At 28.6% G+C, this 59,367-nt stretch overlaps 3 protein-coding genes across 4 annotated transcripts; 1 reads left to right on the forward strand and 2 right to left on the reverse strand.

Moving 5' to 3' along the window:
• Nucleotides 1–4,157: 4,157 nt before the first annotated feature.
• LOC111035034 (DNA primase large subunit-like) lies at nt 4,158–9,813 on the reverse strand. 2 transcript variants are annotated; one of them, XM_022316522.1, is made up of 10 exons: nt 9,658–9,813; nt 7,985–8,148; nt 7,774–7,889; nt 7,288–7,506; nt 6,736–6,954; nt 6,366–6,506; nt 4,881–5,060; nt 4,619–4,814; nt 4,375–4,548; nt 4,158–4,307 (listed from the first exon to the last, which is right to left on the reverse strand). In XM_022316522.1, the coding sequence occupies exons 2-10, from the start codon at nt 8,130–8,132 to the stop codon at nt 4,216–4,218; spliced, it is 1,485 nt and encodes a 494-aa protein (XP_022172214.1). In that variant the 5' UTR covers nt 8,133–8,148; nt 9,658–9,813; the 3' UTR covers nt 4,158–4,215. The 2 variants fall into 2 exon arrangements, with proteins under 2 accessions (XP_022172214.1, XP_022172213.1); XM_022316521.1 differs by having other exon boundaries at nt 4,372–4,548; nt 9,658–9,812.
• Nucleotides 9,814–17,024: 7,211 nt separating this feature from the next.
• LOC111035032 (Golgi apparatus protein 1) lies at nt 17,025–27,101 on the forward strand. Its single transcript, XM_022316519.1, has 17 exons — nt 17,025–17,849; nt 19,965–20,279; nt 20,342–20,587; nt 20,663–20,843; nt 22,469–22,689; nt 22,760–22,881; nt 22,951–23,212; nt 23,293–23,462; nt 23,530–23,653; nt 23,719–23,940; nt 24,027–24,227; nt 24,300–24,485; nt 25,035–25,235; nt 25,299–25,418; nt 25,489–25,738; nt 26,355–26,464; nt 26,681–27,101. The coding sequence occupies exons 1-17, from the start codon at nt 17,667–17,669 to the stop codon at nt 26,840–26,842; spliced, it is 3,276 nt and encodes a 1,091-aa protein (XP_022172211.1). The 5' UTR covers nt 17,025–17,666; the 3' UTR covers nt 26,843–27,101.
• Nucleotides 27,102–34,790: 7,689 nt separating this feature from the next.
• LOC111035031 (sodium/potassium-transporting ATPase subunit beta-2-like) lies at nt 34,791–47,790 on the reverse strand. Its single transcript, XM_022316518.1, has 7 exons — nt 47,640–47,790; nt 39,931–40,071; nt 39,318–39,434; nt 38,698–38,879; nt 38,355–38,456; nt 38,106–38,274; nt 34,791–37,372 (listed from the first exon to the last, which is right to left on the reverse strand). The coding sequence occupies exons 1-7, from the start codon at nt 47,788–47,790 to the stop codon at nt 37,263–37,265; spliced, it is 972 nt and encodes a 323-aa protein (XP_022172210.1). The 3' UTR covers nt 34,791–37,262.
• Between the last annotated feature and the right edge of the window lie 11,577 nt (nt 47,791–59,367).

Raw genomic sequence — 59,367 nt, forward strand, 5'->3', positions numbered from 1 at the left:
AGGTCATCAAAATCATATCTCTAGTCATAATTATGCTCTAAAAATCAGTTAAATAAAATAAACATGCACTTCTATGCACTAAAAAAAAGTAAAATCTACCCTAAAAATTCCAAAAAATGTGAAAAAGAAAATTAAAAAACTAAAATTGTTGTTTTAAACGTCAATATCCAATTCGATCAAAAATCAAAATGTAAACATCAAATTTTCATAAAAAAATGTGTGTTACGACACTATTTTTATAATTATCATGAACAGAATTTGTATGAAGCTATTTGTATCAATTTTCATGAATTTTAACTTCGAACATTCGTAGCAAATTATTGTAATTTAAAGTGAACTTCTTCTTTTAATTCCAGAATTAACAACTTATGAGGAACCTTGCATTTAATTTTCAAGACATCATATATTTTTTTATCGATATTTATAGAAAAACAAATCAAACATTTTAAATGTCCATAAATAATTTTAAAAACTATCAAATATTATATCTCATATCGAAAATTTCAATATTAATGGAAGTTACTAAATGTTTATCAGGATTTATTTATTTGACCCTAATTAATTGTTTTTGAATATTTATACTACCTTAATGACCTGTGCCTACTATGTATCTGATTGTGGTAATATTTGAGTGCAACATACACTAATGGATAATGATATTTTAGTATATATTACTTTCATAAATACTAACTGTGCTCTAACAAAATATTAATTAGTAAATAATTGCACATAAGTAAAGTATAAACGATTAAATTTATTAAATAAATACAGTAAAACTTGCTTAGACACTCTTTAAGGGACCCACTCTCCATAGTGTCTTAAACAGAAATTGAAAAAAAATTAATGGTAATCTACTGAACAAAAGAGTGTTTTATCTAATGAGATGGATAAAAAAACAAGGGTCTTAACAGGTGGTTTTTATATTGGCTGGTATTGAAAATATCTAGACCAACAAAAAACGTCTTACTGTATTTTTATACTTTATTGGTTCAAACATTTGTATATTATATAAAAATTTATTAGGTACTATAAGTTTTCACTACAAATTATTAAGGATAAAATCATAATTTCTTCAATAAAATAATATATTTAATTTTTTTTTTTTTAGAACTGTTCCAGCCAGCCTGCTCAAGTATAGATGATTCATTGACTTCATTACATTATTCACCCAGTCTTACAAGATTTTTTCAATTTGTTTTAACAATAAAGGAGTTGTAAAATAAAAGAAAACTCAAAGATAAAGGAATACAGTTCTTACAGTTATAAAAATAAAATTCTTAAAAAACTAACAAAAATATATTGTTGAAAAATTATCAACTGTTTTCCTAAAAATTAACTTGCAATGCACAAAAGAAGGAAAGTCTGTGTTAGAAATGGGCCAACTAACCCGAAAACTGAGTATTGGGCAAACGTTTTTAAAGAAGTAATTAATATTTTGCAGTCTACCGAATTTTCCAATGATGATATTCTTACAATTAAGTATGTTGCTGATACACACAAGTCACTTCAAAGCCGAATTAACTCTCGTGATACTCGTGGTACATTTCCTACACCCGATCTATCATTTTCTTTTTATGAGAAGTTAATTTCTTTAATAGCAAAGACCGTTATGACTCAAATCAAAAGAGAACTTATTGATGGTTTGTATTTTTCAATAACAATTAATTCTGTGCCAGACACTAATGAATCAGCAATTTACATTCGGTATGTAGATGATACTGGTTTACCAAAAAAAATTTTTCTGGATATTGTACATTTAAGAGGAGACAATGCTTTACAGTTAATGAATATACTCCAAATGATATTAGATAAATATAAATTAAACCATCGTGGTTTTATGGGACTATCGTATGATATTGATAGTAACATACCTAAATACAGAGATAGCTTAAAGACTTGTCTAAAATCAATAAACGAATTTGCTGAAATTATGCCATGTTCATCAGATCCTATAAGTTTAGTTGTGATTAAAGCAGCATCTTCTTGCTATGAAGGAAATGAATTTTTTACAACAATTGATGAACTATTTAACTTTTTTTTGTTTTTTAAAAATCGGTGGGGTGATATCCAATTTCTGTTAAAAAATCTGACTTATGAACAATTTTCAACAAAAATCGAAACATGTCGATGTCTCAACGAAAATTGGTCAATGATAGTATATGCATTGTTTCATATATCTGAAAATAAGAGTTTCCCACGAAAAATGTGTGTTAAAGCTTATATACTTTTGCACAAAGTAAAACGATTGGAAACATGTTTCATAGCAATGTTTTGGGAAGACATTATTGGACAAATTACAGAACATGAAGAGAATTTAATCAAATATTTATCTACTAAAACTAATTTCCGCGAGATTTTGCAGGTCTACCTATCATTAATAACCTGTTTTAATGATTTTCGAACCAATGAAAAATGCAAGGATTATATGACACGAGCATTAAAAAAATCTAATATTCTACATTTCAATAATAGAAACCGTGTCGAGAATCCGCAAATGAGATTTCCTGTTGACTATATGGATGAAGGCGATCAATTTAAAATTGAAACTTACTTTCAAATGATAGATGAGATACAAAGTGAATTAGAATACAGAAAAACTGTTTATTCTAATTTAGCAACAAATTTTAACTTTTTAAATGGTATCTCGGCAATATCAGATGCTGAATCATATCACAAACTTGAAAATCTACAAAGCATATACTTAGATCTAACACACCATATTTCTACCGAATGTAATGAATTGAGAAGTATTTTGTTCAAGAAAAAAATAAAAACAACTACTATTAGAGATGTCAGTTGTTTTATAAATCAACGATCATATAGAATCTTTTTTAAAGACCTTGGAAATGTAATAAGAATGGCATTGAGCATTTCAGCTACCGATTGTAAGGTTGAACATTCCACTATGTCTGTATTAAAAAAAGTTATAACTTCTTTGAAATCAACAACGAGCGAAGACACCTATAATTCATTATTACTCATTAATATGGATCAAGAACTACTCAAACGCATAGACTTTCAATGGGCTATTCATAATTTTACTCGCAGCCAATCAGCTGGAACATTTTAACTATCAAGATTAATTCATCAATCTTTTATTATTAAGATTAATTCATAAATTATTTATTGTTAAGATTCATAAAACCAGTGTAGTCATAAATGTTTTCCATATACTCTCCTCAATTCCAGCCCTAGGATTGCTAACTTACAAACTGCATAATATAGGATAATTTTTTTCATATCCAATTTTATATTTACCATAGTTAAATAAAGAAATTCAACTAAAATAATATATTGACCTTAAATAAATAAGCTTTTACATTAACTTTAAAGTGTTGTTACAGGCAAAACAATTATAGGATGGTTAGCAACCCTAAGTGGAATTGCATTTCCTCTACTACACCATTTCATTAAGTCATTAATAATAAGTTATAAGGTTATATGGGGAATAGTTATATTATAAATATATAATATATATACATACACTTAAATGTATGTTTGTGTTTTAATTAAACAACATGAAAAATTTAAATATTTGTTACTTCCTTCCCTAAAAATAAACATTATAATGATAACCTCAAATCTTAATAGTACTTATACCTTTAAGCATTTTCAATTTGCTACTCTTGAATAATTATACATCTTACAAAATTAAATTTGTCATATACTTGTTAAACTTTCCATATGTTTTTCAAAACTTGTAATAAATGATTTTTAAATATTTTTTTTTTTTTTATTGATCTTGAACAACAATTTATTGGTCCTTGGTTGAGGAACACGTGTGTGTGCGGCAAGGTTTCTTCACTAAAAACAGTGGTGATCACCCATCCGAAAACTAAAAGCGCTGGTTGATGCTTGACCTTAGTACACGTTAATGGCAACACTAAGCCCGTTTTAAATATTAATATCTAATGAAGTTTAGTTCCTCACAATAACGCTGTGTTGAATGAACAATCACTCACATTTAACATACCAATAGTGAGCTAATAAAAAATTAAACATGACTTAGTGGCCCATGGTTGATCCATTAAATTAATACTTTTGAAAACACCCATGCATAAGTTATACTAAGATATGATGTTACATAAATGGATAAATATAAATTACTTGCTATTCATCTTTCAGATAATATTCTTTATTAAAAGTAAAAATCAAAATGTTGTACAGATACTAATTTTTATTTGCTAATGGTAATAAAAAAAAAATTATTATAATTTATTGATCCATTTTATCAACAATATCGACTATTGTTTGATCAAATTCTGTGTTGTCAATATCATCTATCATCGATGAATCGTTAACTTGAGCTGTCAACATAGCAGTAAATTAGTGTCTAACCTTAAATATATTTAAATAAATTAAAAAACTTACAACCATTGATATTAGATTCAACATTGAGTCCTTTCAATTTTTGACTTTCTTCGAAGAATTGATTTGGGTGATTGATAGCTGTGCAAGAAGGTGATGCACCATTATGTGCTTCAAAATATTTTGTACAAGCAATTTGATAATGTCCATTTTGAGACAGATTTAAAATTTCTTGAATACCTTAATGGAACGATTCAATTTAGCTAATCATTTTTTTTTTACAATAATATATAATTACAAATACTCATACTTGGAGTTGAAATGTTGGAAGTCTCAAGTAATTGTTTTAATGCTTGACTATTAGTATGTTTATATGGACACCCGTGATATTCATCCACACCCACTGCACCCATAATTATTTTCATACAGCTGTATGGTGTATAGTTTACTTTTTTTCCTTCTTTGCCATAATTATGTCTTATATTATAACTATATTGCTTATCAAACTAAATTGAAAAAATAAAACAACATTAACTACCATAAATTATAAATACAAATCAAGTCATCTTTACTTTATCACCATCCATTTTCTTAGTAAATTCTGATCTCCATAATACCAACGCTTGTTCAAGAGGTAATCCGGCTCCTTTTAAAAATAAACCATATTGTTGACGAGCTTGATGTTTCAAATGATGTTCACTCCTCAAAATTACATGCAACCGTTTCATGCATAGAGGAAAAGATTTTGAAGACTAATTTTAACATTTAAAAAAAATAAAAATAGGTTAGTTTAATGACAAGTACATTTTATTTAATGGTGTTTCACCATTGTGATAATATTCTATTATTTAACACACTTACACACATAATAATATATTATTTATAAGCATATCGCATATGTTACCTTACCTACATCCTGTATTACCACATACGAATAAATATTTTTCATTCGAATTCCAACTTCAGGAGCTCATAAAAAATTGTTCTCAATTTAGGCTCAATTTTTTTTTTTCATAACATGAGGAGAAAACTAATAAAAATTATTAATTTCTTATTCTTAAAAATAGCTCAAAAAGAGTCAAAATATTTTAAACATTTTATGGTGTATAGAAAATACTAATATATTCAATCAGTGGAAATTTACGTACCTATAGTTATTTTTATTTTGAGTTATACCAACAAAATAACATAATAAAAATCATTTTACTTAAAAATTTTATTTCTCTATTTTTCTGAAGCTTATCAAAACTACTGGGAATTTCCAATTTTTACCTCTCAAAGCACCAACTAGTTTCATTTTTTTCACCAGAAAAAATACTGAAGATGGAAATCAAATCATTATTTAAACTACTAATTGTGTACATAGATACAAAAAAAAACACATTGTAAAATTGAAACATTTATCACCTGCTCAGAATCTAAAAAAAAATATATAACACTTGTATTATGTACTTGTTTAAATCAGGTACGACTTACTACTACAAATAAAATAAAATTTGAACTCTACCACCAAAGACCAAGTTACAAACTGCAGAGTTTAAAAAATAAAGTAAAAAATATCTTATTTATAGGGACAAAAAATAATTTTATAAGGCTCAATTTATTACAATAGTCATATTGATCAAACTTAAACATTTTATACCAACACCTAATCTTATGACCACGTATATAAACTATAATCTATAACTATAATATTATGTTAAAAAAACCTATTCAGAATTCAATTTGGACCCCATCTACTTAGAATATAAATAAATTATATCTTAGGTATTACTAATAAGTACATTTATTTAAAAAAAATTTATAATTTATGTAAATTGTATGTATGCATTAAAAAATGATTTGCCAATTTAAAAATGAAAATAAATAACCTATCAACAAAACATAACAATACAACAAACATAAAAATTATATTAAATACTCTTATTTTTAGTTGGAAAAATAATTTAAGTTGAAATGAAACCAGTAATTTAGTAATAAAAAAGAAAGCTAAATTATACTTCATACAATATCAAGGCAGATGTTTTAAAATAGAGTTAACTTGACAAAATACTCACATGATCAATAGTATTGATAGATAATGTAGACATGTTTTCTTGCACAGAGTAATTTTTTCCCATGTAGGACTGATGTAAATATTTGATAAAAGCACCAAATCGTTCATCTTCACTAATAATACTGAATTTTTGAAAACATTTCTGAAAATATTTTATTAAAAATATATAGTTTGTAACTAAAATTAACTGTAAAAACACATACCCAAATAATTTTTATACCAAAAAACTATAGTAAATAAGAATTTATTATAGGTACATATTATATTGAAGAACATTTATGCGATTTATAATAAATGTATTATACAGTGATTTCAACATACTATGTGCTTCTCTATATAAAAATCAAGTTGAATTTTAAATAAAAACTTACAACTAATTCTTGAGAAAGTTCTGACCGAAATGTTTGGCAAACACCAGAGATAACATCAGTTTGTATGACATAAGCAAATCCATCACAGAGATAAACTTTTCTATTACGAACTAAATCCAACACTTGTGTCCAGCGAACTTTAAAATACTCATTATTATTTCCAGCTGTAGTTAAAGAGCCCATACTATCAGCCATTATTTGATGTTCTTCTTCGCTCACCTGCAGATGATTTTTAAGTAATATATAATTAAATAAATCTAGATGATTGTTTGAGTAATAATATGAAGTAATACATGATTAGGAATTTGCTATATTAAATATAAATTATAATATATTATGTTATATTAAATACACATAAATTGAGTTACAACATATAACATCATTTAACAGAAGCTTGGTGAATAGCAGTTTTATGAATATAAAATAGAGACCCATAGTCAATTCATTTCATTTGGTACACTCGTATAAAAATGCAATACAATTGGTATTTTAACAGAAACCTTTTTTTTTCTTAATTGACACATGTTTTTTTTTTACATTTGCATTACTTACAGCTGTATAGTTAGTATTGTTTGATGATAAAAATTTTAATTTATCGCTTTTTGAAAGAAGTGACCAACGTAATTTGAATAATTCTATTTCCCTGTTGATAAACCATTTTCGTAACTCATCACTTTTACAATAAATTAATCGAAGAATAAAATGTGAACATAAATCTCTTTTTCTCGCATCACAATTTTCATTATAGTCCTTATAAATACCACCACTTATCTAAATAAAACAATTTAAGAATACATTACAATTAATAAGACACATTATCAATTCATATTCCACAAATAAACAGTAGAAGAATATAAATTCTATTATTAAGTAAATTAAAGATAATGACAATCTTCAAAATCACAAATATAAAGAATTTAAAATATTAAATCCTTAAATACTTAAAAAATTAAAAAATAAATACCTATACATTTTAATCAGAAATAATATTTTAAACATTGAGTTTTAATCATTATATTTTAATTATAAAACACATACCAATTTATGCATATGTTTTAATCCTTCTTTCTTTATTTCGTGAACTACAGATTTAGTAAATTCCTCATAGTTACTTGTGTTTCCTTTCAAACTCAACTGTTCCAATATTTGTAAAACTAAGCAGAATATAAACAGTAAATTAAATATAGATTAGTGTTTTAAGCTCAAGAACAAAATAGTATTATCTATATATTTAATTTTTTGGACTTACCCTTTAATCTTTCAACTGCCCATTCTTCAAACTCGTCCAAATTAATATTAATATCAGGAATTTCGCGATAAAGTTGTAAATCGTGATCACAAGAGGTTTTTTTAAGTTTTTCTAAAGCCACATTTTTTCTACTTGGAGTAAAATTCATTATCAGTCTGATTTACCTTTCATAAAAAAAAAATAAATACATTGATATGGACAATTATTTTAGTCAATAGCTTATACAGTTAATAAAGAGTGCATTAGCGGCTTCTCAACTGGAAGTACACAGAAAGCTCATAGGTGACACAAGGCTACTGAAAAAATTAGAACTATTATCAAAACGAGGATGTCAGCATGTCTGTAGATTAAAAGCCATTACTTAGATATTTGATACTAGTTAGTATTGTAAATTTATTACTTCACCCTTTGTTTCTTTCAAAATATTATTTTTACTGCTTAGACCTGTTATGGTGAACACAAACACTCTTCAAATAATAAGGAGGTCATAGTAATGGTGGCTTTATTGGTAACACATAATATTATTTTTATTTTTGTAGCAAATTTAAATAATTAGTATCAAAATACACAAGAATGATCAACATCTTAGGTTTTGAAATTATTACTTGGTACCTAATACATTTTTAAAAATTGTACTAACATCCTAAAAAGGAAACAATTGTTCAAATATATTATATCAAATGCAAGAAGAAATATTCACAGATATCCATGATTTTAATGTCTGACTTTTGATTGTGGGTAAAAAATATTTTCAATATGTTTAATATGTTCAATATTTAAAATCAAAGTTTATGTTCTACTTTTTTGGCGTGAATGTTTTTATCCCTAGATAGCATTACACAGAAAAATAAAATTCCAACTAGTTGACCAATTCTACTATTCACATTAGAAATGAATCGTTCGCACATACATGAAGTACAGAGATGAAAGACAATTTAAACAAGCAAATAAAACTTAACTAATTTGATTATGAATACATATCAAAAGTTAAGCTCGCTAAAATACTTTTAAACTGATAACTTGCTCTAGTATCTCCAATTATGAAGCCAAATATGATGATTTAATACAATTAAAATATATACTTAAATATAGACATTTTGTGAAGAAAAATCTATGAAAAAACATCTCAGTAATTTGTCAACAGTATGGTTACCTTACCTACATCACAATTTCACAGCAAAAAAATTTAAAAAAGGATGTCATATTGAAAATGCTATAAAAACAGGTGGTGTAGAGGAGTGTATCCAAATTACAAGATAATGGATTACCGATACCATTAATCTCAACGGTAATAATATGGTCTAATATGTTAGTTTAAAATATCACGCTACTTGTAACAGTAGACTTTCTTAACCAAAAGCCATGTTGTTTGTAAATTATTATGTGATTTAGACTTCTCTTAATTTTTGTAATGGTTATCTGCTCGAAAACCTTGTATGATGAGGTAGGAAGGAAATAGGGCTGTAATAAGCAACATTGGAAGGACCACCCAATTATTCAATTGGGTAATAATACAAGTAACAGAACAAATCTTCTAAGTATCTTTACAGTACCTATGTCAAATGACGGGTAAATCAACAAAGGTGCCAGTGAAGTCTTAAACATAGATATTACATAAGGCTACACGCATAACTACATAACACTTATCATTATAATAAACCAAAAATACTCACAAATCCGTCCAAGTAATTTATTTGACTCAGCAAATGTTAGAAAGTGGTATGAAGGAGCAGAATGACTGGACGAAGTACGAAGCACAATCTACGAATTGACAAAATTCAAAATATATTACTTCAAATCCAATGGAGTTTAATGTTATCATCACTTTTGTTTAGTATGAGTTTTGTTTGTTCAATTTGGCGGGAAACGATAACATGAGATAAATTATGATAACAAATGCCACATAATTACCTCCATAGCGGCATAGCACCATACGTAATTATACTCATCAAAAATCGCGTCACCAATATAATATATTATGGGTTTTATTATAATACTTCGCTGAATCTAAAACCACCCACTTTTAGTAGATTGAACCGTACTCACAAGGTTATTGTAACTAAAAAGCGCACATTTTATAATTATAAAAAACACTTAAAAATATAAAATATATTACTTACTATTTATAAATAAAAAAAATACAGTCAGGTAAGTAGATGTACTCGATACTCAATACTCATCATAATAATTGTAAAATTATATTCTAAAGACCCTCACTATGAAACACTTTAAGCGACTCAAACTACTTATTACATACCTATGCTCTGTGCAGTCTGTTTATATCATACGTACTGATTTTTTTTTATTTTGAATAATCTGGTGTAAACTGAACATCATTTTAGAACAAAAATGTTTGTTACAATTACATCTAAAAGTTCATAATATTACACTTAAGGCTATTGAAGGCAAAACATATTTAAGTGATCAGATTCAGGCAGTATTCTTTATCAATCATGAGTACAACATGACAGTGTGTGTAGTGAGTTAGTGACTGTCGAGTGTCGACTGATCATTAATGTGCTTGAGTTCCCCTAACACTCAATGTAATTCAGGCACAGACTTAAAAGGGGGCAAAGGGGGTCGTCTCCAGTGCTCACACTTTTGTAGGGCCCCCAGACAAACTCTTTGAATTCTATATTTCAATGCCTTAAAAATAAAGTAAATTTAATAATAAGTCTGATAAAAAACAGTGTGAATACTATGTAAGGTAATAAATATTACTATTCAAGTTTCAATTCGTCAGGTCGATTAGATCAATAAAATAAAAGCTGAATAGTCCTTAGGTTAAATTATCATTTTGTATGACATATAATTAATGAAATATACACTTTAAATGTATGTTTTTTTTCTGTCTGTAAACATTTTTTTTATTAGGCCCACTACTTCAATTTTCAACTTGTCTGATGAGAAAGTGAGTCTAGTTGGTAATATGAGAGGTTCAGTTAGAAAATTAGTTAGAAAAGAAAAGTTAAGCCTCAATCCATATAATATTTTTTTATGAGCATCAGAAGTTAGAATTTTGACAAAACTCATCAAAATCACTAAAATTTGCAAATTATTTTTGAGTAGAAATTCATAGCAAAATTTATTTTTGTATCTAAGATTTGAAAATGTAATACAAGAATGCTCATAAGATTTCCTACCTTAAACAAAAAAAATTTAAACTTTAGGGCTTTAGGTACTTACTTTAATTTTTAAAAAGTTGAAAAGGTTAATTTTCATCAGTTTTTTAAATTAAATGGGTACCTTTATATTATGTAAAAATAAACAAATTAGAAGTGAAAATGGTTTGAACATTAATTATTAGCGTTAAATGAATCTTAGACCACAATAAAAATAATATTAAAGCAATAACACAATATTATTTTTTAATAATGTTAAATATTTATATATTATAATATATATTACTGTATTATATTATATATTATATAAATAACTATATTATATTATATTTTTTACACATATATATATTAAATTCACTAGTTGGACTCTTAATTATTATTACGTTTCTAAATGGCATTGCTTTGTTAATTTATGTTTGTTTAAAAGTACTCTGTAATTGAATATTATACTTATTAGTTAGGTAACTGTATAAATAATATATATATAACTATATATATAAACTACCTATCATATTGTCAACTATTAAATATTAATTACATATTTATCGTTTTATTAGTGAACACTGACGACTGGCTTACCTACCTTATAAAATAAGTTTTATCTGATTATAGGTGAGTACGATGTAGGTACGTAAAAGTAAACAAACAACAGGTAAAATAGTATACGTATACTTATTACCTTCTATGAAGCAATATTTTGTTTATAAAATTAAAATATGAATGTTTTATGTGCGTCTATTGAAAATTATTAGGTAACCAGTGTTGGGGAGTAACTTAACTTAAGTTCCAAGTTACTGTAACGAAATTACTTTTTAAGTAATTTTATGGTAATTTAATTACATTTTATTGTAAGTAATTTATGTTACTTTTTTGTAGTAATTTTTACTAAATTACTCGTTACTTTTTTTTGGATTAATACATTTCTAGAACGTAGGTATTGATAAAGAGTGTAAATATTAAAATATATCATATACCTAATTATTATAATTTATAAGTAGAATTTTCTGAACTTGTGATACTAAAATACTTTTGTTATTATAGCTATTGACTATTTGACGATAATATGTACAACAATTTATTTAAGTTAATTTCGGTAAATAACAACAATTTTGAAGTAAAGTGTAACCTTTGTGTAAATTCTAAAATGTACTCTACTTCTACTAAGAGTAACTGCTTTACCCTCAAGTGCTTCTGTTGAACGTTTGTTTAGCATAGCAGGAGATATATGCACTAAAAAGCAACCGAAAATTACTGACAGTAATTTTGAAAACGCTCTGTTGTTTAAAATAAATTTGAAAAATTAAAATTAAATATTTAATGTGCAGCAAAATTAGTATTAATTGTTAATAATTTCATATTGTTGATAGTCATTATATAGTTTGTGTATTGTCATATAGACAAAATAGTTATTAAGCTCCAGTGATATGAAAAAAAAAGTAACTTCTATTGTAATTGAGTTACTTTTAAAACTCAAAAGTAATGTAACTTGACAAAATGAAAAAAAAGTAACTTAAAAATAATTTAGTTACAATTTTGATTAGTAATTAGTAATGTAATTTAATTACCCAAAATAAGTAACTTCCCCAACACTGTAGGTAACTATATACCTATATATATTATATATATACTTATATATATATACATCTCCAATGATTAATAACTAAGTATTTTCAACTTAAAAATAAAGGAGAAGGTTAATATTAAACTTTTCAAAACTTTAACTATTAATGCACACATTTAATGGAACTTTGCAATCGTAATACGTACCCATTTAAATGTTGGATATATATTTAATATTATTTATTACTACATTAGTAAGATACTACCTGGGAATTGGAATTTATGCCATTAATAAATCTGCGATGAGTTGAAAAGGATTAAATGCAAAGTGGTTGATTTATTAATTATTATTATAACATGCAGTTTTCCAAGAATTCGAGATCGTGTGTTTATCTGTACGATAAAATTGCATAATAATAATCGTACAATTAATCATTATTGTCATAACACGCCACACGCACGGAATATGATGTATTTTTTAAAATGATTAGTGAACGTTTATCGTTTTATTTTACTTTTTATAAACACCAGATAACGCATAATACATACATGCAATAATTAATAACAATTTACCATTGTATTATGGCTTAAGGCTGGGGCCCCACGAGCGTGTAATAAACATCATTATTATTTTAAATCATAATCGGATATCCAAGCGATGACGTGAAGAAGGTGCTATAGGGTAAAATTTTTACATATAAATTTATTTTATTAGGTATCTATAATTTTATTTATAAATTATAAGTTATAATTATGAGCCCGTGGAGTGACATGTGATATTTTTATTAGACTTCAAAGCAAAACATTAATTTTATTCTTTTATCACATACGATAAATAAGGCGTTCATCTAATATTTTTTAAAAATATTCGCAATTGACGATTTCAGATTACACAATATATTTAGATAACGGTTTAATGGCTTTTAATATTTAAAAACTAGGAAAATACATTACTGGCTAACTTATAATAGTTTCATTCCAGAGATAACCTTGATGATGTTTAATTTTAATTTTGATCAAAATAATTGTCTAATGGTTAGGTATGAAAAAATACATTATAACATATATTTATTATCCAAGTTTTAAGATAACTTCAAATCGTTTAGTTTAAAGCTACGTAATTTTTTACTGTTAAAAAACTACATAACTCTTATAGTTTGATTTATAAACGTCAAAATTGGGCATTTGACTCCATTTGGTCTATCTATTTGATACGTGCTTGCATATCCTACCTACATCTTTTAGAAAACGCCAACTTTTTATTAGATGCGCCGGCACTGCAGTAACAAGTTACTATTTGATATATATCACATATTGACTATTGTTAGTCTACTTACCATTGATGACTTTAGCCAGTGCCTCCCGTCAATATATTATGTATAGTTGATTCTAAGCTGAGCAATCGCCTATTGGGGTAGTGAAGCTTTGATTTTCTTCATCAGCATCTTTTCTGGCAGGTAAGTGAACCTAGTTTGGGGGGTCAAAATTCAAAAATTCTTATTAGTTTTCAGTAACGGCAAGAAAAACAAACTAAATATTAAGGAAGAACTGACATTTTTAAGGAAGACCGGTTTCGACACAATCAATTTTAGTTTTTGATACAGCTCTAAAAAAAATCTCAGATTCGTGAAATTTTCACTGATTGTTTATATCGCATTTCTTATACACTATACAATTTTCAAAATATTTTGACTCGTTTTGAACTACTCGTATTTATGGGCAAATCAAATTTCGGTTATTATTCATTTTTTTAAACTAAATAAAAAAATAAAAAAATGTTCGCTCTATCAAAAAACTTGAAAATGTAAAACAAAGTTCCTCGTAAGTTTCTGTTAGGGGGGATTAAAAAAAACACAATTATTTTTTATAAGCTTTTGATTTTAGAATTTGAACAAAATTCTTATAAAAATCACGAAAATAAGCAAATTATTTTGAGTTAGAAATTCATAAAAATTTTTCCTTTTATATCTAAGATTTTAAAATTGTATACAAGTTTCTTATAAGTTTGTCTACCTTAAGCAAAAAAAAGAAAAATTCTATCGGAAAGTTAAATTTAATTTTTATAAGGTTTGAAGTTGAAATTTTTAAAACATTGGATATATTCATTCGATTTCTCATGTAGCGATTTTCTTATTATGTTATGAATTTATGATTAAAAAACGAATAACTGTAGCTACTTGAAATTTACATCGTATGTTCCCTTTATCAATTCGTTTATACTTGAAGAAATTTTCAAAAAATGTTGACTCGTTTTGATCTGTTTACGGACATTTTCCATTTTTAATTTTTTTTTCTATAAATGTCAATAAAATTTTATTTGTTGGGTCAAAAAGTTTCACAATTTAATACATGGCTCCTGATATATTGTAAGAATAACAGTGGAAAATATTTAAAATACATAGGTACGTTTTTGTTTTTAAAGTTTAAATTTTGACATCCTTTAACAAATTGAAAATTTACAAATTATCTTGTAGATAAATATTCATAAAATTATAGTATCTTTATAGCTAAGGATCAAAACTTTAAAACAAAAATGCACACAAGTAGTTTATACTGTAACCGAAAAATCTAAAAAATGTATTGACACAGTTTTTTTATAGTTATTTTATGTTCAAATTTGGACGAAATTACATATTATAATGATTAAAGTTATTTTATTGTCATTTAAAAATATTATTCGTGGGTGAAACTTTTAGAGTATATTATTATATTTTAAACACACAATGAATTTTCGAATGTAATTTTTTTTGACAAAAAGAATTTAACCTATTATAGTAGTAATGCTTAATAGCAAAATAAATTACTTTAGTACAATAAAATCATGAAATATAATAAATTACTAGGTAAGTAATATTATAGGCTGGCAAACCGTCTTCGCCCTGAATCGTTTTTCGTGTACAATGATCTTATATCATTAAATTCTAACTTAACACCATCCATTACAATGACCTACTTGTAACCTATACCTATACAGCAGAGCGACATCCACTTAGCCATTTTTTCTCTTGGAAATGCTGCGTAACCGTAATTTTTTTCTGTATTTACGTTAACAATTATCTCACATTTTACAAAATAGTAATTTGCCATCAGACGTTAAATCGTCTCCATACTCCATAGTAGTCCAAACATTCTTTTACACATATTTTTGTACATTGTAAAATTTTTTTTTTTCAAAACAAATCCAACACGTGAACACTCGATTTCATTATATCAACAGTAAACAACTGATACACCGCCTATAGAACAAAACTCACAACTCATCATGTTTAGACAACTACAGTCTACAGACTATTATTACGATTTATAGGTATTTACGCATGTTGTACAAAATTAAATTCTTATTCGCTTTTTTGCCACTGTTGTTAAATATATTGTATTATAATATTCGACAGCGACGATGAAAATAATAATAAATACCGACATTAAATAACTTAATTTAAAATTAAGTGAGTAATTAAAGACCAAACAACTTTTTTTTTGGTTTTTAGAAAATATTTAATATACATGAAAGTTTAAAATGAATAAATATGTACTATTTTCTCATATTATCGAAGAACGCAAAATATGCATTTTTAATTTTTGTTTTTTTAAAATAGTTTTTGTATAGAAATATCGAATGGATTTCTAGTTTGGGTCTGTAATAAATCGATTACATTCGTAAAAATATGCAATACTTACAACTTCCTGATACCTATGTACAAAAATAATACAATTATAGTCTTTGAAAAAGCATTTGGTAATAAATAATATATTTATACAAATATATTATATTCCTACCTATAATACCAACCTATACAATTTTTGAATCGATGAAGGACCATCTAGGTACCTTTACAAATATACATTTATTACTTGCCTATTGGGACTAGGGAGGCAACTAGAATTCGACCATTTTCGTTTACGATAAAATGTTGGGCACCTGTGTGTCTGGAAGCTATACGTATACAAATTTAATATTATCATTTTTTTTCATTTCGGGAAGCAACAAGTATATATGCCCTTATGAACACCTATTAGGTAATATTTTACCCAAATCCCAATTTTTGATAATTATTAAACGACGAAACCATTTCAATGTTTCATTTACATCACAAAAATACATACGCAGCTGCGCCGAGTGGCGAGTGCCGACAGATAACCACAGAGAACACACTACAGACAATGTACGCAGACACTCGACAAGTCGTAACTCTTTAGTCTTTATCGCCATAAGGGGCGTAGGCCATCGGCGCCGCCCGCTATAATTAATATTATTATCTAATTATAATAACATTAACATTTTAATAATATGCCATTACTGTAAATCGTAATGTTTATCGGTCCTACGCCGCCACCACCGACGGTTATCAAAAGCAGAACAGCTTTAGTTCGAATATATTTTTATCGGTTTTGCCGTTTGCGATTCTCATTTCCCACTCCACTCGGTTGCATTTCATTTGATTTTCGGTCATCGGCGAGACAACAACGACGACGACGCAATAAATAATAATAATAATAATAATAATAATATTTTATCATTTCGGATCTTTGTCGTTGTCGTTACGATCGGTAATCATAGGGCAATGTACTTAAGTACGGTCGTTGCAGCGGTGGTTGTTTTGTTATTGTGGTGACGACTTATCGGTATTCCAACAACAATAATAATAATAATAATAATAATAATAATACGATGATGACGATGGCTATGATAACGAGTGATACGGAATAGCAAGTCGAGCGAGCTGCGTACCGGCAGCGTTCCGCGTTATTGCTGATAAGAACCGTCCGTACTTAATATAATAGGTTCCTACTTGGCCACAATTCGAATGAGTCGCTCTGCTGTTGCTGGTGCTGGCCGCTATTGTTGTTTCCGATTGACAGCAATTGCCGTCGTTGTGCTTCGTTTCCACGTCCTGGCTAGCCGGAAGTGGTAGGGCCGTCATGTCGCCTGAGAGACGTCATCCTCGACCGTCGACGAACTGTTACCAGTGATCCGCCCCCATTGCGATCCACAAGAAACGATGGCCGGGTCCGTCATTGCCGCTTCGATCCTGCTGCTGCTGTTGAGCTCTGCTGATGCATCCGCGGTCGATTCGCTGCTGGCTGAACCATCGTGCGTCGATTACTTGAAATTGAGATGTGCCAACGCGGGCACTGCGGCTGTGTCAAAACTTGACATTCTGGAATGCATACAGCTCTACGAGGTAATTGTTTACACTCTGATAGAATTCAAAAATAAATTATAATCACTCACCGTGTATCGTTGTATAATATCTAATGTGTATATTAGGTAATTGATAAATTAAAAAAAAATAACAATCTAAACTTCCTTTGTTTAAATGCTCATAATAGCCAATAGGTAAATATTGAGTAATATTTTCATATACTCTTGATCATCCAGTGTTGGGGAAGTTACTTTTTTTTGGTAGTTAAATTATTCTACTAATTCCTTATCAAAATTGTAACTATATTAATGAGTTGCTTTTTTTTTAATTGATCAAGTTGCATTACTTTTGAGTTTAAAAAGTTACTAAATTACAATAGAAGTTACTTTTACCTTCTACCTAACCATGTTGTCAACACAACAATTTATATAAGCTAAATAATGACAATCAACAATATTATATTATTAACTGTTACTCATTTTGTTACATATTAATCTTTATTTTTAAAATTTATTTTAAACAATACAGATAACAATTCCATTTCAAAAAAAAACACTTTATTGTCAAATAGTCAATAGCTATAACAAAAATAACGGAATTCAGAAAATTTTACTTATAAATTTTTATTAATTTTATGATATATTTTAATATTTACACACATTATCAATTAGTTCTAGAAATGTACTGAATCAAATTTAAGTAACAAGTAATTTAACTGCAAAAAAGGAATTTAAATTACATATAAATTACTTGCAATAAAATGTAATCAAATTACTTTAAAAGTAACTTTGTTATAGTATCTTGTTACTAAAGTTAAGTTGCTTTCAACACTGCTTAATACCAACTTAGATTTTTTTACTAAAATGTTGTTGTTAAAATAATAACTTAATAGTTAAGCGAATGAATGATATGAATAATGGTTTCAAATGTAACTCCAAGTTTAATGTACTTATCAAATACCTACATTTACAACTTTATAGGTACCTAGTCTTAGGAATAATTTTCTTGATATCACAAGTTCCCTAAGGTACCTGTATTTTGATGTAACAATTGCTATTTAATGTACAACAAACTTATTGATGATATTTATAAGATTAACCAAAAATATTCACTAATTTAATTACTTTACAAAGATGCTAGAATTTATTTTTGTATTATTTTGTGCTGTCCCAACCATCAGTTAAAAACAAATGTTTGTATACTGTGCAGTGTTCATATTAATAGTAACAAGTTAATTTTTTTAAGGGACTTTAAATAAGATCCTACCTACAACTTACATTTGTCTTATAAAGAGTTACTGGTGCAAGTTGTGTAAACTCTATTGTAATTTGTAATAATTATGAAGTACCTATAACTCCATTCATTTGTTACTTATTGATCTAAGTTATGAAAAACGGGAAAAAAGCCCAGAAAAAAAATTAAATATAAATGTGATCACATGTATTATAGGTACTCTTCTCCAAATAGAAATTAATAATTCATAAATTATTTAGCCAATATAGGAAACTTTATATGCGGATACTCAATTAATAAAAAACTTTTTTTTACCTATTCAATGAAAAATATCAAGTATAAATAATTTTATGTCTGAATATGGCTTATGCTTAAATATTAATTATATAAAAAATATAACTTGTCATAGTAAAAAAAATTAAATACATATATGAACTCATTTATACATAATATACAGTGTTATAACTTATAAGTTATAAGTAAAAAAACATCAGTCTTACGTATATACATACTACATTTATACAAATTACACATGACAATAAATTGACATTATCTCATTAAAATGTATTAAATATTGTTATAGGTACTCACCACAGGGTAGTTACTAATTAGGAATAGAATATACATGTATTCACATTTATATTTAAGTTTTTTTCCGTGGTATTTTTTCCGCTATTCCCAAGTTACTAGTTAACTGAATTATGTAATTAATCCCCTTAAAATTCAATTATGCACTTTTTTTATTAGCTTATTTTGTACTTATTCTTTTCATAAATTGTCGTTTAATAGAAACCACTAAACAAACTGAATTGTGTAAAACATTTCATTCATATTTTATTGGTCAATTTTTGAAATGTACAACATTGTAAAAATATTCCATCTAACTTATACATTGTAAAAAAATAATTTTAATTGTTTTAGGATTCAGATTTTTCGGGCAACTGTCCAAAAGCCATATGGACTCATTTAAAAAAGTTTATGGCAAAAGAAAATCTTCGAGCTGTATTATGGCCAAAATGTAGATATGAAATTGAAAAACTCAACTGCGAACGAGACAAGAATTGGTTTGGTTGCATAGTTGACAAAAAACAGAGCATTAGAAATACCGACTGCATTCATTTAATAATGCGAATAGAAAATATAGCATTTTCTGATTTTAGACTAATCACAAATTTTTCAAACTCATGCCAAGATGATATAAAAAAATTTCATTGTTACAACACTTCTGTCATAGATGTATGTAAAAATTATTTTAGTTAATTTATATAGTTTCGTAAATATACTCATTTCATTTACAGACACTGTATCGAGGACGTGTATTAGAATGCCTTCAATCCAATATAGACAAACTTTCTCCAAAGCAATGTTTACCTTTAGTTTATAAACTATCCGAGTGGCAAGCAGATAATATAAAATTTGATTATTCCCTTCATATGGCCTGCTTAAAAGACAAAGAAAAATTATGTGCTGACATTCGAACTGGTAGTGGTCTTGTTTACAACTGTCTTGCTGGACATATTGGTAGTGGACAAATGTCACTTCCGGTAATTTTGTTACTCGAGTTCTAAATATTAGAATTTATTATTTATAAAGTATTGTTTTTAAAATATTACATATAGTGCCAAAATCAACTTTGGAGGAGAGAAAAATTGATTTCTGGTAATATTAGAGTCAGTAAAGGATTAACTAGAGCATGCAGAGAAGACATCCGCACATACCGCTGTCGAAGATTAGTATCTGATGATAAGGATGTACGCTTGGCACAACTTTTGCTGTGTTTAGAAAATGCTATACATAATGGTACAGTTAAAAATACTAAAAGTATTAAATTATTTAGACTATAAACATTTAAATATATTATTTCATACTCAAGATAAGTATTTATCTTAAAAACATATTGAACACAAATTTTTAAACATTTTGAGATACAAAGCTGTTATATAATAAACATTTTTTTACCATGGTAAAGTTCCCTGTAAGTTCACAATAATCCAAGTTAGTCCAATAATCCAAGTACAGACAATAATCCATTTTACTCTGATATTTTTAAAACTAGAGTAAATTGACCCATTATACAATTTAAAGCTAAGATTATTAACTAGGGAATACTTGAGGCTATCATTGTTATTTTAATAACAAAGCAATTTATGGACATTTTAAAACATAACATTTTTAAATGATCATAACTTGCATCAAAATTAAAATATCAATTAAGTCTCAGAGATGCACCAGATCAGAAATGTCCTTAACTATAGATTGTAACCATAAACCTTAAACTCAGACCATTCCTGCTTATATTAGTAGTATTATGCATCTTGATTAAGTGAGTTAAAGTGACCGAGTAATTGATTCACGCACCACACAGTTATACATGAAATATATATTATGTATAGTGTTATAGTTAATATACTACCAGTGTCCTCTATATTTGACCAATCTTAGTGTACTAAAGGCAAATCTTTTAGTAAAAGATCAATGATTGTGGCCCAAAAGTAGGTTGTTTTAAATCTTGGAATATTAATGTATTTTTATTTGCTTATAATACAAAATATTTAATACTAAACTACTATAAAATAAATATTCAATGTACTAAAGAAAAGATATATTTTATCTATAAATACAAGTGTATGATACAGTATTTTCTTTGTAACTATTGTACCCTAATTTTCGAATTTAGTTTTATCAGAGATAATTATCAGCCATAATTACAAGTATATCAGAGACATGTCACCACGACACTCAGACTAATAAATTATTGCAAATGCAGTTATTAATAATAAAACACCAAAAAGTTATTAGAATGTTGCGAGTCACTAAATTTTAAAATTTTCCAAAGTGAAAATATTGGGAATCTCTGCACTAGATAATAATCCAACATTTACATTTCATAATAAGTTAATTCACACTATACTTTATTTACGTTAAAAAGGTACCTCAGTGGTCGATTTGTGCCTAGTGGCGTGGCTTAACTACACTGATGGTTGACTCGGTGTGGGTAACAAACGGGTGTTACCTGAAAAATGGTCAACGCTGAGGTGCCTTCCTTTTTAACATGAATGGAGTATAGTTTGAATAATAACAAAATAAAATGGACTATTGTGAACATAATTGTTATTTTGTATATTTGAAAGATTCTGATAACACATGTGTGGCTTCCTCTGAAGCTAAATAATGTGTTGCTTTTGTGAACTATACTGCAACACATAAACTGTATTATTGTTATTATTTTTGTAGTAAAAACTAATAAATATTTTACTATTTATTAAATTATGTATCTAATGTACTATTAAAACTCTTATCTTAGGAACAGCTTATTGGCTATGGAGATAATTAAAGAATAGAGATAAAGTTATATAGATCATTATTTTTATTGTAATTATAGAAAAAACAAATATTATTATTTAATACTAACAATTGATTTTCAGGCAGTAAAGTATCCTCTGATTGTCAATTTGAATTAATGGAACATCGAAAATTGTTACTCCAAAACCACCATTTATCACCAGAAGTTGTTTCAACGTGTTCTAATGATATTGAAAAATATTGTAGAAATAATGAAGTTAGCAGGCGAACAATTCATTGTTTAATGGACCATTCTAAGCCTTCACGTCAAAAAAACCGAATAGATAAGTCTTGTCAAAAATCGGTATGTTTTTTTTATACATTTATGAGATATCATCTCTTTTAATTCATGTAATGTTTTTAATCATAATTAGTTACAAAAACTTATGCGCATCACAAATATTGGTGAAGACTGGAGAGTAGATCCTGTACTCCAAGAAATGTGTCAGTCTGAAGTTGATAAATACTGCTCTGATATACCTCCTGGTTATAACAGGTAATTTAATTGAATTGAATCAATATTATCAGTAGATATGTATTAATTTCTTATATTTTCTAAAACTAGGGTGATATCCTGTTTGTTGGAAAAGTTATTTGTGGGATCAGTTCAAGATAAATGCAAGAATGCATTACTGCCAGTTCAATATTTTATTAATCGCGATTTCACATTAGATCCTGCATTATATCAAGCATGTTATTCGGATGCATCAAGAATATGCAAAGCTACTGGAGATTGGATTAAAGAATCAAAAGAAAACTTGATTTTGCCATGTCTTACTCAGTACTATCGACCCTTTACATCATCTTCAACTGGAGCAAAATATAAAGTATAAACAATTTATATAGTAGACTCTAAACATTAATTAGAGTAAAATATTTTGATACTTAAATAATTTGCTTTTAACAGTTAAAACCAAAATGTAAAGATCAGGTACGGAAAGTTATGATACAAAGAGCTATTAGTGTAGATCTAAACCCAGAAATTGCAGAAGCATGTATTAAAGATCTTCCAAACTTTTGTCACAAAAAAACCGGTGTCGGAGAGGAAATGCTCTGTCTACAAGACCACTTTAATAAGTATATAATAACAGTTTATTAGAAGTAACATTTAAAATAAGTGTATTTTATTAAATTATTATTTCAGCAAAAAAATGACAAAAGAATGTAAGGAATCGATAAGGCTGTGGACAGAAGCACAAGCTGAAGATATTCAGCTAAATCCCGTTATTAGATTACATTGTAAACCATTCATTCAACAATTTTGTTCGGTAAATTTAATAAACATAAACATTTATTATTAAGTATAATTATTATTTATTTTTCTTTGACATAGGCTGAACTTTTATCTAAAGATGAAATTGGTAAAAATGATGTAATGGACTGTTTGATCAAAAATAAAAATGATCCTGAAATGAAAACAGAATTAAAATGTCGTGCTGCTGTGGAACATTTTCAATTGATATCTATGAATGATTACCGTTTTACTTTATCATTCAAAGAAGCTTGTCGATCAACTGTTATTAGGTATTGCCCCAAGTCTCGCACCAAACCAGAGGTATGTAGATTTATGTAGCTTTGAATAGTAAAATATATGCACCCTTAATGTCCGAGTATACACATAATTCATTTTTTTGTTTTTAGGTTGTAGCATGTTTAAGTGAAGTAGTACGTAATGATACTATAACTGACTCTAAACATAAAGTCACAAAACCATGCCGACAACAATTACGTGCTCAGTTATTACAGCAACGTGAATACTTAGATTTAGATCCGGTTTTAAAAAATGCATGTCAAAATGATATTGCAAAACATTGTTCTAATATGGAATCTGGTTCAGCACAGGTAAAATAACACTTAAAAACTTTTTAACATAATTTTACATATTTTTCTTACACCCTTTATTTTATGTTTTAGATTTTAGTGTGTCTTGAAATGAACAAGAGCTTATTGTCAGATCAATGTCATCGAGTAATATTTTTAATCCAGAGACAAGATTTGACCGACAGTTCGTCAGATTATGTTTTGTTAACAAAATGCCATAAGATGTTGCAGCTATACTGTAAAGAAGAAAATTCCTCTCGAGCTTTGAGCTGTTTAAAGGTTTTATTTGTGGATAAATTTATAAAAAATCTTAAACAAAATAAATATTATTTTAATTATTTATTTACTTTTTATGTTTAAGAGGAGGACGTTGATGTGTTGTCTCCGTCTTACAAATGTGTAGCATAGCAAACTTCACTCTGAGAAGATCACGTTTAGATCCGTTAGCTTAAAAATTAAATTGTGAATTGACCTCTTATAAAATTTAAAGGTAAGATTATTATCTAAGGCTCCACGTAGCCTTTTGTTGATAATATTATTTTTAAGTAAGTTATAATCATTTTAAAATGTACAGTTTCAAAAAAAGGTCATAACTTACTTAAAAATAATATCAACAAAAGGCCATGTGGGACTCTGAATTATAATCTTACCTTTAAATTTTATATGAGGTTAATTCACTCTAATTTTTACACCAACAATGCTAAAAGTGATCTGCCGAGCTTAAAATTTTCTGTGTTACGCACTTGTAAGATGAGACAATACATGTAGTTATCACGTCCTCTTAATAACTAATTGAATAAAAATCATAACTAATTAAATTGGTTATAGAAATTCAAACATGATCTGACGTTTGAAAAACAATGCCAATCCCTTGTAATTCAACGTATGATTGAACAAAGTGATGACTATAGACTGGATCCAGCACTACATCATAGTTGTCAAGCAGACATCAATTTATATTGTAGTCAAATATTGGCTAAGTTACGGCCAGAGTCCGAGTATAATGGAAAAGTTTTACAATGTTTAAAAGTTTGTGCTTATTAAATTTATATATATTGTTTTTGAATTTAAATATTACAATTATATTTTCAGGAAAAGTTTAGACTAAGAAAGCTTAAGCCAGAATGCGAGAAACAAGTATCTATTACTTTACGTGAATCTGCATTAAATTACAAATTAAATCCATTGTTACGAAGTCTTTGTACAACCGAGGTATTTTAAGACTAACATATTTCATATATAAAAGAAAAAATTAGCTTGATTGTTTTGTTTGTGTAAATAGATTAAAGAGCTCTGCCGAAAAGAAGAGCACAATGAAGGCAATGGTGATATAGAAGATTCTGGACAAGTGGAAGAATGTTTAAAACAAGCAATGAGTCATGGGTTAATAGAAAGTCGGGCTTGTCGTTTAGAAGTAGCTGGATTGATTGAAGAATCCAAAGCTGATATAAATGTAGATCCGTTGTTACAACGAGCGTGTTTTCTGGATATTACCAAGTACTGTGATGAAGTTCCTCAAGGAGCAGGAAGACGTAAGTTTCTTATGGTATTCATCCTAATCTAATTTACATTTTACCTAAAGTAATATTTTGAATGTAAAATACAAATTTTATCAATTTTTAATTTTTATATTTACCTAAAATTACACAGAACATAAAATAGAAAAAGTGTAAATGTTAACTTTCATATTTTTAAATAGTACAAGTCTATAACTTAAAATCACATTCCTATATTTTTCATCTCTTAAAATCCTCTTAAATTGTTGATACATTATGGAAACAATTCCACATTATTTCAATATAATTTTTAATTAAACTTAAGTGATTTAGAGAAGTGTAGTTAAATTTTTCTAAGTATCCATTTAGTTGTCATAGTTCTTATCTTATCTTAAATTGAAATGTCTTTAAGCAATAAAATAGACCAATAAGTAATAGTCAACATTTGTACAAACAATTTTCTAAAACATTTTTTTTTTTTTTTTGAGAATATTGTTTTATTAAGTAAAAATTAATTGGAAAACAAATAATACGTATTTTGTTTTCTAATGCACTTCATATATTAAATAAACATTTTTTTAAAAACTACAAGAATTGTCTAAAAATGTGTCACATTTCATCATCTGATCTAAAATTACCTTTTTTTTAACAGATTTACAATGCCTACAAACTGTTGTTCAATCCAAAACTAAAACGCTCAGTGCCAAGTGTCACGACATGCTATTGCAGAGGATGGAAATGTTTAAGAACGCTAAAGCATTGGTTAGAAAATATTCTCTGTTCATAGAAATATAAATTGTCCATTTCATTTGTTTACATTATTCACTATTTAAACATATATTAATATTATACTTACTTTATTTGTATGTAGTGCGGTAATCAATTTTTGGCACTCATTACTTAAATACTTTTGAACCTCATGATTTCCTGTCATTTTTTATTTGATTGCAATTATAATATTTTAATTCAATTTTGTAGATTTATCCAGAGAGTTTACAACAGCTGTACGGACAAGTTGCCAAATCACCTTCTAAGAAATACCTAATAGTTGTTTTATTCACTTTCACGGGACTTATATTTATAGTTGGTTTGTTTTGTGGCCGTGTTAGTCGAAGGAGTGCAATTTCTAAAAAAAAATAGATTATATTATGTTGTTATCGGCTAATACTGATAGGTAGCTTAATTTAATATTAATGAAATGATTTTGTGAATCTCTCTTTATAATATATATAATATATATACATTTTAAGTTGAAGTATTTTAAGTCCATTTTATAATATGCTATTTACTGTTAGATGCACTAATGTTAACTATTATGATATAATAGTGGTGATTTTAGTTTTAATGCAATGAACAAAACAATGAAAATATTATCTAATATCTATTGTTGTAAGGTTCAGCATCATCAAATATTTTTATTAGAATAAATAAAGTAAAGAAAATATAACAAGCTCAAAATTTATATTATAAGTTTTAATTTTATAGTTTATTTCTACATATTTACTTTCTATCTTTTTTTCTTTGTTATATTTAGTATTAAAACCAAATTTTATTTGTCCCTGTAGAGCTTAACATGACCAAACATTAATTTTAATTGTATCTAGAGTAGAATTTTGTCCTTTATACTGGGGCCAAAAATATTCAAAAAGCTGGGTTACCACAAACAGTGTACTTGCCAAATATTCATCATTTGTGCACACTTGCCATGCCGTTTATAAATAAACTTGTATAATTGGTTATCACTGGTGAGTCTTTTGATGATTGTTGGTAATGTGTCACAATTCAAGGACACTATCAATTTACTATTGAATATACTTGAAAAAATTATACATAAATTACTAGCCTTTTTGATTTCTTAAATGGCAAGTTTATTAGTTGTGGAAACCCAGGTTAATATTATCGATGTTATTACACAATGAACAATCACAAAATAGTTTAAAAAAATTTTTTTTTGCTTTTTCTTATTTTAGCAAAAGCTAAAGTGAACAATATGTTTCCTTTGATGTTTTTAATTATTTGTAATGTACATATTATAAAGAATCTACTTATTTATACAATATACATTAATAGATATTTGTCCTATTTAAGTGTATAGTTTAAGCTAAGTATAAGTATGATAAAGAGCACTTGAGTACTCTGTACATTCGATACAAAAATATACATAAATAATCAAATTATTCTGAACAACTGTTTAATTATCTAAATATTATGTTTTATGACTTTCTGGTTTTTTTGTTGACTTCAAGAAAAATATAATCAATTACCATTTTTTACCATGTACTATCAAAAAATAATATGAAGAAAATTATTCTTCATTTAAACAAAATATATTACCAATGCTTACTTGGATATAACTAATCTACCCAATACTTATATAAATATGTATTTTATCAGTTTTTTGTGATAGTGAATAGTTCAATTAATTATAATTTGGCTATCATTTGTGTAACAGTTTTGCCAAAAATGTATGTGCTATTAATTTTTAATATTATACTTAAATAAAAATTATAATATATAAATGAAATGTAAGTTAATATTTATGTCTAGTTATTATTTTTTATTTTTTCTATTTCTATTTATGTGTTTTTGTCTTATACTTACTTTTGTTCATAATCCATCAAATATTTATTTAACCATTAATTCAGTTAGGTGATCTATAATACAATTCAATATCAGTGATAAACCATGTAAATGATACGTGAACGGTTTTTTAACTTAGAGCCCATACACTCATATAGACCATATTACAAAGCATTGAAAAATTTCCGATAATGCTATTGAAACCTTTTTTTGTTGTAATGTTGTTTTTCCAAGCATAACATTTTTTCTTCAATTATTATCTATAATGCCTGTTGGAGTAGCATCGGCTGAAAGAAACTTAGAAACATGCTCTAGAACAGTGATGCCCAACCTTTTTTCCTCGGCGGGCCACTTTGGTAAACATTTGTAATCGAGCGGGCCACCAAATATAAAAGTACTCATAATCTCAATCTTAATACAATTTAGTTAGGTACACATAGTAGGTTGCAATATAAAAACATTTTTATATACTTTTTATTTTTATTTTTGTATTTTTTATTTATAAATTAATTAAAATCGTATTTTGTAATAATTTTACTTTTTTTGGAATATTTTGTTTTATTTTAATAATTTGTAACGGGCCACATGGAATACCTTGGCGGGCCACATGTGGCCCGCGGGCCGCGGGTTGGGCATGACTGCTCTAGAACATAGAATTAACGCTTATACTTGTGTGAGAAATAATTTTAAGTTATTATCTAAAATTTCAATGGACATGGAAATCAAAGAAATACAAGAAGGAATGAACAATTTGTTAAAAAGGTATCCAAAAGATTTCCCTGACGATTTTACAAATGACTTTAAACAGTTTTTAAGTTTTTCATCAACGTCTTTATTATTAATTACTACGAACGAAAATAAGAGTAAGAATATTTTGCTTAACATGTGTAAGATGATAGTTGATTTAAATGTGACTGAGAGTTTTCCAAATGTTGAAATGTTATTAAGCTTATATCTTTTCCTTATGTGTATCAATTGTACTGGTGAAAGATCTTTTTTCCGATTAAAATTATTAAAAACTGCATTAAGATCTTCACTATCACAAAATAATCTGCAGAATTTTGGAATTTTGAGCATCAAGAGTGAATTTATAAAATCTCTAGACTTAGATGTTTCAAATGAAATAGCCAGAAAAAAAAGAATTATGTATAGATGAAGATGACTGAGGAGAGACAAGTGAATAGTTTCAACGATGACAGTGACTAATTTTATATATAAATATACATATACCTATTTTAGTATACAACTATAATTTAAAAATGTGTTTGACACGATTATTAATTATATTCATAAATAACACTTAAAAAATGAAATTTCTTAATTTGTAGTAAACCCCTTTTTATTCCTCCTTATGGCCAATCAGGCCCGTCTGATTTATTGGCTCAAGGCCTGTGAAACACTTAATCCGGCACTGATTACATATACATATATTAGCCACATAGGGAAATAAATGTAAATAACTCAATACAATCAGTCATAGACCGCTTTGCCAATAAACATAAACGTTGCTTAGAATTTGTTGTATAAATTATAAAATATAAGTACAGTGAGGTATTGTGTAGATGTTGTATAATATTGTTCTGTACTTTTTCCCCCCCAAAATTAAGCACTTGATCTACCACTGCTGTTTCCTTACATAGATGTATATTGCATTCAGGATGTTTTTATGGTGCCCACAGTGGCGTGGCGAGCATATTTCAAACCATAAGCAAAGTATTTAAACAATGACCTCCCCCCACCTATTATATAATATATAACTTAGAACTATATGCTAATTTAGAATTTTCGTTAAAAGACGTCATCAATAATTTAGTATAAAAAAATACCTACTGCAATTATTAACTATACATTCATATACACAAATTAACATTTTTTTTAAAAATAAAATAGTTAAAATGTCTTGGTCTAAGCAATTGCATTATCCACGAGGGGCTCTACACTGTGTTTTACGCCAAATTCAAAGTGCATTGTCTTATATCGGAGTAGATAAAGACGACGCATGTATACGACACGTTTTCAACCTCGGCTGAGAACGCCGGTCGGCTTGCTTTGTCGAAATAATAGAAGCTCAAACTTTTAATTTTACATTATTTTAAATTTGGTCTTTACTTGAATACGGCTCAATTGCGTGGTCCCCATACACAAAAAAGGATATGCTACGAGTCTACGACTTGACAAAGTTCAAAATTGATTCCTCTGGTCACTGCTTTATTATTGCTTACTCACAGCACTATTAAATGGGCCTATACTAACAAGATACTTGGACTCGAACCTTTTTTTTTAATTTCCACTAATAACGACTTACGAGAAACCTTGTATTACATTTTCAAGTTTTTTGACCTAGCAAATTTTTTTCTATCGATATTAGTTTAAAAAAAAAACTAATAATTACCGAAAATTTCAAAGCCTATAAAGTGTACAGAAAATACATTTATACATTCAGTGAAAGTTTCATGTAACTACTGCAGTCTTTTATTTTGGAGTAACACCAAAAATCAAAATTGATTTGGCCAAAACCGATAACATTTTTCGTTATTTCTTTATTTTTTGTTTGTTTTTGAAAACTACTAGACATCTTAAAATATTGACTCCCCTCCCCCTGAATGCATAAAATAGATTAACTTTCCTCCAGAAAAGATACTGAAGTTGAAAATCAAAGTGTTATTTCGACTACTTGCCGTGTACACAGACACAAATAAAAAAAAACATTGCAAAGAGTACCTATACATTCATCGACTTATCGTTATGCTCAAAATCTAAAATCTTACACGTCATAGTGACATAGGTAGTTAATAATTATTAGTTATGTACCTACATTTTTATGTAAAATCAAACATAATATTTAACTCTTCTTGTTTTTACTGCCGAAAATTGATTAATATTTTTTTAATATCCTTTTCAGCTGTTTTTACTTTTTCAATGTTCAATATTATTATAATTTATTGTTTTATATTAAAACAAGTAATATAACATATGTAGGTATATTACAGATTATAGTAGAAACTAGGAGTATATTATATGAGATCGAGGGCCCCCTTTGAATTGCACACCCAACATTTCCGATAGTTGGATAATTGAACACTGGCGGGAGTTAAATCATTATTTGAGGTTCAGAAGGACTGATAATCGTCTTAATGGGTTATCGATTCTCTCTGTTTAATCTGCACTTACCATCATAGATATGAACTTTGATGACATTATAAACACATTTGCAAAACAAAATTCAAGTAGAAAATTATATATTTTTTTAAATGTTACTTGATTAAAATTAAAATTACCTAAATATATATGTTTGCATTATAAATATTTTTGTTTTTTTTTACCAACCCATATCATAGTCAATAGTTATTCTTAAAAGAAAGCTCTGAACTCGGAACTGTTCATCAGATGCCAAAAAGGTTAATACCGTCTACTGTCTACGTCTCTGACTAGATGTATATGATGTATAGTTTTTTCGAAAAAAAAAACAGTTTTCTGGTAAAATGCATTTTTGGTAATTTTCTTTGTCAGGTAGTTGTGTATAAGCTCTTCCAATTTGAATAAACTGTAAGCTATCCTGGGTCTACTTCAGAATACTTACTAACAGTAGGGTATAAATGTAAATTCTCCCAACTCTGTAATAACATTGTTTTTACATTATATCATAATATATGTATTTATATATAGTATAATATTAACATACACATCTAAAAAAAGTCAATTAGGTCAACGTATATATAGCTACATTTTTGTAAATAATAAAAGAATATAATATAACTCAATTTCTTTAGCAGTGAGCTATAATAATTATGGTCGAGGAATTAATAAAATAAAAAAAACTTTAATTGAATTGAATGGGTACATTGAAATTTAATTTTTATAATAATATGAGAGTACACATTTTTAAAAAGTATACGAGTTTATAAAATGTATACATTAATCTATTTTTTTTTTAACTTTAGTATTTTTACTTTATTTAGTATAGTCTACATCTAAGTTAATAGTAAATATATAAATATATATTTCCTTCTGGTAACCATACAATGAACTCTGCCACCCTGAAGAGTTTACCACCGCCCTCTATGCCTTTTATCAGATCTTATTTTTGATAGATGATGATACTTATTTTTATAGAGTTCGCTCAAAGAATTAACAAAATTTGTTTTCATGTTTTTTTGGGAAAGTTGTTATAACTGATTTCAATAATTTATTATAATGTCAAATGTCAATAATGAGTCTATGTATAGGTACATTTTGTACTTCAAGTAAGCATGCAAACTGCTACATTTATTTCAATTAATGTTATATCAATAGATATTTGTTCAAAGTGCCATACGTTACTATTAATTCCCTAAAAGGGTGACTCACCATGAACTTAAAAATACAGAAACTAAATAATTTCTGGAGTTCTGGTCGCAATATTATACTACACGTAATAAAAAACAGTAATAATAATGTTATATTGTGTTTTGCCGATTTTCACGTAGCATATAAATACGTAGCCACTACGTGAAATCGATATTTTCATAAATAGTGGAAACGGCTTTTTCAGACTATTAAATTCAAAAATATTTGATAATTAATAGTCAATTTTTGAGACTGTTTGCAAATTATTTTTGTAGTTCAAAATTTAAAACATTTTTAATATTCATATACGATATACCTAAGATTTAAAAATTGAACACAAGGTTTATCATACATGTTATTATAAGTGGAGTATAAAAATTGAACATTTTATACATTTTAAACTACAAAATAATGGGCTCATTTTCAAGATTTTGTTAAAAATCAAAAATTTCAGTCAAAATATTTAAAAAATAATACTTTGTATATAAAATATAAATTGATACCTAATATAAAAGTTAGGTAGAAATATTAAGGATCTACATAAGTTTTTACCACGGAATATGATATATTATTCCTATTATATTATTTCAGTCTATAATTTTCGTAAAAAAAACCACACCATTGTAAAAACAATACATTCAGAATCTAAAATGTATTAGTCCATCATAATGTTATTGTTTGTATTATTAAAAAAGCATCTAACAGTTTCAATAAGAAGTCAGTAAGGTATATAAAATGCATCTTCGAGGCACATATATAGGTATGGAATTCAATGCACTTACATTCGGCAATCGACGCCTTTGCAGTAAAGTACTACGTACTCAGTTAAAGTTTCAGCCAGCAGCAGCGGTGTAATTAAAGGAGGGGATCTGGGCATCGTGCCCTTCTATGACTTTTTTTTTTTTAATTGGCAAACAATATTTAACTACTTATTTAACCATAAATATTATTATTTATAGTCATTACTTACGCATGATAACTAAGGCCCCCTTTTATGTATCCAACTACACACTCCACACAGACCTACACATTAAAACTGTGTCAGAAATGTCGTCTATTATACATAATTACATAAACACTATCGTTTACGATTAGAGAACCACCCCAACCCACTAATCTCAGCACTTAATACAGATACAATACCTGGGAATCCCCAAAGAAGACTTAAGAGAAGATGGTGCCGTGACTTAAACTCTTAATCGCAAAAAAAAAAATAGTATTAGAAAAAAAAAATCTAACAATTACTAAATCAATGTAAAGTGTAGCCGCTGAATTGCTTCTTTTATCATGCGATTCGTGTCATACTTAATTAATTCTAGCTCATATTCTTATTGTAAAAAGTTAATTTACAGATTGTATATTACTAATTAAAAAAATAAAAATAAAAATAGTTATTACTGTATAAGTGACTATATAGTATATTTTATAGAAATAGTAGGTACGTAAAAACCTGACACCTCTATGCTGGATGTAACTGCAGTGACGCAGAACTCATAATATATCCATGTGACGCGGTCGCTTGACTTCTTAAATTTAATTGGCAGGAAAGTTTTGGTTGGTGGTAGCCGGTTGGATACAAATTTTAGAATTCACTTCACAAACAATTTCAGAGTTTGGTGCCTTTGGGCCTGTACGACTGTACAAAACTAAGATATAATATAATATTTTATTCGTATAGTAAACACTAATCAGTAATCACCATTGACAAATATTTTGAAACACGGCGCAACAATACAGTTTAGGCATAATATATAATGTTCTAAATGGTTTGGGTTCCAACCGATTTGCTGAATGTATTTCACCGAGTTAAGAACAACGATGCAGTAAAAATTCGTCGGTCAGACTTAGTTACAACGTTATAATCTTTTGATGTTATTTCGATTATTTTAGTATTTTACACCTACATAAACTATTCTGAGAATCTACATAATGGCTTTATTAAAAGTACCTCCCTACATCAGTAATTATTTATGATTCGCTTATAATTTATACACGCATACTTACATTATACAGACGACAATGGTTGAAAAGAGAGGTGTTCATGATATAAACCAACATTTTTTCTTTTTTGTGGGAGAAGGGTAATGGTTTCATTGATATCACCCCTCACAACAAACATGGCCAAAATGACACAAAGTATAATAGAGATAGGTAAGTACTAAATGATAAATAAAACAATTGCTGAACATCTACATTAACGAGTTCTATAATCTATATGATTCCGTTTACATACATATAAATTTATAATAATAAAATCATCAACCTCAGTCCCCCCGCACTACTATTACATACACGTTATACACTTATAAATAATTGGTACCTAAACATATTACATAATATAATATTACACTTGACTGAATTAAACGAAACAGGTATAACATCACTATTCGACTTAAAACACTATATTCTCCTAAAATATGCAATTTTACTTAGCTTGCTACGTCAACACGTTAAAATTTTAAATAATCAATAACTTCCTTAATATAATAATATATAATATATATATATTGTATAGGTATATATAATAGTTATTTGCTTTAATCTAATGTACGAATGTATGCATAATAATTACGAGAATGAACCTTAAGTTCGGTCATTACATTGCAACGATAGCTTAAAACATATTACGATTAAATAGGCAAGTACCTATATGTATAATGTTTATTAATATTATTAAAAATAATAATAATAAATAAATAAATAATAATATTATATAGGTAATTAGTAATTTTCTCAAATGCGATTATTCCGTTCCATAGTACCTACCCATAATCAATGTTGGGTACCTATCTAGTACGTAATATTACACGACGCGTAACGCAAATTACGAATTACCGTAACGAAATTACTTTTAAAAAGCCATTTACCCAACATTGCCTATAATATTAATGTGTATCGATGTAGATATTTGAGATGGATGGATTGATGAACCTCATCGATTCTAATATAAAAGTATATTTATATTTAGGTATACATAAATAACAATTTATTATAACCACAAATTATAAAATTGTATTACAGTATTATTGTGTGGTCGCTTATAGACTTTTTCACTAGACTATGGGAGGGGAGAAAAAAAGCATAATATTTTTATGTATACTTAGTACAGACACGAAAACATTAAAACGTCTTAAAATGTGACTCACGCATTACCTACCTAGTACCTACGAGTTTCATAATATAGGCATGCGACTGTGCGCGAGATGAGACTGATGAGAGACGACATCAAGAGATAAAATACCTAGACAAGGTACCTGGAGGGCTATGATAGGCACCTACTGTCGCGTCATTCTGGGAGGAGTGGTTGGTGGATTTGATCGAGTTAATTTTTTTAAATGCCTACAGGTCCGATTTTCACAAATGGCAGGTCTGCTAAAGAAAAACTTGTTATATACTATATAAAATTTAATATTTTTTTGCCCATATCTATATTAAAAACGTAATTTTCAATTTAATATTGTTGGCTGCGGTTGGTGCGTAGGTATTATATTTTTTAAATTGCGCCGTCAAATTACAGGCAAATATCCAATGGGTGCGATTAAAGCCGATGATTGGAATAGGAATATACCTATGTACCTATAATACAAATTAAAAACTGCGGGAGGAATAAGCATTTTTTATCATTTTTTTAAAGGCTTGGTAAAAATTTTGTCCTGGTCTCATAATGCCCGAAATGACACCACTGGATAGGTATCGCTCTTCTGCAGTTAACTTTTTTTGTAAACATATCGAGTAAATATGATCGTACACATAATGGCCATCGAGGAGGTCATCGATGTGGAGCTTTCGGGCGATTAGACCACCAGAAATGTCAATGCCCCCCGTTTCTCAAATGAAATTATATATACATCCGAGAATCATGTCAATATGGGGAATGGGCCTATTTAATTTGAAATGTTATTAATGCTAGCCTCCCCTAAAAAAAATTCCAATAACCGCATATGTGGCGATTACTACCTTTAAAGTGAACACTTTAAAGAGACTGACGACGGTGTGTGAATAGTATTCGAATTACATAATTAATTTTTAATTTTAATTTTTTTGGATTATAAATCTGGGGTTTGTCTCAAATAATATTAACTTTTTTATTGGAACATTTTCCTACATCTTATCATTAGATCGCCTACCTTGCATTGATTATATCCGAATTTGCTTATTAAAATAAGCCAAATGAATTAACGAGCCAGATATATTATTCACGGTAAAAATACCTATAGGTACACTTTCTTATGGGATATGATAAAAAAAAGTTAGGCAGTGATAATCATTGAAGTCGTCAGATGAATACATATCGATTAACTGTGAATTTGCACAGCGTTTTTTAAAGCTTGAATCATAAGTTTGTTAATTAACTTTGCTGTGCTCTTATTTTATTTATTAATATTAATGTATAACATATAAATGTATGTTTAACTTTAAGAAACATTCCTAAGCCAAAAAAAAAAAAATAAAATAAAAAAAATTCCTAACGTTATTATTTTTTTTTTATATAAAAGGAGTAAACGCGTTTTGCTGGGATTTCACTTAAACCGATTAATACAACGATATAGAACTAAAAATAAACGGGCTATGTTCTGTGTTTTGTGATGCACCAAAAAACTGAGAACAAAGCGAATGGTATAATGGCGTAATTGTCGACTATGAGCCTGCAACTTTAGTCGATCATCAATTCAAAGTGAACGGAACCTTCGCGGTTTTGCAAGCTGCGTTTGTAAAATATGTTCTTGGCCCAGGCACGGCATTCCACATTGATCAAAGTGTGTCCTGCAACGAATCAAACGAAAGATGCCGGTTAATTAGTTTGAAATATCATATATTAGGTACGATTTTCCTTAGAAATATCAAATAACAGTAATAATTATAGACCTCGCAAGTTCTAACGTTTACATTTTTCTTAAACCTTAAAACATCTCGAGTAAGAATCAAATTTGTTTTTTGACATTTCCTTCATTGCATATTTACTTTTTTCAAATCTATTTTGCTTATTTAGAATAATTATTTTTATTTAACTTCGTGTTCTAAGAATAAAAGATCCATCGATAATGGGTTTATAAGATTAATATCAATTGATTAGACGATTTTAGTCATTGATATTAATCTATCAACATCAACATGTAAAAATGGTCCATGTATAATGAAAACTAGTTCCAATATTACGTCTATTTTATACTTTTGTAAAACCATTTTTAATGACTTTTATCCTTAGCATAAACAAATAAAATAGAAGTCTGTAAAGCCACACCAGGACACTCCTTAAGTAGTACAAAAAGATTCAAGACATCAAAATTTGAATAAACTCATTATTAAAGAAAAATGGGGTTGATTATGCTTGGTAAATTCCTCTGTATATAAAACTATGTATATATGTTAAGTGTATAGATTAATACATTATACACACTTAAGTAGGTACCCATTTGATTCATCTAAGAATAAATGTTTAGAAATAGGTAACTAAATTAACATTATTGAACAAAAATATTTTATCTATCTCTCTCACTTTTTGGATTTAGGAAATGTATGGCGATTAATGGGCTAAGATAGTCGTGCTTGTTTCTGTATGGGTAGTAGTAGCCGGGAAATCCGTCCTGTGGATATAACTTTAGTGGCCCAATATTATCTTTGTCTGCCGGTGCTTCTCCGTCGCAGGTAACCCAAATTGTGAACAACTAGAATGTAAACATGAAAAATAATTAGTATTTGATAATATCAATTAAGTTTCATCGGCAATTATTCTGAAACAATTTACCTCGTGTTTCATTCTTTGTGCAATTGTTTCTTTAAGTTCGTGTGGCATGTCAGCTGGAATGTCTGTCTTGTTATTGTAGAATTCTGGTTCCCAGTCGAAAATCTACAGAATATTTATATAATCGAATAATAAAAACTACGTACCATACTCGACTGTAGTATCATTTTTGTCTATGGGTACATGTTGGTTGATTTTATATTAAAGTTTTTAATATTTTTTTATTGAGATTAATGTAGGGTTTTTACTTGAAACTACATTTATAGCGTAATAATACAACATTTGGCGCACACAAATTCGGAATTATTGTTAATATTAACGGTAGTTAATGATAATACATACTAACCTTATTGAGCTTAATGAAAACGCAGGGCTGAGCTTTATGATATTGATATTTGTATTCGGATGCGCATGGTCCCATGTTGGCCAAGCTGACTTCACAAACCTTGTCCTTTTGTGGTGGCATATTGTAACCACACTTCTGTTGGTTATTACCTTTGTCTGGCAATAGTGTCTTATTCTTGTATACTGAAACCATTTCAAAAGACTTAGATTATAATTTCTGCACTACCTATAAGCTATAAGAGCAACATCTATAGAAGGAGCTAGCAAGTGTGGAAATGCTATGCATCATTGCCTCAAGGCTGTATAAAAAAATCAATTCAGTGCCAGAATCTTTGAAAATATATAGACACATTTGATAAGATGGGTGATTTGGTAAAAAATTAGGTACATTATAATATTATATTTTTAAAAAAAATTGTTGCTATGATAACATTGCAACATTTTTACAATATTAAATTTTAGTTAAGTATACTAATTTAATTATTTTAATGATGGTATATAGATTATAAATCAGTTGGTTCAATTTTACCCGGAGTAGACATTTTTATTCACAATGCAGTAAAAGATAACTGACTACGCCTATAATTGTCATATATTAAGTGGTCATTTTGTTTTACTAACCAGCCAGGAATTTGTCTAATTCAGTAGTCCACGCTTCTACATTAGTCGCATTATCCGCTGCATAGTAAATCAGTGAGCCATCTTCGACGTTCGGGGACATGGGTCGAAATCCTAGTCCTGTAAAACACATTTAATCTTTAGTCATTTTATAATAAGTACTTATGCGTATTGCGTGCTTGTATAGTAAGTATATAATGTTCATAGGTATAAACTAATAATTGATCAAAGATGAATTTAAAAGTATATGGTTCATCCGGAAGAAAACCGACTACTGTGTTCCTACTGCACTCATGTATTAATATTTTTTTAAAATAATTATCATGATATTGTATTGGTATTATGAATTATTAGGTAATTAATAATTATTATGAATTGAAGAATATTTTTGAATATTAGGAACATAATTAATAAACTAATCCATGTGAGAAATGCGCTTATTGTAGTAAAACCTATTTATAGGTTTAAATATAATACGACAATTATACCTACACTTAGCTATGATCAAATAAATGTATGCTGACAAAATTATAAATAGGCCAACATAATAGAATGCACGAAAATACTTCGAGTATAACCTCGTTTAATGGAACAAGATAGTTTTAAGTTTACGTACCAGGGTTTGTGCCGATTATCGAGCTGGTCAATGTGAAATGAGGCGTATGGTCGTTCAATGTAGATAGTAGCACTTTCATACAGATGCCGAACATACACGCCAAGCTTGAATAAAACACTGCATAGAATAGTAGAATTCCTCCTGAAATGTATAAATGATAATTATTATTATTGTTTTTCAATTAAAAATGTAATTTATATACTTATAATGTATATATTCACGAGTGCAAATGTAGTATATACGATATACATACATATAACTTACGCATAAATTTTATGATATAGAATATCTAAAATATATTATATTTATATTTTGCATGGTATTTGGTAAAATGATTTTTGCAAGTGCAGAGAGCACGGCTTTGATATACAATATTTTTTTTTTTTTTTTTATTAGCTATTAGTATACAACTATGACAGCTCGACTATTACAGAGATAATACATAAAACAACATTATACATTAAACAATAAACATTATAATACATAGATATACAATATAATATTTAAGAATATCAGCCCCTCTAAAATGATGGTAAATTTTAGCCTATGGTTTAAATGCTGTTTTAATTTTTTATTATTAAATTTGAACCATGCATCATACCTATCCAATTTAAGTTCAATAGTTATTTGAAGTAGTATCAATGGACACTACCCTTCACTCAAGCCGTCTTTGTATCTTTGTTATAATATATATCAATTGTATAAAAATTGTGAGTACTATTCATTAAAAAAAAAGTTATATGATCCGTATGGCGATAATATTTAGATTGTATAATACACATAGTTTTATACCTTCATCACATTACACTTTTTAGATTTTAAGTGGAGCGATGAATGTGTATTGATTTTACTATTTTACTATTTTGTATGTGTGTACACGATAAGTAATCGAAATAATGCTCCGATTTTAAACCACAATATCTTTTCTGGTGGTTAAGTGAATCTAGTTAGTACTTTAGAGGTCAAAGTCATGGAAAATCAATAGGAGTTTTCAAAAGCGTGAGGAATACAAAGAGATAATTTTGATTTATAATATGATTTGAATGTATTGATAATAAATAATAATAAAAGTAATTAAAAACATTATTGACAGTTCAAGTTTTGGATTTGTTTTAAAAATAAGTGTCAATAAATCTACCCACATAATATTATGTACACTTTTATACATAGTTTTCTTATCTTATCTTCTATTTATTTGTCGAAAGAATGATCAAATTACGTGGGCGGCAAAATTAGGTTTTGCTTACATAGTATAGAAAATCACTAGAGCCGGCACTGCAGATAAATAATAACTATAGTTGTTGGTATTTTTACCTTCTGGATTTTTTTCTTACCACCCGAATTATTTAACTTTATAAGTAAGCCACATTGTTGTGATATAATTTACTTTTTTTAATGAATTTTTTAATTCTAAAATATATTTCCAATTATAAATCATTCAAACTACTAAACAGTCTGCACGTATATAGTATTATTACTTATTGGTATTAATAACAAATAATAATACATTAATACCTTCAATACGCTGAATAGCTGTTGTAAATGTCTATATATAATTCTAAGGAATTTATGTCTGCGGTGGTATTTCATTAAAGAAACTCTTTATCGAAGGCACTTTGCCATTAATAAATATAATCATATAGGTTTGTATTTAATATTTTCTAAGTCATAAAAACTATCTGTAAATTGTAATTAGTATATTTGTATTACTTTTGAAATTTAATGTTTGTATTTAATATCTAAATACATACTTTTGGTATATTGCCCAACTCTGTAGTCTGTGTATATTTCATATTGCATAATATAAATTATAAATATCTGTTAGGTATACTATACCTATATATTATATTATATTATTATGCAATATGCAAGTTTTCCCAGGGGCGTCATTTCGCATTTATTTATGGAATACAAAACCAATATTGAAAATCTTAAGTAATAACAAATGTCATACCGATGTCTAAAAACGTACAAAATAAAACTTATTTCATAATTTCATCTTTTGTTATTCCATTAATTATTTTCTAGCACATTTAACTGCTTAGATATAAATCATCGAATGTATTAGTTATATAGCATTTATTCTTAATTCGTATTTTTAAGTATTTTAGGCTTTTCGTAATAAAACCTAACCTATTTTAAGAGACGATTATAGTATATAATCGATGGAAATGTACGGACTTGGCAACATTCGTTGGTTTATTTCATCAAAACTATAAGGATTTTAAGATTTTGTTAAATGTTCAATACCTACTAAATTCAAAAGTTGTGATACTATATTATACAACTATTACATTAGTGTGCTTAAGTTTATGATGGTAATATAAATTTAATACTATAATGAAATGACTTAGGTACATAATTTTTAATGTTTACAATTACAATATTATGTATTACAATCAACTATGACGTGAGCTGTAACTTTTAAGTATAATGAATAATAATATAAAACATGAGTAACATGGTCTGTAAGGCAAATACTAGTCAAAGTCTGGAACGTCAGTAAAATCAATACGTTGTATTAAAGTTACAGGGGGAAAAAGCAAACCTTCTCGTATTTACGTATAATATTATAATATGTTATGTCATACACTATGTCACTACCTACACGCTGCACTTAACTATTGTGTATCTACGAAGCTGCAATTATATTCTGTTGCCGGATTGCATGAAAAATATATTTATTTATCGGTCCAATAAAATGTAATGGACCAATCATGGACCTCTAAATCATGTTTAAAGGACCATTAGCTCACTATTGATTTGTTAAATGTTTAGTGATAGTTCATACAACCCGGAATAAGTGGTCATGTTTTTAATACAACTTCAAAGTATAGGTGTACATTTACACGACAAATTAAATAATGACGCTTAGTGGAACAAACGACTATATCTTTTATTTTAAACAAGGTATAACAGAATAACCTGACAAATGAAATAACTTTTTTTCTAATCAATATTTAAAAAAAACATTTTCATATATAATTTACAGACGCTCGCGCTATAAGTACAATACCCATAACATTTATTACTTTATTTTTTAATACTTAGAATAAAAAATTGAAATTTAATAAATTTTTATAGGAAAAATTGAAATTTAATAAATTGTTATAGGAAAAATTAAAAACTTGTAGATCAATTTTTATAGTAAACCATAGTGTAAATTATGCTTTGATTTACAACTTTAGTATCTTTTCCGGTAGGAAAGAGAATTCAGTTGGTGCACTCGGGAGGTCAAATTTTAAAATTCCCAATAGTTTTCAAAAGCACCTGAAAAAAACAAAAAGCCAAAGGGAAAACAAGAATTTTTACCCAAAACCAGTTTTTGGAAAAATCGATTTTGATTTTTAGTGTAACTCTAAAAAAATTACCATCAGACCATGGATGCATGAAATGTTCACTGAATGTTGTGTTAGCATTTTCTATACACCATACAATTTTCAAAATATTTTGACTCTTGTTAGACTATTTATAGGCATATAGAATTTTCGATTATTATTTGTTTTTTTTTAAACTAGTGTCGATAAAAACTTTTCACTAGGTCAAAAAAAACTTGAAAATATAATACGAGGTTCCTCGTAAGTTGTTATTAGTGGAAATTTAAAAAAAAAGGTGAGCGGAAGTTCACAATAACTTTTTATAAGAGTCTGAAGTTCAAATTTTGACAAAAATCACGAAAATTTGCAAATTATTTTTAGTTAGAAATTCATAAAAAATTGTCTATTTATAATATCTATACTTTGAAAATTTAATACAAAACTCCTTTAGGTTTCCCTACATTTGGCAAGAGAAAAAAGTTTACCAGAAAGTCAACTTAATTTTTATTAGCGTTTGAAGTTAGACTTTTGATATTCACCCGTAATTAACAAATTACAATTCTCTTACAACGATTTTCTTATTTAGTTGTTTTTAAAAATTATTAACCGTAGTTACTTGACATTTTCATAATGGTTATTTTATCATTTTTTATACTAAATAAAATGTTCAACATATTTTGACATGTTTAGAGCCTTTATAGACATTTTTAATTTTCAATTTTTTTTTAGTTTTTTTTATGCTATAAATTTTAATAAAATTGAATTCGTTGAGTTAAAAGCTTGAAAATTTAACACAAGGCTCCTGATATATTTTCTTGCTTGTGTGCAGTTAATTAAACCAAAAAATCTAAATATATATAAAAACAAAGTTTTTTTATAGTTATTTTAAGTTCAAATTTGGACGTAATTACATATTTAAACTAAGACGATTTTAATTATTTTGTTATAAATTATAATTGAAAAATATTATTCGTGGGTATTTTTGAAACTTTCAGAGTAGATATATTATTATATTTTATACACACAATCACATTTTCAAATGCAATTTTTTCGACAAAAATGAATTTAACCTAATATATTAGAACTAATGAATAATATATATAATATTATAGTATAGTTAAATAAATTACTTAAATAACAATAATATTATAAAATCTACCCACTATATTTTAGGCTGACAGACCGCCATAGCTTAGAATCTTTTTTCATCTATACAATGATTTTTATCATTGAATTCAAATTTGACGCATCCATTTCAATGACACCGAATGTACACCAGAGCGTTACCCACTTACCCGCTTTTTAGGTTGTCACGTATTTCTGTTGACTGTTACACACTGTATACATTATAAATTCATCATACTATATTAACATAATGATGCTGCACAGTGCAGAGGGCAATTATTATAGTTTTGTCCCTCTGATGATTTTTTTTTCTACCTTCTACAAAAAAAGTAATAATAGTTACACTGTTACAAATGTATTTGTATATATATATAGGCACTAGACATTATTGTGGTTTGATAAGAACTGAAACGATTTATGCTTACAAAATAGATTAGCTGTGTGCCTATGCTTACAGTGTCCACTGTATTATTTTAAGTTTAAGAACCAAGATTTCTCATAATTTTGTAAGAAGTAGGAAAGCTCAATACATCATTAAAAAAATACACTACAAATGTGTATGCCATAAACAATTTATCGCCCGGAGTAACTGCAGTCCTCTTCATCCCATCCGTAAACACTGCACAGCCCGATATTACAGAATATTAACAGAATGAGGGGCAAGATTGTGTGATAGCTGCTATATAGGATACGAGTATCGAAGGACACTCAAAATTGTAAAATAATATTTTAGGGGAAGGTTATAAAATCACTCAAATCTTATGAGGCATAATACATCGTAAATAAATAATATATATATGTAGATATATGATATTTTAATCTCGTAGTTTATCCGACGAAACAAGACTAGCGGTGGTTGTTCTAAACTTAGAAATACTTTTAGTCACAGTTCTTAAAATCATGGGAAGATGCAAGCGCGTGTTGCTAAACACGAATATAATATATACTATATACTTATATACTTCGTGCGAGTGCGTGTTTTTCTTCTATTCTTAGACGGTATTGGCACGACGTTTACTCGTATAAAATGAACTAACTGCACACACACACATGTCACATATACGCACGAACACTTACATTCCGAATTCGCTGGAAAGCATAATATATAGTGCGGAAAATACGTCATATTATATGTTACAGTGTTACACTCACCGTTGCGATCGGATCTTAAAAGATAAAATCAATTATAATGGATTTGAAAAAAGTCAAACCCAAAGTAAATACACAAACTATAAATTATATACAATGGCTATGGTCAATATATCATTTTTTTTTGTAAGGTAATCTTTATAACATAGTATATTTACATTGACCTTTAATATTTCGTGAAGTGAAGATCATATTATGCATGAAAGCACAATAACAACGACATGGATATTACCAGGTTATAACGTTACAACTGTTATAATTTATACTAATAGTAGGTGCCTAATATGTGGTTCGGGTATTTTGCCATGATGAGGTTATACAAGCTGATAAAATTGATAGTCTTAGTAGTATGAGTTCGATCGTTTTTTTGTAAAATCCCTACAGATCTGTATGGATATTATATTATGTAAATTATTTTCACCTTTTTTATTGGTAGGTCATCACCACCACAGCTTTATGGTATCGATTTGTGCGAGCTGGAACACCCTATAACACGGGTCGTATTACTCGGCCAGACCCGTTAGTGTCACGGAAATAAGCTCTAACGTCATGATGGCAGTCTAATCGTCCTCTGTCCGTTTATGCCTAAGTGGTTACGATTTTCGTGGAAATAAAACGAAATAATCAAAAATGGATAAGAAAATATTTGGAAAAAATGTGGTTAAAATAATTCTAAGGGGATGGAGAAACAAAGCCTCCGCAACCACCACCACCACCCATGCATATACAAAAATAAACTATCACTGTGTAAGCACGCGCGTGGGTGTGTGTGTGTGTGTGTGCGTGCGTGTGTGTGTATTTGCATGTTTATCTATATACTTGTGTCATACTGTAATGTACCTACTGGCGACTAGGTGAGACCACAAACGAAAGAAAACGTCCCTGTGACGCGTTTATACGACGGAGCTATATTGCTATAAACAGCTGGCCGGGAGAAACGGGACGACGCGACGGCGTTGGTCAGCTTTGTGACTTATATTATCATCGCGAATGATGTTTTCGGAGCATTTATATATTCGTCGTCCTCGCTACTGGCACTCACACATTCGTTCAAAATTTGGTACAGTAAATCATACACTATACCAATCCTATAATATATAATATCAAGCTGTTTACCTGTGGCCCTGCCACCCTGCCCCCGGGGTCCCTTTTAAACGATGTTCACTTATTTACAAACACACAGCGGTGCAAAATAACAACTATACATGTAGGAAAGCTATCGATAGATTTTATTTGAGAGTGCCACCAGCTTGTAATGTGTGTAGAATCACGTAAAAATAATCGGTGCAAATTAAAAACGTGAAATAATACGAGAAAGTCACTATATTAGACCGAGTGAACCACGTGCGTAGATCTATAGTGCGTATTTAGAAACCGAAAGGAATGGAACTTTTTTAACTCCCCCCTCCCCTTGGAAAGACAAGAAATTTCCAAAAGCCATTGTAATCCCGGTGACCCAATTACCACAACTCATCATGGAATACATCATCTGCAGGTACAAGTGATGAGTTTTATATTTAAATCGGATCGGAAGAAATCAATTCCGAAAGCACCCAGCCTGCGCAAGACCATCACGATAAAAGCGTGTCTCCCGCACGCCACTTCCTTATTGGCAAGGTGTACGTGTTTAAGGGCTGGGTGGTAGCGGTGCTAGGGTTGGGTGGTCTGGGTGGGGTACAGTAATGCGTGGTTACGCCGGTGATACGTGGATAACACGCACGACCAGTGATGAAGACATGATTTTCTTAATGGTAAGGGGAGGTAGAAAACAAACCTAGCAAATGGCAATGCCAATATTTATAGTAGTCGCGTCAATCGTGATGTCTAATGATGAGTATTTAACCAAATTATGGTTTTAAATTACTATTATAATTTCGTTATGAAATTCAAAATGTGCAGGAGACATAACACACTTGCATATACTTCTAAAAGCGATACGAGGTAGGATTTCACCATCCACCCCTGTCCATCTCACGCACAAGTCGTGAGACTGTCGTTTGCAGTCGTTATTATATAATATATGTATTATTAATAAAATATGTATCGCAGTAACGGTTTGCCGCGTTCCGTCGTGTATATTAGATACAATATGACGAATAATATGGATGTTATATTCACCCCAACTCTTGGCGGACCGTCCGAGAAACTCGTGCGAGCTCGGGTTGTATATGCCCATGATGATCTTCTGCCATATCGTCCGGTCGTCCTTCACTTTGGCGTATTCCCATTCGTAACCGATGCCGTTCGTGTCCGTGTTATGCTTGACCATGGCGGCGACCGCGGGGTTCCGGGGGTACCTGGGTAGGCGAAACGGAGCGTGGCTGTTCTCTAAAAGGGGGGGCGCGACCAGCCGGAGGATGCGATTGACCCGGTGGCCGAGAAAATTGCGAGTCGGGTACGATGTGACCGGTCAGGTGGCGTTCTCGTGTTAAGGGGGCTCGGCGATGACTGAGACTGACGTACGCGCGCTACGGTCAGCTTTCGCGGGACCGGTGAGAATGGTATCGGCGGCGGCGGCAGCGGGTCGGCTGCAGCGGCGATCGATGACGACGGGCGGGTGCTTACAATAAAAATACGGTACGCCGACGTATACGGTGGCGCGGCGACGGCGCGGCGTGCGAATAGCGTCCGCGTCGGCGGCGGTGTACTCGGTCGGCGGCGCGCCGTGCTCGATACCGCAGTGTTGCCCCCACGACGAGCTCGAAACACCGCTCGCAAAAAACCATTTGATACAATATATGTGTGCACATAGATACATTATTGTACGATTATATTATCGGCGAGAGTTTGCTGCTTGGAATTTTCTTTTTTTTTCCGTTTCGCACCCCTCACATCCACCCCACGAGTCTATACGTATACTCGAGCGCGCTGGTGTGTGTGTGTGTGTGTGTGTGTGTGTGTGTGTGTGTGTGTGTGTGTGTGTGTGTGTGTGTGTGTGTGTGCTTTGTACCCTTTATACTACTATACACGTCGTTTATTGATTCTGCCCGGGTCGTGCAAAGTAGTGGCTCGAGGACTGAGGGTAGCACGAAGTTTTTAATAGAGCAGGATAAACGGAATAAAAACGCTTGGAGTCATTTACTATTCGAAATGAATAGAACTCAAATGAATATTAATTCAAAGCTTCGAATAGGTGCCCAACCCATGTTACCCCAATTACAATTTTACCGGATCAAATAATATTATACATACATTATATAACAGCTTTCGAGTTCAGTTTACTAATGAACTGTGCTATGAATTATCAACTATCTATATCGCAGATATGATTCAACTTTTGTGTGGTTTAATCATTTTTTCAAATAAATCACCAATCATCTACGCTTTTTTAAGTGTCTCGTCGTCCAATTGTGAGCTTTTTGTTTACTCCTTTAAAAACGTTGTGTTCTTGGCAATTTTAGAATTTAAGGAATTTTAAACGGTTTTGATGCACTCATTATAGTCTTATAGTTAAACCCGGTCCTAACTCCTATGTATACATATATATACTGATATATATATTATAAAGTTCACCAATTCACCATAATATAATGTCTTGAAACATCATTTGTGTTTTTTTTCTAAGAGTGCTGATTATATTGTGTTGCGAATTTCAATTAGTATTTAATAGCAGTATGGGTATTGAGTACCGGGTAGGTACTCATCCCTTTTTTTTTTTTAATTATGGGTTAATAAAACAGAAAAATTGGTATGATAGAATAATAATTATAATATACTAATATACATAATGATTAATGGACATAATAGTATACGTAAACATTATATAAAGTATGTCAATTGTCAGGTTTGACTGTTTGAGTTACACAAAAAAAAACCATAAACTCACGATAATATGGATAAATACAAATAGCATATTAGCATATAAGGTGTTTGTTTAAACTATACATATTTTTGCTTCTTACGTAAAACACGGTTCAATGTCTCTGTATCCTGTATATGTATGCACTATGCACACAAATACTCAATGTTAATTTATATTGTGCTGTGTAATGTGTTTGCCAATTTCCCACCCTACCCGCTGATTCAAACACCCTGTAAACTCTTTTACCCGCTGCACTACACGCGCCGAGCGTGAACCTATAATATTACATTATTACATTTACAAATGTACTTTATCAGCTATATGTCTATATCGGGAACATGTTCTGCTATAGATGGTGTTCGTGGTCTACAGATTCAGAGGAGTTTTGAAGTGTGTTTTTGCTTTTCTATTATTGTTTTCCTCCGTAGTTTGTACTGACTATTATAGGCTGATTGGATGTACGGGTAATATACGGTTAATGTACGAATACACCTTACACCTGTACAGTGTTGGCAATGATTTTAAGCAGCGGCTGTTCCATCAAAACAATAAGTGAGGGTGGAAAATAATTAGGTGTGCCGTGTGCATTATTTTGCTACAACTCGAGAGAGCTGATGTATGACATAGTTAATATTGTAATAACAACATATTTGTATCTAAGTATTTAAGTATATGAAAGTCAAAACATCATGACTTATAATATAATATATCTCTATATATATGTAAGGATAAGATGACTGACTGACGAATCAGGCTGAAATTTGACAAACAGATAACTATTATTACGTAAGCTCAATATATTATTTTATTCTGTCATCTTTAAAATAGGTACCCGTATTGGTACATTCAGTGGTATATTGCTAAAAATATTGGTGGATATACGCTTGACGTAGTTAAATCTTAAGTGTCAATTATATAATCTTAACATTAAGTCAAAAAATGTTTTTTAACATAAACACCCGATGTTTTTATTTGATCATTATTATATAAATTCAAAATTAATGATAATAAATCCCACAAAAATAATTGATCGAATTTACCAATGATATTACTCAAAATTCCATAGTAATATAATGTATGACGATAATAATATGTTATTAATTAATATATCTATCGTAAAATAATAATTGTAATTTAAAAATACCGGTTTATAAATTGTTCTGGGTAAAGTTGACTATTCTGGATTGATGATCGACCATATGGGTCTGATATGACTATTATGACTTGATGTTGTCGGACAAATGTGTTATTTTTAGTTGTATAAATTTGAACGTAACATTAATTTATAAATAACATAATCTAATATAATATAATATTTTATTGAAATTTTGAATAATTGTTGATACAAACTTATTTATAATATAATTTGATATTGACGGACTTATGTAGTGTCGGTAAATTGAATGTCTGGAAAGTGTACTGATCATAAAGTTGACCCAAAAGCCAAAACAATATTATACGGAGTACGGACAACTGATAAGGATTAAGAACAATAAAATGTTATAATATAGTAATAAATTATAATACGAAATAATTTTGACCATAAAGACTTTATATTAGGATCTATGATTTCAATCAAATTTGAGGGATAAACTAGATACTATATTTCCATGTTCAGAAATATTTCCTAAAGTATTCCTAACAGTAATCGGGATTTCATTCTTCATGCACTGTCACTGTCGTATGCCCAAAGGTGAACGACATTTTATCAGTTTATGGTGTATTCAAAACTTAAAATTTAAATATAGGTAAGAGTAATCTTATTATTTTTGCCAGTAAATTCTTATGAACATAATATTTTAATTGTTGTACTAATGTGTACTACAGGTTGTATGAGATATAAAAAAATAGTAATATTTAAAAACTATTTTAAGTTTTCATCAGTCCATTAGTATAAAAATAATATTTAAAATTAATTTAAGAATCAACTCCTCGTTGTTTTATACTTAATCGGGTTGATGACACCTTACAGCATTGAGCATACCTACTTATACATTATTGCTACAAATGCTATAGCTATAAAATATGCTAATTTACATATACTACCAGTAAACAACATCTACTAGGAAATGTCCTACAACCAGACGTCCAATATTAACATCATCAAGTTCTTACAGAAAATCGAGTTATACAACATAATATAACTATATAAGCATAAACTATAAAGTAAAATATAAGTAAATACAATGTAAATAAGAACTAATGGCCTAGTAACTGTTGTAACTATGATGAATAAAAAAAAATAATAATAATAATTAAAGTATTGAAAAAAACAAAAATATTGTAAAATTGAAAAGTATAGTTACTGAAAAGTAAACAGACAGTATACTGCATACTGTTACAATAATACCTACACAATATTACCTGCAACCTACTAACATTAGACTGGGTGGTGTACAGTGTAATGTGTACAATAACACTCGTCTGGCTTCGATACGCAAGAGTAACAAACAAATAACAATGTTGTACTATTATTTTGAACTAAAAATCGATGATAATCACTATAGTTTTAATGATATTTGTCCAACCAAAAATGTTGTTAAAAATATTCATAAGATGCTTGTCACTTATTGTCATAATATGGATGGTTCGTGGGTAAAAATAAAGTAAAATCGTACATAATTTAATATAAAATTCCAGATAACTGATAAGTTGTTTTGCAGTCTTTACAATTTCAAAAATGCATAGGTACAATTTTTTTATAAGTGTTTAAAGTTCAATCGGAAAAAACAATTCTTTGCTGTCGAAAATGTATTAATTGCTTTTTTTATATCAAAGGCTTGAAAAAAATGTACTTTAAGGTTTCTTGAATTTTTTTATTGCAAGCAGAAACCTAAAATTTTCAAAAAAAAATATTTTTTATACACATTTCAAGTTCGAAAGGATGAAATTGAATAAGTATTCAAACGAAAAATAAATTATTTTATATTCTTGACTGTTGTATATTTGTATTCAAAATATATTTGATATTTTGACTTGAGACGTTTGGTTAATGTCTATATTATTATTTCTTGTACACACAAATACACAATGACATATTATAAAATTATTCAACTCATTTTATGCTATTTTTTATTTAATGTATGATACAAAGAATAAATACTACAGTGAAACCTCTAAATACTGGGCACTCTTAGTCTCTGAAATTTTGTTCGCTATTTGGAGCCTTGGAGGTGTCTGCTATTTAGAGGTATCGGTTAGGGAAGGATTTCGCTGTATTATTATGATTATTACCTATTTAATTTAATTATTATTAATATTTAATAATATGTTTAATAAAATATGAAATATTATTAATAATATGTTTAATAAAATATGAAATATTTTGGCAAAAATTAATTCAACCTCGACCTCCGTATTACCTACTAATTGTAAAATAAATTACTATCATAGCTATACAAATATTATGTAGGTATAAGGTATATCATAAAACATAAGTAGGTATGTACTAAAGTCATATTGACTGATAGACTATCTCCTCTCAGAATTGTTTTTCATACATAAGTACACTGCATTTTATTAAATTCAATTTTAACACATTCATTGCAGTGACTTGCTCAATAACTATGACGTTCGACATCTACTACAGCACAGCGGTTACTTCTTGGCTCACTCTTTAGTGCATAAGTTCATGTCTTTTTAACTTATTTGTATCGCATGGTTATAGCTATATGCCTATATGTCTATATGAATGGTTTTAATGGACAATGGTATCGCTTCATTTCAAATTTAATATCGATGTACACTACTTACGCCTACATTCTGTTTATTTAGGCACCTACTTAAATGTTGCTTGTGTGCCGTAAGGTGTATTTGCTTATACTTGTATATTAAACTATTGATTATAAATCCTAATACTAGTATTTTTTATTACTAAATGTATTTACGTATGAACATACCATACGCCCATAAGGGCATACGGAGTGTTGAATTTTTATTAAAAATATCATAAGTAAAAAGTGGGTAAGTGGATGTTGCTCTGCTGTACATTAGGTATCTAGGACGTCGCTGTAATGGATGGTATTAAATTTGAATTCAATGATATCATATCATTGTATAAGAGAAACGATTCTGAGCGGAAACGGTATGTCAGTCTAGGATATTTTATATAGTAATTACTTAAAATTTATCTACTTTAATTTGACATTCCGCGGTAGAAATTTTTATTTTGATAATGGTGGGAATGCAATTCCTTGCAAGGAATCTTGTATTAAATTTTTAAATCTTTGTTCGGGCCGTACGTCGATTTGATTTTAATCGCAATTAATCGAGCGCACGGCAATTAGAACTTTAAGAATTTAATACAAAAAAAACACTAATATTTTGGTTTAACCAAACAAAATATATTTTGTGTATTAACAATTTTTTGTTGATATGATTTAATTAATACCTAAATCACGTAATAATTATATACATTTTAATCTTAATATTAACTGGTCTCATCTAACGCACTTGAAATTGGCGATAGACAGTGCATCGGTCGCAGCTGTCATCACAAGACTAAAAACTGGCCTTTTGACCGATCGAGACGATAGCTCGTTATTCTTTCTTAACTTGCGCCGACAACGGCGATCGAATACTATCGATCGCCAATACTGAACAATCTTAGATTTAGATATATAGATAAAAAATTGTTTATGAATTTCTAACTAAATATAGTTTGCTAATTTTCATGATTTTTACGAATTTTGTCTAAATTCTAAGGTTAAAAGCTCATAAAAAATTATTGTGGATTTACCCTCAACTTTTTTTTAAATTTCCATTAACAACAGCTTACAAGGAACCTTGTATTACATTTTCAAGTTTTTTTATGGAGCGAAAATTTTTTTAGTCTTGGGTTTAAAAAAAAACAAGTAATAATCGAAAATGTAATTTGCCTATAAATAGTTCAACACAAATCAAAAATTGTATGGTGTATAGAAAAAACTTATACAAATATTCAGTGAAAATTTCATGTACTCGTATCTACGGTCATTTTTGTTAGTTACACTGAAAACCAAAATCGATTTTTTCTAAAAATGGTTTTGCGTAAAAATTCCCATTTTTGCTCAATTTTTTGTTTGTTTTTCCTGTTGCTTTTGAAAACTATTGAGAATTTTAAATTTTGACCTCCGGAATGCACCAACTACATTCACTTTCCTACAAGAAAAGCTCTATTTAAGAAAATCATTTACGAGTGCATTTTTCTTATAATGCTCAAAAAATATTGATAGTGAGTGATCACTAACAAGTAACAACATACAACATACATATGTCATCCCTACATATACCTACTTGGATTGAAATTCCTCATTTCTTCCTAAAATTTGTTATTTCTCTGTATGTATGCATGTATAATATGGAATCCAGACGTCAATCTTTTTGTATGTATTTACTACTTAAAGAGAGACTGAGTACAAGAATTTGAAGCTATTTTAGTCTATAGTAAAATACACTTTTTAAAAGTAATCAAGTAACTATCTAAGTATAGAATATACATTCAGATAGGCAGGTAATAAGTATTCTTTCTTTTAAAATTATTAAAAATATGTACGTATTTGAGTACAGCCATGGGTCCTTAAAAATTGTATTAATATTATCTATAGTATGGTAAAGTTGATGATGATTATCTAAACATGATTGATTAGTCAGTAGTCATTATGATTTTAATCGTAATGTAATGGCATTTGACTAGAAAAATGAAAATAATATAATTAGTTTTTCAGTACGTAACAATATACAAACTTCATGCAATATAATTTAGTACAATGTATTTGCAGTTTGCTCGATTCCTTTAAGCAAAGTATGTTTAAAAGGTAAGATATTCTTATAATATACTAGCTGTCCCGTCATAGCGTTGCCCGTGTATTATATAGCTATATTATTATGTATAATTTGTATAGTTAATTATTTTGATTGTGTGCACGCCGATGAGCGGCTACAAGTGTAACTCAGCTGACAGCCACCTTCTTAGGTAATGTACTAAAATTCAATTTGATGAATTCTTAAACCTGATCTGCCTGATTAACCAATGGCAACCAAAAAATTTTAAAAAATACCTACCATGTTCTACTAAAAAATTAAGAACGTTGAGCGGAAAATTAGTTACTAATTAAAATAAACATGCAAATTGTATACCTATACACATATTGTATGACACGGCGTCCCACGGATGACTTAAGTTTGTTTAACATTTTAAGGGTGATTGCCTAAACTAACCTGATGAACAAACACTTATAAAAAAATCACTATACAATTTTTCATTTATCTTCCGATTGGTTCCACTGTGAAATGAGCACTAAGAAATTATATATTAACTGTTTTATATCATAGATATAGAAAATAGTTAGATCTGTTTTAAATGAAAAGTGATAAGCGTTATGCCTCGACTAAGGGAAATAGGAATTTATTTTTATACACCTCAATAGATATTGATAGATTGTAGAATTTTACTTCTCGGATCAATTCACACTTACACACCGATCAAACACATAGTTAGACGAACAAAAAGTTATAGTTGCATGTCGCTATAGAAACCCACAGGTCAAAGTGCTGTAATATATATATATATATAGACATACAATTTGTACGTAAACAATTTATTTTTACCCATCTCAACCCTTTAAAATCGGGCGACGTGGTGAGTGGTGACACTTAGGAAAGTATTTGGAACAATTCTGTAAAAAAAAATTTGGAAAAAAGTTAATTAGCGTCGTCACAAAATTGGTACATAAAAAAGGTCTGTTTTTTTATATATATAACTATATAAGCCATAAGCCATAAGGATAAGGATAAGGATGTACGATATGTACGTATGTGCATATATATGTATATGTATATTGTATATGTTCGTATGTAGTAGGTAAATTGAATATATTATTAGGTATGTTATAAATATTGCATTTTATGTGTTGCTAGTTAACTCCCGCAGTTTCGCAGAACTACAGATCTGACTATTTGAGGTACTTAAATTTGAGTCAATAAAATGTTTTAAGTACCTATACCCAACGATTGTACATTATAATATAGTTTAATAGTATAATATTGATTAAATGTTTACTGGAACACTCGGTAAACTTGTGATACACAGTACAAAGCTCATATTTTAATATTTATTGAACTAATTGTAGGTAACCAATTGTGTTAGATTATTCGGTGCTAAATGCCATACACCTATGCTCCTTAACCTCAAATTGCCTTTCGTGAACTTTTTTTTAAAATGATCGAATTGCCCCTTATTTTAAGTAGTGGCCCTCTTGTACTGGAATCGCCTCTAATAACTATAATTGATCGATTTCTAGTTTAAATCACAAAAGTTAATTTATTTTTAATTAATAACAATTATGAGTGTATACAGTAAATATAGAAGGGCATAGGCTGGGCTAGGTTAGCTATGTCCAACCTTACATTTTAGAAAATAAGTATTAAGAAATTAAATAAATTGAGTAAGTAAGCATAAAAATAAATCAATTCAGCCAAACCCCACATTAGCCGTGTTATGGTATAAATCTGTGTCATACAAGGCAAAATACAAACCATGATATTTCTAAAAACGGTTTTGAAGAAACATTTTGCGTATAATCAATTCTTTATACAGGTAATTACGGTCACGGGATATAGTCATAACGATCTAGTATGAGGTAACAAATATCAAATTCTGATTTACTTTGTTCGGTGTGTACTAGTTGCGGTCATAATCAAAAATTACATACTAGTTGCGGTCACCCATCAAAAAGGTTACATACTAGTTTCGGTCACTCCAATAATAATAACTAAGTATACTAAATAATATAATATAATATAGTTTATATGATAATTAAATATGAAATTAATATTTCGTTTATTTATTTAATTTAGAAAAATGTACTAATCAACATTTTCCTTCCCATTTATATCGAAAAGATAACTGACTTAGGACTGTCTACACTATTATTTTTTGTGTAGGTATGGTTAAAAATGTTGATACTTATGTTTAAATTACGTGGTTAAACTTGTGTCAAAATATAGTATATAATAGTAAACTTGTGTCAAAATATAATATATAATAGTATAATAATAATAATAATTTTAAATTTTAAAATTTTGTAGGTATAAATTTAAAGGAAATCGACTTAAGATATTTAAGCTGATTTAAAATACCTTCTTCATAATATTGTATTTGTTGCGCTAAAAAATGCTCTTTTTCTATTGAAATTTTATTAACACGACTGGTTTTTGTACAATTCATTTTTAAATAGCCATTCGTTTGAATTTCATTTAAAGCGTCAATAAATATAAAAATATTAGGCATATACTCGTATACGCTATGTGCATTATATACAGCTATGATAAGCTATGACCGCAACTAAGATATTACCTAAATTGTCGTGACCGCAACTGTTATATTTGTTTATCTCAAAAATCGTCATGACCGCAACTAGTATGCAGCCACTTTGTTTAGCCCCCCCCCCCTCTCAAATTGAAAAATTCTGGTTAGATAGGGGAGCAGTCCGAGTTGACTATAGTGGTCTCAAACATGCAGCCAGTGAACACTTTCGATGTGGCCCGCAATAGTTAAGACATTTTTATTATTCATTATTATTATATAACGATTACAAATTTTTTTAAATTATAAATTGTAGTTTTTATTTAAACATCAATAATTATTATAAATATAATATTATTTGACATTCGTAATGTTTTATTTTTACATCCTTCGACAATAAGTCATGGTTTTTGAAACTTTTAAAAAATAGTTGTAATATATTAAATATGGGTATATAAGGTGTATAATAATATATAATAACACAATATGATTATCGATTAAAATTAGATCAATTTATAATATTTGGTGGTATTATACTGTTGTTAATATAATATGTTACTATTGGTAATATCATTGATATTATAATATACAATATAGCCAATATCTATTTTGTATCTATCTATTGGCTATTAAAGGCACTATAATAATTGTATTAAGCTATTGCAACACTATAATTTAAAACCTTTACACATTTAGGCAATTATAGCCTGTATGTATGTAATGACATATTAAGAAAAATTAAAATATATTTAAATAATAATTCAAAGTATTTTATCCAACTAATTTAACAATTGATCAAATGTCTTAAGGTTATCATCCTCTTAATAGCTCATAATTCATATTACATTATTGCTTTTGTCTTCCAGATTTGGTCATCCTTGGTCTAAGTAGGTACATACTAGGTAATAAAGGTTACAAGTGAATTTGGGCAATGGGAATCAACTATACTCTGTTCAAAATAAGACAATAACCAGGCAGCAACCAGTTTTTGTCGAGCGATGGTCAGAAGCATAGCTAGACACTTACCCTGCAAAGTCAACATAGAGACCAGTGATTTGGAACAAAGCCACACCCATGCACACAACTCGGCAGCCTGGTTATCATCTTATTTTGAACAGAGTATAGTTAAAGTTGTATTTTTTGTAAACTTTTTAACTTAACTACCTATTTAGTTAATTTTCTAATCAACTTAAGAACATACTAATCTTAATTTAAATTATTGAAATAATGTAGTTTTTTCAGTTGTTTTGAAAATAATTATCAAGTTAAATTGCATTTTTACATTAATAGGTTAATTACTATCCATACAAGATTGGATAAAAATAATCAAATACCTACCTACTATAATAATAGTAATATTAAATAATATTAGGTACCTACAATGTAGTATAGAACCTATAGATTCACAGTGTGATTCACTTCCTAATTAAAAAAGTAGATTAGGCAACTTGTTTTAAACTGAGTTAAGATTATGCCACACTCGCATGTGTTGTCTCCATCTCACAAATGTACAACATAGCAAAAACTGTTATGCCCGAAGTAAAACCACTCAAGCAGAAGTCCAAGCTAAGTAACTATATTCTCACACTATAAACAAGAGAAAATTTATTGAGCAACATCATTTTTATTTTTTCAATATCACAAATATAAGAAAAGTTCTTATTGTTTAAAAATTCATTATTTCAACTTGAATAACTTTTTTTGTATTTATGATATCGAAAAAATAAAAATGATGTTGCGCAGTAAATGTTCTCTTTTTA

This window comes from Myzus persicae, unplaced genomic scaffold (assembly GCF_001856785.1).
Source record: "Myzus persicae strain clone G006 unplaced genomic scaffold, MPER_G0061.0, whole genome shotgun sequence".
NCBI classification, from domain to species: Eukaryota; Metazoa; Arthropoda; class Insecta; order Hemiptera; family Aphididae; genus Myzus; species Myzus persicae.

Bases quoted from the DNA above. Each gene is read 5' to 3' on its own strand.
- LOC111035034 (XM_022316521.1), bottom strand. From the start codon at position 8,132: ATGAATTTTACTCCAAGTAGAAAAAATGTGGCTTTAGAAAAACTTAAA. The intron at 7,890-7,984 runs GTAAGTCCAAAA...TATTCTGCTTAG, and splicing joins GGCAGTTGAAAGATTAAAGG to TTTTACAAATATTGGAACAG. The intron at 6,507-6,735 runs GTAAGTTTTTAT...AAATATTTTCAG, and splicing joins AACTTTCTCAAGAATTAGTT to AAATGTTTTCAAAAATTCAG.
- LOC111035032 (XM_022316519.1), top strand. From the start codon at position 17,667: ATGGCCGGGTCCGTCATTGCCGCTTCGATCCTGCTGCTGCTGTTGAGC. The intron at 17,850-19,964 runs GTAATTGTTTAC...TAATTGTTTTAG, and splicing joins AATGCATACAGCTCTACGAG to GATTCAGATTTTTCGGGCAA. The intron at 25,419-25,488 runs GTATTTTAAGAC...TTGTGTAAATAG, and splicing joins GAAGTCTTTGTACAACCGAG to ATTAAAGAGCTCTGCCGAAA.
- LOC111035031 (XM_022316518.1), bottom strand. From the start codon at position 47,790: ATGGTCAAGCATAACACGGACACGAACGGCATCGGTTACGAATGGGAA. The intron at 39,435-39,930 runs GTACGTAAACTT...TGTGTTTTACAG, and splicing joins GATAATCGGCACAAACCCTG to GACTAGGATTTCGACCCATG. The intron at 38,275-38,354 runs GTAAATTGTTTC...TTTACATTCTAG, and splicing joins CACAAAGAATGAAACACGAG to TTGTTCACAATTTGGGTTAC.